This window comes from Gossypium raimondii, chromosome 12 (genome assembly GCF_025698545.1).
Source record: "Gossypium raimondii isolate GPD5lz chromosome 12, ASM2569854v1, whole genome shotgun sequence".
NCBI lineage: Eukaryota > Viridiplantae > Streptophyta > Magnoliopsida > Malvales > Malvaceae > Gossypium > Gossypium raimondii.
In genome coordinates this window covers 50,617,708-50,687,898 of record NC_068576.1, presented here as the reverse complement: position 1 = coordinate 50,687,898, position 70,191 = coordinate 50,617,708, and the positions used below count along the sequence as shown (strand labels likewise).

At 33.1% G+C, this 70,191-nt stretch overlaps 9 protein-coding genes and 3 long non-coding RNA genes across 12 annotated transcripts; 5 read left to right on the top strand and 7 right to left on the bottom strand.

The window, feature by feature from the left end:
* The first annotated feature begins 8,918 nt into the window (after nt 1-8,918).
* On the top strand, nt 8,919-10,108 carry LOC105764870 (ethylene-responsive transcription factor 2). The gene has a single exon (XM_012583652.2). It carries the CDS (start codon nt 9,090-9,092, stop codon nt 9,792-9,794), a length of 705 nt encoding a protein of 234 aa, XP_012439106.1. The 5' UTR covers nt 8,919-9,089; the 3' UTR covers nt 9,795-10,108.
* A 7,212-nt stretch (nt 10,109-17,320) lies between these two features.
* On the bottom strand, nt 17,321-19,628 carry LOC105764869 (uncharacterized). Its single transcript, XR_008191755.1, has 2 exons — nt 19,209-19,628; nt 17,321-17,903 (listed from the first exon to the last, which is right to left on the bottom strand). It is a non-coding gene; the product is annotated as an uncharacterized LOC105764869 (long non-coding RNA).
* Nucleotides 19,629-20,422: 794 nt separating this feature from the next.
* Nucleotides 20,423-24,984, bottom strand: LOC105764868 (zinc finger CCCH domain-containing protein 54). Its single transcript, XM_012583651.2, has 2 exons — nt 24,719-24,984; nt 20,423-21,422 (listed from the first exon to the last, which is right to left on the bottom strand). Exons 1-2 carry the CDS (start codon nt 24,951-24,953, stop codon nt 20,581-20,583), a joined length of 1,077 nt encoding a protein of 358 aa, XP_012439105.1. The 5' UTR covers nt 24,954-24,984; the 3' UTR covers nt 20,423-20,580.
* Nucleotides 24,985-34,165: 9,181 nt separating this feature from the next.
* LOC105762523 (uncharacterized) lies at nt 34,166-36,709 on the bottom strand. Its single transcript, XR_008191868.1, has 5 exons — nt 36,502-36,709; nt 36,081-36,140; nt 35,844-35,988; nt 35,238-35,471; nt 34,166-34,393 (listed from the first exon to the last, which is right to left on the bottom strand). It is a non-coding gene; the product is annotated as an uncharacterized LOC105762523 (long non-coding RNA).
* A 1,289-nt stretch (nt 36,710-37,998) lies between these two features.
* LOC128035573 (uncharacterized) lies at nt 37,999-40,508 on the top strand. Its single transcript, XR_008192041.1, has 3 exons — nt 37,999-38,090; nt 38,564-38,644; nt 40,252-40,508. It is a non-coding gene; the product is annotated as an uncharacterized LOC128035573 (long non-coding RNA).
* A 4,622-nt stretch (nt 40,509-45,130) lies between these two features.
* LOC105762521 (probable transcription factor At5g61620) lies at nt 45,131-46,608 on the top strand. The gene is made up of 4 exons (XM_012580284.2): nt 45,131-45,391; nt 45,581-45,810; nt 45,906-46,064; nt 46,138-46,608. Exons 1-4 carry the CDS (start codon nt 45,226-45,228, stop codon nt 46,423-46,425), a joined length of 843 nt encoding a protein of 280 aa, XP_012435738.2. The 5' UTR covers nt 45,131-45,225; the 3' UTR covers nt 46,426-46,608.
* Nucleotides 46,609-46,681: 73 nt separating this feature from the next.
* Nucleotides 46,682-48,101, bottom strand: LOC105762522 (GTP-binding protein YPTM2). The gene is made up of 8 exons (XM_012580285.2): nt 48,088-48,101; nt 47,942-48,014; nt 47,809-47,856; nt 47,688-47,734; nt 47,300-47,372; nt 47,055-47,210; nt 46,857-46,960; nt 46,682-46,781 (listed from the first exon to the last, which is right to left on the bottom strand). The coding sequence occupies exons 1-8, from the start codon at nt 48,099-48,101 to the stop codon at nt 46,682-46,684; spliced, it is 615 nt and encodes a 204-aa protein (XP_012435739.1).
* A 775-nt stretch (nt 48,102-48,876) lies between these two features.
* On the top strand, nt 48,877-50,690 carry LOC105764866 (peptide methionine sulfoxide reductase A1). Its single transcript, XM_012583650.2, has 2 exons — nt 48,877-49,503; nt 50,177-50,690. The coding sequence occupies exons 1-2, from the start codon at nt 48,985-48,987 to the stop codon at nt 50,426-50,428; spliced, it is 771 nt and encodes a 256-aa protein (XP_012439104.1). The 5' UTR covers nt 48,877-48,984; the 3' UTR covers nt 50,429-50,690.
* A 4,251-nt stretch (nt 50,691-54,941) lies between these two features.
* Nucleotides 54,942-56,745, top strand: LOC105764865 (cyclin-U4-1). Its single transcript, XM_012583649.2, has 2 exons — nt 54,942-55,481; nt 56,241-56,745. Exons 1-2 carry the CDS (start codon nt 55,120-55,122, stop codon nt 56,521-56,523), a joined length of 645 nt encoding a protein of 214 aa, XP_012439103.1. The 5' UTR covers nt 54,942-55,119; the 3' UTR covers nt 56,524-56,745.
* Nucleotides 56,746-56,877: 132 nt separating this feature from the next.
* LOC105764862 (glutamate dehydrogenase 2) lies at nt 56,878-60,167 on the bottom strand. The gene is made up of 9 exons (XM_012583646.2): nt 59,739-60,167; nt 59,512-59,625; nt 58,943-59,164; nt 58,766-58,840; nt 58,546-58,662; nt 58,198-58,448; nt 57,834-57,909; nt 57,677-57,763; nt 56,878-57,338 (listed from the first exon to the last, which is right to left on the bottom strand). Exons 1-9 carry the CDS (start codon nt 59,844-59,846, stop codon nt 57,153-57,155), a joined length of 1,236 nt encoding a protein of 411 aa, XP_012439100.1. The 5' UTR covers nt 59,847-60,167; the 3' UTR covers nt 56,878-57,152.
* A 378-nt stretch (nt 60,168-60,545) lies between these two features.
* LOC105764864 (polyadenylate-binding protein 1) lies at nt 60,546-63,151 on the bottom strand. Its single transcript, XM_012583648.2, has 6 exons — nt 62,869-63,151; nt 62,665-62,767; nt 62,319-62,389; nt 61,647-61,838; nt 61,445-61,563; nt 60,546-61,087 (listed from the first exon to the last, which is right to left on the bottom strand). Exons 1-6 carry the CDS (start codon nt 63,019-63,021, stop codon nt 61,042-61,044), a joined length of 684 nt encoding a protein of 227 aa, XP_012439102.1. The 5' UTR covers nt 63,022-63,151; the 3' UTR covers nt 60,546-61,041.
* A 421-nt stretch (nt 63,152-63,572) lies between these two features.
* Nucleotides 63,573-65,109, bottom strand: LOC105764863 (putative pectinesterase 63). The gene is made up of 4 exons (XM_012583647.2): nt 64,577-65,109; nt 64,282-64,491; nt 63,950-64,197; nt 63,573-63,874 (listed from the first exon to the last, which is right to left on the bottom strand). Exons 1-4 carry the CDS (start codon nt 65,051-65,053, stop codon nt 63,706-63,708), a joined length of 1,104 nt encoding a protein of 367 aa, XP_012439101.1. The 5' UTR covers nt 65,054-65,109; the 3' UTR covers nt 63,573-63,705.
* Nucleotides 65,110-70,191: the final 5,082 nt, after the last annotated feature.

Here is a 70,191-nt window from a genome sequence, read left to right as displayed (position 1 = left end):
AAGTTTGGGTGTTACAATTGTATAATGTATAAATATTTGATATTGATGGATTGAATGAAATAATTGTATAGATCAAGAATTGGATCAAATCAGAGATAATTGAGGAAAAGCTAAAATTGTTGATTAGTCCCTAGAGGTTCAACTTGTTTATTGTTTAGACCAGTTAAGTTCATATGGTATAAATGTGTTTAAGTTGTTTTGTATTTGATTTGTGTATGCATGTTTGATTGTGGGTTGATTTGTGGTAAATTGGTATAAAATATGAGAGTTGGACTAAATAGTAAAGAATTTTTTTTTGTGTGTTAAAGATGCTTGGGTGAACTCAGTAAATGTTAGGATATGATTGGCATGCCAATAGGGTCTTGTGCACACTCGTACTAGATTGATTAGCTTGGATGATAAATTTTTTTGTGTGTATTAAAGATGCTTGGGTGAACTCAGTAAATGTTAGGATACGATTGGCATGCCAATAGGGTCTTGTGCACACTCGTACTATATTATCAGGACCTTCATTTACTGTGGATACTCAAATGCATGTGACACATGTTTAGCTTGGATGAGTAGCTTGATGTCATTTTAAAGGTTTATCCCGGAATGGTAACCTGACAAGAATATACTTAGCTCGGACGAGCAATTGGTGTGATGTAGATACCTGTCTATCCGAGTCTGTTTACTAGGGTTCATCGGGAAATACTTCTTATATGAAATGAGGAATTGAATTGTGATAAAAAGAACTTGATGTTCAAATAGAAAGATGTTGAATTGAGCATGAACCATGTGTTTGAATGAGTATGAGATTGAAATCGTTACTTAATATGTCATGAACTAGCATTTGATCACTTATAACATCATATGGTTTGATTTTGGTATAAGACTCACCTTGTTGATGTTATGATATGTTATGTTTAGCCAAAATATATCAACATTGTGGTAGCTTAATGTATTTAATTTAAAGATAAGGTAAGTTGTTGTTTAATGCCTATGAACTTACTAAGTATTTTATAAGCTTACCCCGTTTATTTTCCTTTTTTCTTTGTAGATTGTCACCTTACGGAACGAGTTAAGCCGGATAGTTCGAAGCTCACACTATCCTATCACTGAATCAGTAGGTGTTTGATCATTTTAAACTTAGGGTTGTGACATGTATATAGGTTTCTTGGTACATACCTTAAGGTATAAAAGTATTGATGAATTGAACATGGAAATGAATTTGGCTTATGATATTTTTGAATGTTGTTCATGGAAATTGATTTGGTTAATGCATAAAATGGTAATGTTTGATGTTTTAAGGAGGTGATATATGTACCTATTTAAATTTGACATATAAAAGATTGTGGTATAAGGTAAAATGAATGGTTAAGTTAATGTATGAATTTGTATAGTATGTGTAGTGATTTTGCTTAAGGTATATGTTGATAAATGATTATTTTGGTTCATGGTTAATGTCATAAAAGTGTAAATGAATGAATTATGTGTGTATTTAAAGTGAAATGGTATATTTTGATAGATTTGGTATAGGTAAAGTTAAGCATTTGAATGAATTTGGTTGGTATGCTCAAATGGTATTGAAATGCTTTAGTTTAATTGATGAAAGTGAATTGAATATCTTGTTAAGAAGTTGAATTGAGTGTTTATGTAATACCCCTAACCCATATCCGTCACCAGAACAGGGTTACAGAGCATTACCGGAGTTTACAGATTAAATACAGTTAATTCATATAATTTACTATTCATATCCAAAATCAATCATATAGTCCCTTAAATGGCCCTCGAGGCCCAAAATATGAATTCAAAACAAGTCGGGACTCAACCGGGAACTCAGAGAATTTTTCGTAAAATTTAAAATTTTTTCCTAGGTACAGGGGACGCACGCCCGTATGGCCAAGCCGTGTAGGCATTCGAAATAGGGCACATGACTGTGTCCCAGCCCATGTCCAATTTAGGTTGCTTACTGACTTGGGTCACACGGCCAAGCCGCACTCCCGTGTGCTAGGCTGTGTAAACAATTTAAATTGCATTAATTAAGTGCAGGGATCACACGGCTAATATACACGCCCGTGTGCTAGGTCGTGTGTCACACACAGCTGAGACACACGCCCGTGTCTCTGTCCGTGTGAATAATTTTGAGCATTCTGTTTCTCAATTTTTAAGATGCAGAGGACACACGGTCAAACCACACGCTTGTGTGCATGACCGTGTGTCACACACGGCTGGGACACACGCCCCTATTTCTGCCCGTGTGGACAAAAATAGGCCATTTTCAAGGCCATATTTCTCACCCAACTTGGCATCAACCTAACCAACCAAATTTGCACCATTACAAGTCATAATAAGACCTTCAATTCAGACCAATTTCAAGCTCAATACATGTCATAACATCTCATATTTCCAAGTATACAATCTTACCTAATTAGCCATATAAATATATATAAGTATATTTTACCAATTCATGCAACCCTTAACATACTTATGTAACTTCTACCATTCAACCATTTCAAACATACACACATCCAACATGTTTAGGCCATATATTTACTTCTCAAAATATACCAAACACAAGCCATACCAATGGCTAGTTTCAACCAAATATTATTATGCCATCATTTGACTAATTTAACCTATACATGCCATATACCAAAAATTAAGTTTGCTATTTATATCGAAACGAGCTAAAAGATAGTGTGATGTTGCTCTGACCCACGTTCAAACTTTACAAGCTTCCAAGTACTATAAAACTGTGGAAATAATACAAAGTAAGCATTTAATGCTTAGTAAGTTCTTATAACAAGAAATTAACTTACCATTCATTTACATTTAGTGTAAGCATACAAAAAAATGCATCCAAGCAAATTTGGCTAATAGCCTAAACACACAACTTCGTCAAACATGTTAGTCAAGTATTTCGTGTGAATATCAATAATTAGGGATGAACTCATCAAATATCAAATTTCCATATATTTTCATGTGTATACATGTAACATTTCATTCAGAATTCATCTTAACTTATATCAGAACTTTATCCGTTGAACCTTTTGAAATATTGATGGATACACAGGTAGTACACACGAAGTGTACGAATCTATAATCCGTCAATTCATATTCGGGAGTGTTCATTAAATCACATAATTGGAAAGCTCTCTCTCGAGACATATAACATGAAGCTTATGTGAGTCATGTAACGAGAAGCTTATCCGAGCTGTATAACGAGAAGCTCATAAGAGTCATATTCAGGAAGCTCATGCGAGTCAATAACGGGTAGCTCCGAAGAGCCATTAATCGGGAAGCTCTGGATAGCAATTTATCGAGAAGTTCAAGCGAGCCATATCGGGAAGCTCACGAAGAGCAATATATCAGAACGCTCATAAGAGTTGCGGTGTGTCCACAACACATGCAGGATCACAACCGATCGGGATGCTTCGAAGAGCTATTAACGGGAAGCTCGCAAGAACCATATAACAGGAAGCTCAAAAGGGCTAATAACGAGATGCTCTTTCGAGCTGTGGTGTGTCCACAACATATGCAGGACCACAACCAAATATGGGAACCCTATATCCATCAAATTTCATTTATTCAAACGGGACTTAATATTTATCAGGCTTTGTTACATATATGTAATCCATTTCGTGTACATGGCAATGATATAATCACATACATACAATTCAATTAACACATATAAATTCTTAATTTAGTTACACGAACTTACCTCGACAATGTTCGTGAACTTGTATGCTACTAATCTGTTACTTTTTCTTTACCTTGATCTAGCTCCGTATTTGATTTATTTGGATCCAATTAAGCCAAATAAACTTGCTTGAGTTCTCTTCTCTTAGCTAGGGTTTTCATAGAAAAAACTTTGGGAAAGATGATGAAAAAGATGATATTTTCATTATTTAATTAATATCATCTTTTATTATTTTTACTTTCCAATTTAGTTTTTTTCTTTAATTAATTTTTGATGGATGAATCATCAAACTTATCTACTAACTCCTCTTAATGGTCTAGTTGCCATATAAGGACCTCAAATTTTGAATTCCATAGCTATTTGATCCTTTTAGCTACTAGATTTCAACTTTTGCATTTCATGCAATTTGGTCTTTTTATCAATTAAACATGTAATCTGTAAAATTTTTCTAACGAATTTTTTATACGATATTTTTATCATATGGTAGACCATAAAATAATATTAAAATAAATTTTCTTATGGAATCAGATTTGTGGTCCCAAAACCACTGTTCCGATTTCACTAAAAACAGGCTATTACAGTTTAAACTTGATTGCTATGGTCTTAGGTATGTTTTGGACTAATTGAATTTGGTATTTGGTGCAAATATTGTAGGTTTGGGTTGGAAAGTATGAAATAGGTATCAAATGATTCATTTTTACCAAAAATAGACTCATTGTCTTAACGAACATCTTTCCTCATCGCAACGTCGATAGACAGTAAATGACATCGTGGCATCCAGTAGTTGATTTTTGCTGCTGAAACCAATGCCAATTAAAGTTGATGTGAGAAGCAACGAATGTAAAAAGTTGATGAATTGTCTTTTTAAATCAAACTTTTCAAACCGTAAAATTCCCCTTACATGTTGGCACCATCATAACCTTGTCCATGAATTCATGATGTGCTTAATCCAAATTTAGCCAAAAAAGCATCAATTGTTGCTTTAAGTGATAATGCAGTAGTATCATCAACATGGACAATTCCCAAAAATCTTTCCAAAACATGTCCCTTCTTGTTGACATGTCATGACATAATTCCCATTTGTTCTTTATTTGATACATCACGTGACTCATCTACCAACAAAGCAAACAAGTCATATTAAAGATCTTCAATCATGGTATTTGTGGCCTCTATTGCAACAACTCTGCAATGTCTTTTTAAATATCAGGAGAAGTTAAACATTTGTTTTCTAGAGCATTTTCCAAAGTAACTCTTTTCACCATATCATTATGATCATCAATTAACTTAAGAAGTTCAAGAAAGACATAAGCGATTAATCTTGTTCGATAAATAGCACGAGGTTTATTATGAAAACTGTCGAAACCAAATTTTTGACAAAAAGGGGTCGACTTTCATTTTGAAAAAGAAAAAGAAAAAGAAAAAAGGGAGTCGTCACCGATATTTTATTGAGGTGTGATCGGATCACCTTGCAATTTAATCGTTTTAATAAAATGTTTTAATTTTAAAAAAAATAATGATTTTGGTCTACGAAATTCAAGAAAAACGGGTTCGGGAGTCGGTTACATGCGAGGAAGGATTAGCACCCTTGTCATGCCAAAATTGGTACCTAATTGATTAATTAATGTCTTAATGTCGAAAATTGAAAACTTTGAGGAGATTTAAAATACAATCCTTTGTTACAAAATCACCTTATTGAATTTTTATAAAGAAAATGTTTCATGTTAATCGAGAAAAAGGATTACGTCTCGTAAGTTAGGATGCAATACCTTAAATCCTCGAAACGAGAATAAACAACAAAAATTTATTTATTTTTGGAAATTTTAATTATCTTGGTTTCGGAAAAGAAATCAAATCCTATAAGTTGGGACACGATCCTTTTTTGATTCCCGAGATAATTTTAAAAATGTATTTTTTTGAAAATAGTTCGTATATTTGGATTTCACAGGAAAATCGAGACCCTGTAAATTAGGGAATGATCTCTTGAATTTCAAAATACGAAATATTACTTTAGAAAAAAAATGCATTTGAGTCGAAATTAATGTAATATTTAAATGTTACACGAAATAAATATTAAATCGACCAATGGTCGCAATACTGAATGTATTAATAAATAGTTCATAACATGTACAACAACAATGATTACATAACAAACATCATTTTAATGCTGATATTATCAATCAAAAAGAATAAAATAAGTAATAACAATGAATAGCCACAACAATAACCATAATAATAAATTAAAAATTTGAAAGTATTTAAAAAGGCAAATAAATTAATGATGGAATAAAACAATACTCATAATGGCAAAAAAACATAAATAAAAAAATAAAAAAGCAAGCAATGATAAAATAAAACTAATATAAGATAGATTAAAAATGAAAATAGATAAATAAAATATTAAATGAAATATTAAATAAAACAGTAAAAAATGATGAAAATGATGATGATAATCATAATATTGTAAAAACAAGATAATAAATACGTAAATAAAGCATACATATGACCATATTTAAGGATTATAAAAGAAATAAAAAAGAAATTAGTAAAAGAAATATTAAGATTTAAATGTACATAAAAATAGATATAAAAATAATATTAACTAAAAGAAATGAAGAACAATAGACAAATCAATAGGTAAATAATAAAGTAAAATTAATCAAAGGACTACATTGAAATCGAAATGAAATTTGAAGCAAAATTTGTAGTAAATTTAAAGATAAAATCGAAATAGGATTAAAATGTAACACGCACTAAGAAACGGGGACCAAATGGGCAATAAACCCAATTCCTGGACACGCGTCACTTCCCCAGAGGATTAGCGCGCGAGGGACTAAATTGCAAAATGGAAAAAATCAGAAGTCCAATTTAAAAATAAAAGAAAAATGCTAAAAGAACCAAATTGAAACAGACGGAAAATACAAAAGGGCTAAATGTGAAAATATCCCATTAACAAAAAACACGCGGATCCTTTCCCTGGTCGGGTCAATGCGCGGGTCGTGGCCTTATATGTCGTTGTTTTGGCCACTGGAATTAAAGCCCAAAATGGCGCCGTTTTGATCTTCTATATAAACCAAATTTTTTTAAAAAAAATTCATTTTCTTTCCCTTTCTAAAAAAAAACTCAGAAAAAATCCTCTCCCCTCTTCTTTTAGCCCTAGAATCCGGCCAACCTAGGTCGTCGGACCACTGCGACGGTCGTCGGTCGTCGGCGACGGCGCTGCCGTCCGCGGTGGTCGAAAAACTGAAAAGTCACCATTTTTTGGTTTTTTTCAGTTTCCGGACCCATGGAACGCCGATTTTCATCAGAATCGGCACCTCCCTCACAAACAAGGTATAGTCTCGGTTTTTATTTTTATTTTATTTTTCTTTTTTCCTAAAAAAACGAAAGAAAAAAATAATAGAATAAAAAATCTACCTTCGTAAATCTATTGTTTTGGATTGAATATTTTTGCTATTCTGTTTTCATTCATTCGTAAGTCCATTTAGAATACAGAAACGGGGTTTTTATAGCCAAAAAATCATATTTTACAAACTGTTTTTCCTCCTATTTTTTTGCTTTTAGATTCTTCTAGGCTATTTTGCAAGTACAATGACGTGGTGGCACATGTGGCGGAGGAGCGGCGCACTGGAGTCTGCTGTTGGGGCACGCGGCTGAAGCTTGCTGTTGCCTAGGCTAGGGTTTTTTGAATATGGGTTTGGGTTTCTATAATTGGGCCATTTGGGCTACATTGTTTTGGGCCAATGTAAATGGACTGAGACCTTATTTTATTTGGTTTATTTTTTGTTTATTTAATTGGGCTCGGGCAAATTGGGCCTAATAAAAAAACCATTTGGACCTACAACATGCATGATTAATCTGTCTTTTTTATTCGAATTGTTGAATCCATAAGTCTCAAGCGTGCTACTAACTTTCTTATTTTGATTAGAACTAAAAAGATAGCAACATAAACAAAATACAACATCTTCTTTAATATTGTATTCTAGTCAATTTCCATAGTCTTTATACCAAGAAGTTGGTGATCTCCGCTCTATTCCCGCAACTTTCTTTAGAGAAAGTTGTGATTGCTAAGTTGACAAGGTTCTTTTTGAAAATATGCCTTTTTTTATATTCTCTCTATCATTTGGAGGATAATATATAACCTTAATTCTCAATCCTGGGTCTACTGAAAGGTTTTTAAGGCTAAACTCAACTTGACTCTTTTGATCCTTTTTTGAAATGGTTTGTATCTCACTTTAGTTAATCAGTCTTTTTTCTTGTTGTTCTACCTCTACTCAACTAATAAACTTTCTTTTAAAATATTTTTCCATTATTGTTAAATATTTAAAACAAATAAATCTAAGCATTAAACACAAAAGTTTTCATGAAGCCAACATACAACTAGTACTTTTCTTTCACAAAAATAAAAATAAAAAAATCACATAAGTGTTTTTTGGTGTCATGAAAATGCAATATGTCAATTTTCAAATACAAAATTTACAATAATCACACCGGCAACAATAATTTCTAAATAATAATGCTACATCTCTAATTAATATTCAAGAAACTTAGGATTATGTAAATACAATCAATCCTAATTTCTTGAAGGATTTGTATTAATTAAGCTCTAAGAACAATTACCCAATCAAGATGTTAATAATCTCATACAAAATCAATATCTCAAAATAACTCAATAAATAAGTCTTGCATAAAGATCCACAAGAAAAGTCACAATCCTAAATTTCTAGAGATTAATCAATAAAATTGAAAAGAAAATATGGAGACCACTTAAAAAGTATTAAAAGATCAATCAGTGTTTTAAAAATCTAAAAATAAGATAAAATTGAGAAAAAAGTGATGATGAGTGTTGTGAAAAGAGGTTCATTTATTTTATATAAAATTATTCTTTTAAAAATTTTGGTTGGTCAAATATTTGATGGGTTAATTTTCAATTTTTGTGGGTTAATTGTATAAAATAAAATATTTTGTTACAAACAATTACATTGAAAATTAATTATTATTATGATTTAATATTTTATAAAGTGAAATAAAAATAAAATTAGGTTTGAAATGTGGATTCTTTAATTAATGGTGTTGTATTTAGGCATTCATTAATTAGAAGATGAGATAAGATTGTGACTTTTAAACATCACTCTCTCCCTATGATGGTGTCGTCTTTCATTAATTAGAAGATGAGATAAGATTCTGACTTTAAACATCACTTTCTCTCTCTTTTTCATTAATATTCATTAACTAGAAGATGAAACACAACCCATGTTCATTATTATTTTAATTCCTCACTTTCTCTCCTTTTTTCCCTCACCCTTCTATATATACCGCTGTTGCATAATGTTTTTCTAAGTTCTTTTATTTTTTGGGGGGTGGTTTTGTATAGCTTTGATGTTGATATTGATCAAAAGCTGGTATAGCAATGAAGGTGCTTAGTACGTGTGAGCATATCTTTTCTTGTAATCATGAAAATCCTGGAACAATTTCGAGTGCCTTTACTTGTCTTAAATCTTGCCTCACCGAACATTGGGGTGATTTGCCTTTGAAAGTTGATGACTCCCAAGACATGATCATCTACGACTCCCTTAACCAAGCTCTTAACTATGGTTGGTCTCCAGTTCCACCCCTTTATTCAACGGTGACAACTGCTGTTAAATCCGAGCCCCAGATTATGATGATGACGCCGTTTATGGAACCGAACCCATCGGAGCTGACGACCCAACCTATTGATGCTGCTGCTGCACGAAATTGTTTGTATTTGGAAAAACAAGAAAACAAATGGTTTAGAAATTATGAGAATGAAAAAGTGGAAAAAGGGAGACACTACAGGGGGGTTAGGAAAAGGCCGTGGGGGAAATTCGCGGCGGAGATTCGAGACCCAGCAAGGAATGGGGCACGAGTTTGGCTAGGCACCTACGAGACAGCTATGGAGGCTGCTTTGGCATATGATCGAGCAGCATATAAAATGCGTGGTTACCGGGCTTTGCTTAATTTCCCACAATGGATTGGCAACAAAGGGCCTGAACCTGTCAGAACCACCCCCACGCGTCGTCGGGAAGATGATGAGTCAGCTTGGTACAATAGTTCTTCTCCTAAGCGAAAAAGATCAAGCTTGGAATCTATCTAACCAAGCCGGAGTGTAGAGAGACAAGGGGGAGGGAACTTGAACCTTTTAGCCTTAGCTTACACTTTGGTTTTGTTTGTTGGGGGTTTGGACTCTGGGCCCCCAAATTAAGAGGGTTGTTACGTAACCACGGACCACTTGGGCTTAGTGCCTGTGGTGGAGGGTGTAATAATCTTTGAGAAAGGTTGCATTACCAACTCTCCTATTATAAGGTTTTCTAATCTTTTTGAAAGTGCGTAGTATCTTTTAAATAAATTTATGATGGAACTTGTATTATATCACTATTTAAAATATAAGAGTTTGTTTCGATTGAGATATATATATATATATATATATATTCTGTTCATAAGATGTTTAGTATAAAACATTATTATCTTTGAAAGTGTGTAAATGGACCGGAAAACGAAGGTTTTATTTTATTTTTAAAATAGATACCATACTATTTAAAAATACCACAATATTAAAATATTTTATTTTATATTAATATTTACATATTTTAATAATTAAATTTAAATGAACATATTTTAAAAATGATTTAATTTAAATTTGAACAAGCCAATGTTGCATGTGAGACCAAGATAGGTATGGACAACTCTATTGCATTATAAGGAGGAAAATGAAAATCATATTATAAGTGTGTAATGCGTGAATTTAAAATTCATTTGTATAATAAATTGTGATAAGAGAATTTATACATTATCTCTTATTTAATTAATATTTAATATGATTTTATTAATGGAATAATATTTTGTATGTTATCAGTTGAGTTTTAAGCTCTACAAGTAGAGTTAGAGTTGACAAGTGTCTTATAGAGTTATGGAATAAAAAAATATATACTATCAATTCATCAAATACTAACTCGTTGTACCATTTATGAAAATTATTTTTTTTGAGATTCGTAACTTTCCTACTCATTTTATATAAATGTTGGGACTCCTACTTGAGACATATTCCAAACTTCAATTTGATGAATTCCACTGACCCAAGACCTCGTTAACAATGGTAATGCATAATAAACACGTTACTTTAGAAAAATTAATCTAAAGATTTTGTGAACGAATGTCTTTCTTCTAATGAAACTGAAGGAATGTCCTTAGGTAAGGTACTCTTTTAACATTGGTAAATATACTATATACAGATCCTTGAGGTATTGAAGTGGGCTTTATTCCTCCAAAGCCTAATGCAATATGGTTGTTCTAAGGACCGCCTTGGGAGTGATGTCTGGGCTAGTCTTAAAGTTGAAATTTTCGTTAAGGAAACTTATGCGGAGAAAGGATACCTACTAACGATGAAATAGAGAAGAGAGGTGTCGTCTCCGTGGAATCTGCTAACCGCGCATTTGCCACTCGAATGACTTTTTGTATGTTATGCCTCCCTCCTAATGTTCGATTGTTTTCGAGTGGCACAAGGGTGGGGGTAGTTCAGTGTTCAATTCGGATCCGGTTCATGCGTGTGTTTGCTTGTTTTGTTCCTGCTTGTTTCATGTTTGCCTGTGCTTGGCTCAATGATATTTTTGTGTTGGTGCCTTTCCACATTGTCGAAACCATTTCTTTTACGAAAACAAAAAAAAATTAGTTGTCGACTTAAAAACAAAAATGGGAGTCGCCACCGATCTTTTATTGAGGTGTAACCGGATCACCTTGAAAACAAATTTAGGTCTACGAATTTTTAGAAAATAGGTTTGGGAGTCGATTACACACGAGGAAGGGTTAGCACCCTCATAACGCCCAAAATTGGAACTGAACTGATTGTTTAATGTTTTAATGTCGAAATTTTGAAAAGATTTTAAAATACGACTTTGAATAAATTGAATTAAAAGATAAGACACTCTTATTTCAAAGAAATAAAATGTCCCAGCCAGTGAGTTAGGGCGCAACATTCTTAATCTTCAAAAATTAAGTTTATCTTTTAACTTTTTAAAACCTATGTATTTTGAGAAGGATACCTGGTTATTTGGGTCAAATGAAAAATCAAAACCCAATAAGTTAGGGTTTAATTTCCCAAAATTCCTAAATACCGAGTATTGCCTTTATTTTTATTTATTATTATTTTTTTAGAAAAAATCTTCATCTCGAGAAAACAACATGTCATATCCAATGCGTTAGGGCACAACGTATCGAATTCTCGAGAATAAGCTTTTTATTTATGTTTTGATTAAAGCATATCCTCGATTATTTAGATTCACTAAACAAAAAGAAGATAATATACATAGATTTTATCAAAATGTTACGTGAAAGGAAAATCAAACAAGTAGTATACATAATAATACATATTGACTTAAACAAGTGAAACATGTGAAATGAAAGACCTACGTGAAAGGAAAATCAAACAAGTAGTATACATAATAATACATATTGACTTAAACAAGTAAAACATGTGAAATGAAAGACCTAATAATAATAATAATAATAATAATAATAATAATAATAATAATAATAATAATAATAATAATAATAGTAATAGTAATAGTAATAGTAATAGTAATAGTAATAGTAATAGTAATAGTAATAGTAATAGTAATAGTAATAATAATAATAATAGTAATAGTAATAGTAATAGTAATAGTAATAGTAATAGTAGTAATAGTAATAGTAATAGTAATAGTAATAGTAATAGTAATAGTAATAATAATAATAATAATAATAATAATAATAATAATAATAATAGTAGTAGTAATGAAAATATTAAACTAATTAAAAAGAAACAAATAACACCAAAAAGAGGATTAAATTGCAACTAAAATGAAATTAATTGGGAAATAACATAAATAAACAAAATAAGGGCCAATGTGCAATGCGCGAATAACATGGAAGTTTAATTCGGAAATATTCCCAGCCCTCCAAAACGCTGTGTTGCGGCATGGACTAAAATAAAACGAAAAGCAAATTAAAGGGCAAAATTTAAAAAAGGAAAAGAATCGATTTGAACCCGGCACAAAAGAGAGAGGACCATTTGCGCAAATATACCATTGAGCAAAAACGCGCGGATCCTTCCCTCGGGTCGGGTCACCGTGCGGGTATTGGCCATTAAACGGTGCCGTTTTGACACCCGAATGCCTTACTTCAAACGGCATCGTTTCCCTTTTATTACTTAAAACAAATTTTTTCTTAAAAACATTTCTGCTTCATTTCTTAAAAAAAAAAGCAGAAAGAAATGGGAGAAACTTTGCTAGGGTTTCAGCCTTAATCCCCTGAACGTCGCCGCTCTGCAGTCTGGCTATTCGGGAACCCTCTGATCCATTGCCCCAACTCCGATTACAACGGAATGAACGAAGATCTGATTAACCAGCTAAAAAACTCACCCTTAAACACTTCTTTCTCTTTTGTTTTTATACATCCATCAACATATAAGCGAAAAAAAATGAAAAGCGAAACGAAGAAAAAAAATTTAAATCTACCTTTCAGAATACTCTGTTTTTGTTTTTTCTTTGAATATATTTTTTGTATTCAATCTCTGTGTCTAAACTTTACAATGGTTCTTTGTTTTCTTTTATATCTCAACCTAGAAATAAAATAGAAAATCCCCTATTATTTGCTATCTTTTCTTGTTATTATTCGCTGTTGTTTTGTCTGCTTCTATTTGTTGTAGGTATGGAGGAGTCCAACTGGCGGTACGGAGACCAACGTGGCGCGGTGGTGGTGGTGAAACAGAGGCTGAAGATCCCAGAAATCCTAGGGTTTTTGTTTGTTTCGGTTTTGGGCTAGGGTAGATTGGCTAGTTGGGATGATGTAATTTGGGGTTTTAGTGATTGGGCTTAAAATCTGAATTTGGCCCATTGTAATTGGACTTTATTAGACTATTTAATTTTGATTGTTTTCATTTGGTTTATTTCACTAACGGGCCGGGAAAATTGGGCCTATTACAGCTGCCCCTCTTTGCTCGTTGTAGTGTAACGGGAACGGAGCAAAGACTTTAAAATGGCCAATTTTGCCCGGTCGTGCTGGACTTTGGTGCTTTTCTTCTTCAAGTAGCTTCATTCCATCCTATTGCATTTTCAGAGGTATAGGAATTGATGCTTCAATCCACTCCGCTGCAACGTCAGAGAGATAGGATTTGTGCCTTGTAGCTTCTCAAAATAACAAAATTTGTTATCTTTAGTCTGCTCCACTACAATTTTAGGGAGATAAGACTTGTAGCTTCAACTTGTTCTGCTGCAACTTTAAAGATAAGTCTGATGCGATCTGCTCTATTACAACTTCAGAGAGATGAGATCCATCATTTTGATCCGCTCCCCTGCAACTTCAGGGAGATAGGATTGATTTCTTCTGTTTGGTCCACTGCAACTTCAGGGAGATAAGACTGGATGCGATCTGCTCTACTGCAACTTTAGAGAGATAAGATCGGTAGTTTTAATCCACTCCACTGCAACTTCAAGGAGATAGGATTGGTTTCTTCGAACTACTTCGCTGCCAATAAAGGAAGACAAGATCTGCTATTTTCAACCTCCTCCACTGCTGCTCAGGGAGACAAGGCTGGGGTCTTCGATCTACTTCGCTGCCAATACAGGAAGACAAGATCTGCTATTTTCAACCTACTCCACTGCTGCTCAGGGAGATAAGGCTGGTGGCTTAAATCTACTTCCCTACTACCTTGGGAAGATAAGATTCACCGTCTTTGATCTGTTCCACTACTGTTTAGGGAGACATGATCTACAATATTCAACCTATTCCACTGCTGTCCAGGGAGATAGGAATTGTAATCTTCAACCTATTCTACTGCTGTTCAGGGAGATAGGAATTGCAACCTTCAACCTATTCCGCTGCTGTCCAGGGAAATGAGGCTGGTGTCTTCGATCTGCTTCGCTGTTAGTACATGAAGGCAAGATCTGCTTCGCTGTCAGTACATGAAGGCAAGATCTGCTATCTTCAGTCTGCTCCGCTGCAAACCCAGGGAGGCAAGGCTGGTGTCTTCGATCTGCTTCGCTGTCAGTACAGGAAGGCAATATCTACTATCTTCAGTCTGCTCCGCTACAACTCAGGGAGATAAGATTGCTATCTTCAATCCATTCCACTGCAACTTCAGGGAGATAGGATTTATAGTTTCACCGGTTTGTTCTTTGGGGAACATGACCTGTATAATTCATTTTATGAACTTAATTATGCCTAGTGATTAGGATGTCATGATCAGAATGAGTCAAATGCTCCTAACTAGGTATGTATGAATGATGTTTGCATGAATGCGAATGTCATTTTTTTTAGAATGATCCTTCTTTATCGTTCAGGTTGTCATTGTTTGAAATTTATTAAGGTTTTATCACTGACGTGCTATAATGCCCTCTTGCTCGGTTGGCGTCTCCAAAGAAACACTTAATCAGATTGCTCCCCACTGTAAACTTTAGAGTTCAATCCACTGAGATACAAAATTTGTACCATCTTTCTCCCGCTGTAACCCAAGGGTAGAAAAATCTGGCCTTTTCTCAATTCTTTCCTATCGCAATTTAAGGATACTGAATGTGAAGCTCTTTGGTCTTTTATACCAATCTCAGGGTGTTATACACAAATGAAGGATTCTCTTCTCCAAGAAAACCCTTTTTTATTGCTTAGTGGTTATTGTTTGCTTGTTCATCTAAGCCTTGTCACCAACCTGTCATCTTATCATTTTGTTCAATCAATGTTTTTGACAATAAAATCCAAAGAGAAAGTCCTAATTTAGACTCTTCCTTCTCAGATTTCCATCCTTTAAACTTGGTGCATTTTAAACAATAGTCTTGTTTCAGGTTACTGTATTATTTAGAAACTTCTAGAGTAATATGCAAAACTTTCCTTGTGAAAGTATTATTAGTCCATTAATCATTATTCCAATGCAACATGCTTGCAAAAAGATCATAACAATAGATAAAAATAGAGTTGGTTCTGAGCATAGCTTGAAATAAATAAATTATCAAAGATAGTAAAGAAATAAGTATTCCAAGAACAACAACTTCAGTATAAATAGTATGAAGGCTAGGTGCCCTAGATATCGCAGCTAGAACTTTTCTGTACAAACTTTCTGAAAACCATTTTTAGTTTGACATGTGCTTAAGAGATTTACAGTACTCTATCGATGCCCCCAGATGGCGCGTACCCTTTCCTGCTAATTCAGGTATAACAAGATTACCACATGCCCCTATCTGATCAAAGTTCGAGCTGTTCTGATCACCTCATGCCCCATTCTGATCAATATTTGAACCGTCCTTTTCGGGTTTTCAACTCAAATCCCCTTTGGTCTCAAGGCGCCCTTTGCGGGTTTTCACTTTGGTCTCTCCATTTTTTGTTTTTCTTATTTTTTTTGGACTCAAAGCGCCCTTTGCGGGTTTTCACTTTAGTCTATTCTCCTTTTTCAGGTGAAGTATTTGTTGATCGAATCTAAGTCTATAGGATTTGGCAGGTTTTCCATCCATCTCGTTCAAAATCAAAGCTCCTCTGGAGAAGGCCTTCTTTACGACATAAGGATCTTCACAATTTGGCATCTATTTTTCTCTAAAATCCTTTTGTAGAGGAAGGATCTTTTTCAATACCAGGACTCCCTCGTGGAATTCTCTGGGATGAACCTTTTTGTTGTAAGCTCGCATCATCCGTTTTTGGTACATCTGACCGTGACGAATAACTTTTAATCTTTTTCCTTCAATTAGGTTTAACTGATCGTATCGAGATTGGATCTTCATCCTACTTCAGCTCAGCCAATACCCGGAGAGAGATAATTTCAACTTCAATGGAAAAACCGTGATAAGCTAAAGAGAAATGCATTGCCCCGGTAGATGTTTTTTTTGTTTCTTTTTGTTTGTTCTTTCTTTTCCTTTTTTTTGATTGAATCTCCATTTATAGGATTAAGCAAGTCTTGGTCGTCTTTTTCGATCAGAATCAATGTTATTCCAAATAAAGTCTTCCACATAAGATCTTCCACTTTCATTTTGTATGCGAAAGATCTTCTTGGTATCAGATTTCTCTCATAGAGCCTTTTGGGGTGAAACTTAACTATGACGAAAAACTTTGGATCTTCCTCTTCAATTAGGATGAAATCCAACAAAAATGCGGAGAAATAGCAACTTGACTTCAACAGGCAAAACTATGATAAGCCAAAGAAGAAGGCATTGCCCCGGCAAAAAATTCTAACTGCATTGTTCATGATATAAAAAATAATTTATTATAACTTATTGTTGTAAAATTATAGGTTGCTTTTTGCAAATCTCTGTACGAGTAATGCCATCAACGAATTAGCAAAGAAAAAAGATCATGGAAAAATCAATTTTCAGATATTCAAGCCATAAACCATCCAACTCTGGGAACTAGTTTGCTATAACATGCATAAACGGATTAGGTGCTCAAACATATTCTTAATTTCAAGCCATTAGAGTGATTTTCGAGATACTAATTGTGTGATATTAAAAATATATTGAAATGCGATAATCCAGTTATTGTCTCATCCAGAGTGCCCTCATTTACTGAAAACAAACTACTTCACAGATTCCAGAGCTGGAGAACCTTGAAAAGTTCATATCATGATATCATATATAAACTAAGCAATCAAATTAAGCAAATTAGATTCCATAGTGAAGCAAAAAAATAATTTTCCATTGCCTATCATTAATCCTTCAAATGGAAAACAACATAATCGAATCACCAACTCAGCACTGTTGAATCATAATCACATATAAAACTAAAGAAAAATATTTGCAAATACCAATCAAAACAAACCGTTGTGATGCATAATTCAACAAGTTTCGAAGAAACATACTTGTACGAATATTCAAGTATTTCATACGCAGAGACAACATTACTCCTTCTAAACCCTTCAATCCACACAGACATTCTATTTCTTCCAGATTTCACAGGTGAATCGGGACCGATAGTTGAATTGGATAATATAGTACAAGAATCAGCTCCATTAGCCCTTACAGGAATAGTTGAAGTTGAATTGGATAATATAGTACAAGAATCAGCTCCATTAGCCCTTATAGGAATAGTTGAAGCTCTCCTGGAACTGCTGTTTCCTATCCGGGATCTCCTTCTATGACATCTAATACACCAATTACCACTCCTATAGAAATCCCAATTATCAAACCAGATGACTCCCCCCTCATCTCCACTTTCTCTTTTATTATTTGCTATTCAGGCCTGGAATCCATTGAAACAACTGCAAATACAATTCTGGGATCAAACTAAGCCGCTTCTAAACCATCAACAATTTGACCCAAAAAAAAAAAAACTGTAACACAATACTGAGTCAAAGAATGTTAATTTTACCGACTCTAGAAGGTCAAGTTTAGAACTTCAATGTCAGTTTTTGATATAGCAAATGAAATAAAAGTCAAAATTGAGATAAATGAACAAATTTTCAGCCTTCTATCTGAATAGTCTTATCCTAAAAGATTCACATATTGAAAAGAAAAAAGAAATTTTGACTAAAGCTTGTGAAGCACATATACTTGATCTGGTTAGCATCATTCAGAAACTTATTAATTATACGTTTATGAATAAAAAACTGAAACTTTCAGTTGATTATGGATTATGGGACAAGAATTACTAATTGATCTGTTTGGCTAGAAAGAAAAAAAAAGAAAAGAAAAAGTTTACAAACTCCAAAAGAGATTCAAGAAAACGAAAAGCTTGAGTAAACCAACAAGTATCTCCACTTTCCCTTCAGTTAACAGTTTCTTTTTCCCAAGCTTTCACACCAACCAAACAGAGTACAAAGCAAGAAAAAAGAACGACCCAGAAAAGTTTTAACCCATGAAAAACATGAAACCTTGACCAGATACGAAAAAGACCCAGAATTTGTTTCCGATGGAAAAGGTAAAATGAAATACATTGATGAAGAAATAAACCAAAAACATCAACTTTAAATGTGTACCTATATCAATATACAAAGAAAAAGTAACCATACATCTCTTCAGTTACATGGTTTCTTTGGAGCAAGGAAAAAAAAGAGAAAAACAACAATGAAAATGTGGCTAAGATTCTTTGAGTGGAATTTTGAAGAAAGAATATGAGGTTTGAGGTTTGAGGTCTGGGAAGAGAGGCTTCCGAAAGTTGGAAAAAACATATATGGAATGGAATTATATACGGAGTGTATATTTTTATTTTATATAAACATTAATACAGTCTATATTACTTCTGTTTTCATCAACTAAAAAAAGCAGCAGAGGCACAACTAATAGTTAAAGCAGTAAGGCAGTAAAGCAAAGCAGTAATCCAGAATTTTCCCTGAAAATTCTAATCGAAAGCAGTAAGCCAAAATTTTCCCTGATTCTAATCGAAAGCAGTAAAGCAAAAGAAGTAAAGCAGTAAGGCACAAGCAGTAAAGCAAAGCAGTAAGCCAGAATTTTCCCTGATTAATTTCAAAGTAATCAGTCAATTAATTTCTGTAAAATTCCTGTAAAAATCAAACAATCAGAACCTGAGGAAATAATTAAAGAGAAGAAGAAGAAAAGAAACTCACCGGCGGAAGAGGAACAAAGAACCTGAACAAAAAACTTTGAAAGTGAAAATGTGAAAAAAATGGGTATAGAGCTCCAAAGAACCAGAGAAAAGAAACTTTTTTGGGGGAGAAGAGAGGTTAAAATGGGAAATTATCAGCCAAACGGACTTTTGGCTGAAGAAAAGTTGAAATTTTTAACTTCTCCATCAGCCAAAAAGCACTTCTTAAATGGTGGAAAAAATTCTGAAAGGATGGCAATTCTTCGTTGCTTTTAAGGGAAAAGAACTTTTTGTTGCAAAAGTCCCGGGGGTGATGTTCAAATAAAACCCTCCTTAACAGTTTTGATGTAAATACTTGAGAAATGATTTGTTATAAAATTTTCATTAAAAGGAGGGATAAAATAGGATGGGCCTGGAATTATAATGTATTATGTGAAAGAACAATTTTTGGCACTGTAAGTGTGGCATCCTCAGCAATATATACAAATTTAATTGAGAGAAAAATATATATATATGCGATCAGATTATAACCCTGAAAGATAGGCCTTAAATCGAATACGTTGGTTCCACTTCCAATTCTAATGAAGCGTTCATTATATATACAGGGATTGTAATCGAGTTAGTCTAAATTATTCATATTTTATTTTTAAAATTAAATAATCTCTTTAACTTAATATAATTACTACATAAAAAACTAGTATTTAAAATAATAATAATTATATCATCAAATTCAAATTTTGGAGGTATTTACTTCGGTCCAAATAAAATTAGACTTAGACAATAAAATAGATGAGGACACTTGTGATTCTCCCCCAAATCTTTATTTATTCAAATGTACTTTAACCTTTATTTTTTTTGAAAAGCCAATAAATGAGATTTAAACTCCTAACAATTGCATTGTAAAATTTGAACATTACCATATCCACCAAAAATTTATCTTAAAATATTATGTATATTTTTTACCTTCATCAATTGTATATTGCACAAATTAACTGGACATCAACCCAAGATTGATGATAACACCATGACCAATAATTATAATGCATTTAATATTCTTAATCTAATCTACTTACCTCTTTAAATTTTGTTTTATTCATAATTTAACCTAATTTTTCATTTTAATATCGTATCTTTTAAATAGAATTTTAGTATTATTTATATGTGATAGGTTAAAGGGATTGATATGCATGTTTTATATACATGGATATGAAGTTCGAGTAAAAGTGATTGAACAAATTAAAGAGAAGTGAAAATCATTTGAACATAGGAAACTCAAGCACAAACATTACATAAACATTAAACAATCTTTACATAAAACGGCACATTACATTAATTAAACCCACCCTTGATTTACTCTCGATTTTTACTATTTTCAGTCTTACACTGCATGCTATTTATTTCACTAACTCTGTAATCCAGTCAAGATGTGGCAAATCCATATCCGCCATCTCAACCCCGTCCCCGTCCCCGTCCCCATCCTCATCCTCATCCTCATACTTAATACTCTTGTTCTTATTTTTCTTATTATTCAGCTCCCTTTCCTCATCTTCCCTCATCTTCAATGCCCTCAAACTCTTGAGCAAAGTCGAAACCCCTTCCAGTTGATGTGGTGGTGGTGGTGATGGCTCCACATACTGTGCCTGCATTGACGTGGAACCTTCTACACTACCTGATGGAGACCCCATCATCATCATCAGCTGATGATCTCCTCCCCTTTTCATCACCATCCTCCCCTTGTGTGCAAAAGGGCCGCTGAATTTGGAGTCGGACCTCAGCTGGTCTGGTGTGTGGGCAAAGAAACAAACCTTACGTTGGCAGAACATGCCAGCATTGCATGCACGCGTGCGGTACTTGACGGGGTGCAGCCAGTACTCGAATACGCCGTGAGCGAACTCGCAGGCGTCGCCCTTTTGGCATTTCCCGTTGCGGAAGGCAGGGCAGGCAATGGCGGTGTAGGGGATCTTGCGAGGGTCCCGGCGTTGAGCCTTCTCACCACGGTGGGCGTAGGGGCACTCCGTCCAATCGTGGCTACGCATCCTGGTGCAGCGTTTGATCTTGTAAGCGTACATGCGGAATTCATCAGAACCATAGATGGCTTCATCAAGGGCATTGTTGTATCGAGACAGAGCTTGTGCCTGAGCCTGAGCCTGTGCCTGAGCTTGAGCTTGAGCTTGAGCTTCAGCCTCGGCCTCAGCATGGGCCTGGGCAAGATTAAAGCTGGAGATAAACTGTTGCTCTGAGAAATCATAGAAACTGGGATTGGTGACACCTTTCGACATTTCTCTAGATTAATGGGAAATAACGAGATAATCCAAAACCAAATGCAGGTGCAAAACATTGATTGATCTTATTCAAAGGCGTTAACTAGTGCAATTAAGCAAGCAAATCAAGCGCCCCAAAGAAGAGATGAAAATTAAAAGAAACTATATCAATATAACGTATTAGCTAGGTTGAGTCTATTAATAATACAAAGTGATAATAGCAGGAGAATGGATTTGAGTAGAATTATAGTGAGCTGCGGGAATTAATAGAGGAGAAAGAAGAAGAACAGAAAAGGGGGAAAAGCCCATGACTGCATGCTGCTACCTTACTACAGAAACCAAAGAGACAAACAAAACAAATAATAACAATAATGATAAATAAAAAAGGTTGTAGGAGAAGATGAAACACTTGGGAAAGTTAAAAGGGATTATATAGAGAGAGGTAGGGTTAAAAAGTAAAAGGCCAGGCATGGTGAAAGTTACATTAGAACTCCATAGGCCATACCCATTAACCTGATCTTTCACCTAATAGTAACCGACGTTTTTCTCTTTCTGTCTCTAATGAAGCATTTGCTCCTTCCTTGCTTTCGCCCTCCTCTAGCCACATGTTTTGCTTCCATCACTCTACACTTTCTGCTTCCCCTTTTTAATTTACCAACTTTTCTCCAGTATCTATCTTATTCATTGTTTAATAAATCTCAATCTTTTTACACAACATTTAGGTTTGTGTCAATTTGGTTTTAGATCCCTCTATACTAGTGGTTCTTTTAAAAAGTTAATTAAATTTATTTGTGCAACAAAATTATAAGATTTTTTTTATAGGACTGCAATTAAAACTTTTAACCCACAAATGAAATTTTAAAAAATGATATAACTACTTAAATTGTATTTTAAAATAAATAAATGTTTCATGTTTATGGAATTCATCACATATGCCCAATAATATATAATCCTGTCAACACTATCATACCTTGGCATATCCCTAAATATCAAAGATGAAGACATATAGTTCAACTACTGTAATGAATGGCTTGAGCCCTATCTATATAAGATTAGTAAATTGGTGATGTGTTGTTTTCAAATGGTATCCATCCGTACATATTGTTTCAGTCTTATTTCAGTATCAAGTAGTATATGTTTTGTCTTGTTTCGGTCAAAATTTTGATACGTTTCGGTCATTTTGATATGTTCCGATCAATATCAATTTGTATCGGTACGTACTTGCCCATAAATTTTGACATTTTAAATCAATTTAAATTTTTTATCTTTAACCATTTTAATTTTTTCAAAATTAGGTTTAAAGTGAAAAGTTATCATCGGCCTAAATAATAATTTTAAAAAATATATATTGATATAAATATACTTATATAGATATATTTGCATCCATATATAATATATATTTTATTTTTAACTAAAATAACATATAATTCATGAAAATAAAAAAATAGATTTATAAATATATATGTGAAAAATATTTAAATGTAGAGAAAGGATTGTATGACACGCTTTTTGCTCCTGAAAAAAATTCAAATCTAACAAAAATAAAGAGAAAAAATCTGATTTGTCATTCTCCCATTGGAAAGGTGAAATCATAGTTTCATACAGTCCCTTCTCTTTAAATGTATATATAATTTATAAACAAATTAAAAATAGATTATAAATGTAAATTTTTTAGAAATAATTATAAATTTTTAATGGTACACTAAAACAGATAAATACAAATACATAGTAGCACTAAAATAAAAACAGGAAGATATTAAGTACATTAGAGAATAATGTGGATTGCAGCTAAGCGTGAATAATGGAGATTAGAGAGTATTGCAAATTAATTAATTAATTAAATTTGTGAAATGACATGGACAGTCACACGTGTTGATTATAAGTAGGAGTACTTATATAAGGACAAAACTGAAAAGTTAGATTCTATGGTACAGGTGTTGAGAGAGAAAGACATGACTGAGCAACCATGCCAAGTTGATAAATTTCATCCATTCTTTTATGTGAAAACATATTATTTTATTTATAAATAAATAAAATCAAAACTTGATATAAATTCTGCACCCTAAATCTTAAATGAAAAATATAATAATTAAAATTAGTATTTATGTATAAGTCAAATAATTTTTATCAGGAAATTAGTTACCTATTGGCATAGATTATAATAAATGGATTAAAAATATAAGAGATTATATTTTAATAAATAAAATTTAAATTATTAATTCACCTCAATCTCTGGCATATAAGTTGTTTTATTGATTCAAATTTGGTTGAAAATTATATTTTAATTAATTTGAGTTAAGTTAATTACCAAAAAGCATTGAGATGAGAGTGAGTAGTTGTAACTTCAAAACTACGTATGTTTGCATTCAATCTCATATTTGTCACTTCAAAATCTAGTTTTGTTAAAATAAACTCACATTACACAATTCACACATTTTTGCGAATTCAAAATAATTATATAAACTCAGAAAAATTCAGATATTATAAAATTATATATTCATTTTTTTAAAATGTAAGAAAAATCCAAAAATAAATTATTTTAAAATAACTCTTATAGTCCTTTGGGACTAAAATTACAAAAATATATAATAATGTATTTTAAAATAATTTTTTTAAAAAGGAAAAATAAAACAGCAACATTTCATGAAAAATAGAAAAGCGTTTGAGATTAATAAAAGTATTATAGATATTTATATATTTATATTATTTTGTGTGTGTTTTTTGAATTTTCGCTTTTTCTTAATTTTATGTATTTGAAAGAGTATATTTTATAATTTCTGGAAATTTGTTATCTTTTAAATAATTTTATGGTATTTATTAATTTTTATTTTATGCATTTAAAGCATTTTAGATTTAGTAAAATTGGTTATTAAGATTTTGGCATTACATTTATATATGCTACTAAGAACAGATGATTGGGAAGAAAATGTGATGGCATCCCATTTTTTAAAGAATAACTGAATAGATGAAAGTAATTCCCAATTTTATAGAGACAGAAGGCCAAGATCCTCAATTTTTTTACTACATTCACATCCTTTGATTTTGAAATATATATTTATGTCAATTAACATCGCTAATGAGTAGTAAATTTAACTAATTTTACCTCACTACTGAATTTAACTTTTAGAATTGTTCATCACCATTGCAATTCATGCCTAAAATCACACCATCTTTCTTCACTACTTTTACCCCAAAAAATTCAACTAGAGGGCCTCAAGATGTAAAAACATGTCCAGAATTGAATCTGAATTAAGTAAATGAATCATAGTACCTTTGTTGCTGATTATCGATTTGCTTCCATAATCATACTTGTCAACAACCGTTTCTCTGTGAAACCTTAAGCATCTTCGACGTTGATTTTTACGATAAGCTTCATACTCATCAAAACATATCAGACGTTCGAGCAATTTGAATAGCTTAATTTTCAGCATCAGTTTTGTGTAGCAATAGTAAATCATTCGACGAGCATATGAAGTATGAATTGATCTCACTAAATCAGAATCCATTGAATTCAAAAGATGATATCAGATAGCAGATTAAAAGCTATTTGAAAGGAAATATATTTCGATACGTTCGATTGTCGGTGGAAACGTTTTAAAATATAAACTTTTTGATACGTGGTGATCAATGTAAAAAAGCTGAAGTCGTTTAGTGCAATTTTTATTTTCAAATTTTAAATAAAATTAATAATTTCATTTAAATAATTTTACAGTGATGCTTTACTTTCAATATCTTCAATAAAAAGAAAAAAATCCAAATGTATATTTTGGCATTTTAGTTAGGTTATCGCCCTTCTTAATTAAACCACTTCAACAATAAATCTACTAATAAAAGAAAATCTAATTATATTATAGTTAGATCATAGCAGTTAATGTTGTATCAACATGATGGAAATAAATCTCAATTAATAGATCATAACTGTAGGCAAAATCTTAATGATTTTGTGTATATAATAAACCTAGCTAATGATAGAGTTGGTGTTACGAGTCACTGAGCACCAACTCGATTAAGAAAATGTGTATATCATTTTAGGGTTCTTTAATCTTTTTATTTTTGAAAAAGCTAATAAAAAATTATGTGATTGAACTTAAACTCATATCACTAGGTGAATAAAACACTAACATTACCACTTAAGCAAAGATTTATTTTAATATAACATTTACGTTTTAATTGTATTATGCATTTTTATTATGTCCATCAATTATATATATTGATTGAGTTGGTGTCACAAGTCAACTCAACACATTTAATATATTCTTAATATGATTCGTTTACATGTTTTAATTTCATTTTATCCATAATTTAATCTATGTTATTACTAATTAATTTCAAACCATACGTTTCATTATTTATTGTATGTTATTTTTAAATTAAATTGACCTCTAGTTTTTACCACATACTTTAGAAGATTTTATCCATAGTGATTGAGTTTTATTTTTCATAATGGTATGTTTTACATGGGCAAATTTCGTTATTAGTTAATGAGCATTTATATTTTAAATTTATCTATTTTAGTTTTTATATTTTTAAAATTTGAAATTTCAGTAATTATTAAGTTTATCAAGTTAAATTCCTTGATCTCTAAAGTTTTATACGGCAAATATATAACACCGTGCCAACTTGTTATCTTCACATAATACTTATAGAAAAGTGATTTAAGGGCTAAATTGGAGAAGACTAAATCTATAACTTATGGGATCAATAGCAAATTTTGACCTAACAAATTTAATTATTAAACTTGAAAAAGTACAAGGACTAAAAGTACTCAAATTGGAATTAGAGACAAAGTCCACAACTTCTGTATAGTAGAGGGACTAATAGCAAAATTTGCTGTAACGTCAGTTTTATCCTAATATAAAATAAAATTATTTAGAATTAAATAAAAGAGAAATGAAATGAAACTGAAGTAAGATGGCGTCAGGTGAAATTGTGATTGTCGGTGAAGAGACAAGGAATTGGAGAGAAAGACAAGACGGAGTTACCTTAATTCCCGCGAGCGTTTCTTTTCTTTTTTCTTTTTTTCTTATGGTTTTCGGTAACAAAATGCCAAAAGTATCCAAACAACCCTGACCTCATTTTTACCCTTTTTCTTCTCTCATAATAAATCTTGGTTGCTTCCACGTTTTTTTAATCAAAAAGCAGAAAATCAGACTAACAATATTTTATGAGAATCAGTTTATCTAACTATTTAATATTTGATACGTTATTAATATGTTTTGTCAAAATAGTTTTAATTGTATTTTAATTTTTTTGGTCATTAACTTTTATGTTTTTAACAGTTTTGATAAAAGTATTGTTAAAAAATTAACAGATAATGTGTAATATTTTAATGAGATGTAATTTATTATTTAGATAACCCAATAAAATAATGACATGTGAAAAGAATAAAATAAATAATTCATGAACTCTTAATTTAAAGAAAATAAATGTAATTATCTAAAAATGGTTTTAAAATGAATGCACACCACAGTATTTTCGGTTTGATTTAAATTAGGAGTTATTATCTTATTGGGTTATCTAAGTAATAAATTACATCTCATTAAAAATATTCCATATGAAATTTCACATCATCCCATTAACTTTTTAACGGTAATTTCATCAAGTCATTAAAAAATTGAAAAAGGATAAAAGTATTACAAAAAAAGGCTCAAAAATACAATTAGGGTCATTTTAATAAAACATGTTAAAGAGATAAGTAATTGAATGAAGTGAAGAGCTTGTCTATACATTTGATAGAGCATGGAATATATATACAGATTACAAATGTGATCCTGACTTATCTAGTAAACCTTAACAACCTATTTAAATAAGTACCAAACTATTTGAATAAATAACAAAATATTAACAGATTTATCTAAAGTAGAATACTCAGTCAAAGAGGCCTAAGAAATAGTATTGTTAGCTTTGTTACGCCCCTTCAAGTTCGTGGTTGGCTCGACAAGTGACAACTTGGTGAACAATCGATCAAAGGTTTTGCAAGAAAGCGGTTTAGTAAGTAAGTCAGCCACCTGATCAGCAGAGTGAAGATACTAAACTATAATCCGTTTGTTCTCAACTTGGTCACGGATAAAATGAAAATCGATGGCAATATGCTTCATCCGACTATGGAAAACTGGATTTTTGCACAAATAAGGAGCACAGACATTATTTGGTGGTGTCGAGAGAGTATATCGTAGCTCACGTAGCAGATTAGTGAGCCAATTAGTCTCGGCAACAGTAGTAGCCACAGTACGGTATTCAGTCTCTGTGGAAGAACGAGATATAGCTCGTTGTTTCTTGGACGACCAGGAGATAGGTGTACTGCCCAAGTAAGTAATGTACCCCGTTGTAGATGTACGATCAACTGGATCACCAGCCCAATCTGCATCGGAGTAGACAAAAAGACGTGGATTATTCTCTTTGACTATTCGCAATCTATAGTTTGATGTCCGATTGAGGTACCGAAGCAATTGTTTAAGGGCCCTCCAATGTGATGCTCCAGGACAGTGCATAAATTGAGCCAATTTGTTTACAGAAAAGGCTATATCTGGTCGTGTGAAGGCAAGATATTGAAGTTTACCCACAAGCTTGCGATATCCCGTGCCATCAACTATCGAATCAGAAGAGAAAGCAACAAGCATTGTGTCAGAGCTCATTGGAGTCAAGACGCCCTTAGATTCCTGCATATTGGCCTCATGCAGTAAATCTGTAACATATTTTTGCTGAGATAAAGACAAACCTCCCTGAGATGGGGCTATCTCAATCCCAAGAAAGTAATGTAATGTACCAAGATCCTTGATTGAAAAACGTTGTGCCAATCCAAAAATGAATTTGTCAACAATTGTAGTGCCATGGCCCGTTACAATGATGTCATCAACATAGATTAACAGATATACTGTGCAACCAGATTGTTGACAAATAAAGAGAGACGTATCTGACCTTGAACGCTGAAATCCAACACTAACCAGATAACGAGTGAGTTCCGTGTACCACGCCCGTGGTGCATTTTTCAATTCATAAATTGCTTTCTTTAATTTGCAGACATAAAATGGATTCGAGGAATGCACGAAATTAGGAGGTTGTCTCATGTATACTTCTTCATCAAGAGTACCCTGTAAGAAAGCATTGTTAACATCAAGCTGACGAATCAGCCATGAATTTTGAGTGGCAATGGTGAGCACAAGCTGCACGGTAGCTGGTTTGACTACAGGCTGAATGTTGCTTTATAGTCTAGGCCTTCTCGTTGGGTGAAGCCCTTTGCAACCAAACGCACTTTGTACCTGTCAAGCGTACCATTAGGCTTATATTTAATCCGAAATAACCATTTACAACCAACCACATTCCGAGAGGGATCATATGGAACCAACTTCCATGTCTGATTTTTAATTAATGTGTCATGTTCGGCTAGCATTGCTTTGTGCCAATGGGGTTGTTTCAAGGCTTGTCTGTAATTTGTAGGCAAGATGTGTTCAGTTTTGGTGGTGGTACAAACTGCGAACAGTTTTGGCTTTGTTATATTATTTTTGGATCTAGTCATCATGGAATGCATGTTGGTGGTGGGTTGCGTGTTGGCTGTGGGTTCAGGTTGGCTTGCATTTTTTGCAGGATCAACCGAGGGTGTGGGTGTGCAATTTGGTTGGGTGGTGCTAGGCATTGGGATGAGACTGTTTGCTGGTTGATTGCGAGGCATTGGGAGAGGTATAGGACATGTGCTGGTTTCAGTTGGAGTGCGAGGCGATGGGAGAAAAGTGAGGCAGGTGGTGGTTTCGGTTGAATTGGGTTCAACGTCGGGCATAGAGGCAGCAGGAGATACAAGAGTACCTGAGCACGGACGCGACCCTTGATGTTGGTCGATGGAGATGGGAGACAGTAGCCGGAAACAATCACCTGCATGCATACTAAAATCTGTATTTTGATTGAGATTATTAGCCTCTTGTTGTTGATCAATTGATTCCCAAGATGCAAGTTTGAAATTCAATTTGAAACTGTCACACATAGTTTGAAATGGAAAATCATTTTCATAAAACACAACATCTCGGGAGAGATAAATTTGGAGGACACCAGATCAAAACATTGGTGACTATAGTACTTGGGTGAAAAACCAAGATATACACACGGATTGGATTTTGTGACTAGTTTATGTTTCGCATAGGGTCAGAGCCATGGGTAACACAAGCAGCCAAAGGTTTTGAGGTTGTCTAGTTTTGGTTTAACCTTGAATAGTATTTCATGAGGAGTTCTGTTTTCTAGTGTTGGTGTCAGCATTTTATTGATAAGAAAAACAGCATGTTGACAAGCAAAGGTCCAAAATGTATTAGGTAGACAGGCTTGGTGTATTAGGGTCTTTGCGGTTTCAATGACATGTCGGTGGCATCTTTCAACAAAGGCTACTCGTTCTGGTGTGTACGGAGGGGAAATTAGATGTTGAATACCATGAGTGTGTACATACGGTATTAGCCCAATATACTCTTTACCACCATCGGTATATAAGGAATAAATTTTGGTGTTAAATTGTCGTTCTAAAAGAGGATGAAGTGTTTTAAAAATGTTTTGAACTTCATCTTTTGTTTTTAAAGTGTATAACCACATGTAGGGGAGTATTAATCAACAAAAAGAACATAATATCGCTTTTGATCAATTGAGATGACTGGGGAAGGACCCCATAAATCACTAAAAAGTGTTCGAAGCGGTTTGGTGCTGGGCAATGTATTTTCAGAAAATGGCAACCTGTGCATTTTATTCGAAGCACATGAATTACAAACGGATGAAATTTTTGAAGTAGAAAACGTAATTGAAAACTTATTTAAAATTTGAAGTAAAGTTTGACGATTGGGATGTCCCAACCGTCGATGCTACAGGTCTAAATTTTGCACCGCCACATTGCATTTAGGAGTGGGCAGACACAGATTGTTTCGTGGCCACTCGTACAAACCATCTCTATTCGGTCCTTGCATTAAAAGCACTCCCGTACTCAGATCCTTCACAACAAAAGAGAAAGGAAAGAATTCAATTGATGTATTGTTATCAAGGCAAAATTGTGAGACAGAGATAATATTATAGGCAATATTAGGAGAGCATATGGTATTGGATAGTTGAAATTGTTGATTTGAAGTATCTAAGTAAGTGTTACCAGTATGGGAGATTGGAATGGTATTACCATTGCCCATGGTAATCTCAGTCTGTCCGTGGTAGTCATGTGCATGGACCAAGTTTTCGGAATCCGATGTCATGTGGTGACTTGCTCCAGAGTCAACCACCCATGTTTGTTCAGATTGAGTAGTGTAGCCAGCATAATTAGCACGAGCCTGATGATGATTATGAGATTGTGACCGACACACCTTGGCCGTGTGACCAACACGTTCACACAACTGGCAACAAGGTTTGTCATATGAGGAGGTGGTCGAGTTGCGCTGTTGACGCCATGGAGCATTATTTTTGGATGTAGAGCGCCAATTTTGATTTCTTGGGGTGGATGACCTTTGATTGGAATTGTTTTGGGCTATAACGGCAACAACGGTTGATGGTTTCTTTCTCTCTTCATTTTGAAGGAAGAGTTCATGATCAAGAAGCTTCTCATACAATTCCTTATATGAGATCGGAGTTGATCGAGAGTGAACGGCAACAGAGATGGCAGTATATTCTGGCCCAAGCCCTTGTAGGATGCAAACCGTGAGTTGAACATCAGTCAAAGGTTCACTTGCAGTGGCAAGTTCATCGGCAATGGTTCTAATATCATGGAGATAATCAGCAACAGGACGGGTGCCCTTAGTGAGTTGGGCAAGATTATCTTGTAGAGTAATAAGTCGGGTTTGTGATTTGTTTGCGAAAGCAGTTTGAAGGGCAAGCCAGGCTTTGTGGGCTGTTGGGTCATTGGCCACGGTTGAGGCAAGTGTTGGTTTAACCGAGGCTAAAAAAGCATTTTGAACAAGCTGGTCTTGTTGAAACCATTTTTGATACGCTGGATTGATGACATTGTGGTTGTCGGTTGTGATCGTTTGTGGTGGGGCGGATAAAGAGCCATCAAGGTGGCCAAAGATGTTGTGGCCGTGCATCAACATGGAGACTTGAGCTTTCCATGTGGAGTAATTTTGGCTACCGATTAATTTGATCGGCAGCTGGGACGCAGGATTGAATTGGATAACTGTATTGGTTGAGGGAGTAGTGTTGTCGGAGTTAACAACCGTGACTGCCATTGTTTCAGAGTAGGAGAGAATGGGAAAGAAGAAAGGAGGAAAAAAAATTCAACTCGTGTGAGTTTGAGAGGCTCTGATTACCATAAAGAGATAAGTAATTGAATGGAGTGAAGAGCTTGTCTATACATTTGATAGAGTATGAAATATATATACAGATTACAAATGTGATCCTGACTTATCTAGTAAAGCTTAACAACCTATTTAAATAAGTAACAACCTATTTGAATAAATAACAAAATATTAATGATTTATCTAAAGTAGAATACTCAATCAAAGAGGCCTAAGAAATAGTATTGTTAGCTTTGTTACATATAAACATTAGTGACCAAATTTTTCATTAAGGCTTAAAATTTTGAAATTTCCTTAAAAATAATTATTTAGCAATCTTAATTATTGGATTGAAAATTTTATTTGGCTCATTATAATGTATTAGTACTTGAAATATTAAATTCACAAATATGCATTTCTTCATTTTTTCTGTAAATTACCTCATCCTTTCTAATTAACATTGATTCCATTAACATAGCCATCATTATAATTAAAAATAAAAGATAATTAAGAAAAGTTAAACTCAATTAAAATTTTCATAAAATAAGATTTTTTTCATGTTTGTTTTATAATTCATAGATTAATTATTTCGAGTTTCGTAGTTACTTCTCTCAATAATATCATTTTCAAAGTTTGAACCTGAATCTCCTTTAAAAGTATAATAAATATTATCGATTGAGTCTTATCTTGATTGACATGGACATTGTTACCAATGTAGAAGGACGTGAGTTCGAGTGCACAGAAACGTATTATCCTCCTATTTATTTTCAAAAAAGAAAAAAAAAAATTCAAAAAATCTTCTCTTCATTCTCTTCTATTTTTCCTTGATTACTTTAATTATTTTTATATTTTCGTTTTCAAATATAATATATATATATATATGTTTTGATCTAAACAATGATTAAAACTTCCTTATTTTTCAAAATAATAAATATTAATATAAGACAACTTTTATTTTTATATTTTATATAAAATATTATTATAATGAAATTTAAACTTAACATATCACTAAATTCTAAAGTTCTAACTTAATTATTTCAACTAAAGTGTCATTTATTTTATATAAATTTTATAAATATACTTCTTACACAATTTTTCATCCACATTGTGAATGCACAGTAATCTAATATAAATAATACGCATTTGAACAACAATGATAAAAATCAAACACTACAATAATAGACTGATAATCGAAATATCTTTAAACCTAAAAAAAGTAATAAAATCTATACGTGATAAAATTTAACAACTATATGGAAAGAAGAGAAGTAAACAAAGAATTAGTGAAAGTTTTGCATTTTGTAAAGAATTAAAAAAATATAAATGTCAATCATGATCATTTGATTATACAAGTTAAATTCTAGCATATTAAATAATTAAAAAATGTGAGTTTAATCCTTCTATTTTAAGGATTAAAATATTATCACACAATCAATAATTATTATATAAACGGTGTTTGAATATAAATCAATACAAGATTCGTGTTACACATTTAAGTATAAATCCATCTAACTTGAACAAATATATATAAACTTAAAAAAGTTTACATTAAACTATAAATATGTAGAAAAATTAAGGGTAAACTATACCAATAGTCATTCAACTTTGATAAAACACTACACCAAAACAGACTTTTAGCGGCGCTTTGGTAAGCGCCAGAAAAAATGCCGCTAAAGAACGCGCCGCTAACTTTAGTGGCGCTTTTCCCACAAACGCCGCTAAAGACCAAGACCTTTAGCGGCGCTTTTATCACAAACGCCGCTAAAGATCAAAACCTTTAGCGGCACTTTTCCCAAAAACACCACAAAAGACCAGAACCTTTAGCGGCGCTTTTCCCACAAACGCCGTTAAAAATATGACTTAAAAATATATTTTAATTAAATAATATTTATTTCTATCATAAATATTATATTATGTTTTACTTTTAAAATTTAAACTATATACTTTTAAGGATAAAAAATATTAAATTAAAATTTCTATTAAAATTTTAACTTTAAAGCTAAATATAAAAATTAATGAATTTAAATTAATAAAATTAAAACAAGTTACATTTTATATTAGAATTACATAAGAAAATTGTTTACATTCTATATTAGAATTACATAAGTTCTGTTTACAAGTTACATTCTATATTAGAAAATTGTTTACAAGTTACATTCTCTCATGACCAACTCTCAAAATCAACTCTTTAAGGGATCTTTTTTCCCTTAACTCGGTGTAACCGAGTTGCAACAGGTGGTTTTTCCATACTTTTCTTGCCATCCCACATGTAAACATCACCTATAGCGATGTGATTTGCACCCGATGCTTACTAGCGTAAATGCTTACGATTGTTTTCTCACAAAGGGAATATAGCTGTACAAATTCATCCAAATGAAATAAATAAAAGCTTCACTCCGGGGAAGTTAAAATCAACAAAGACAATGGAATAGAACCTGTTGGCATCTAAGATGAGGATCCGAGAAACCCAATAAAATAATGCTCCATCTTGATAATAGCCATGCTATGTACCATCCCAACAACTATTGCAACCACAGAACCCAAGTACAGTCAAGGCCTTAAGGGCATAGATGAAGGCTACTACAGCAGGCTCAGAATGATAAATTAATTCAAGAGAGAATCACCATGTTCTCAGCAATATGCAGATTTGCTTTCTCAAGCAACAATGAGATGATGATTGGGTCAGCTTCAGTCTGATGATTTGATATAAGTATAACGTTGTGACCCTGCACCGAATTGTCTGACAATTAGATCCATAAAAAAGCCAGTTTAAACGTAAAAGATTCATTGCAAGCTTCCTAAGTCCCAGCTGCACGTAAAGTTTCCCGAATGTTGAAAACTTAATATGACCATGTTTAGCTTATGCCAATACAAAATTGAAAGGAAAACACCATTAAACTTTCCTTCTGAATACTAATATATAACTTCGGCCTTGCTTGCATAACAAAAATATAAATTGACATGATCTAAAGCTGATGAAAATTAAGAAATTAAAATAAAATGGACACACATTTCATTGTGCATTGGCTCAGACTTTCTAGAAAGTGATAAAGAGTAAACATTTTATTTAAAGCACTCTTCATTTTATTTAAAGCACCCGTGTCCAGCACATATGCAAACAAAGGTACTGGGATATGATCCTCCAAGGACATATCCAAGTCTGAATAACATAGCAAATTATAAAAATATATATAGATTTTAAACAGCTGAATTGAGGACCCAATATAAAGCCATCAGTTAATAATGGATTTCTAAAGAACTTCAAGGAATAAACATGAAACTAAGATCGAAGCATTGTTTATCTTTTCTATGGCTCTAAACATGAAGGGAATAGTAGCAACCATATTAGTTATTGTAAGGCATGGAAATTGAAGCAAGCATAGAAATTGAAGCAAATGAAAAATAGCATCCACATTTACAGGCAAATCAAGAATAACTTATTACTTATAAGGCATCAAAACTGGATAGTTCACATTTTCTTCATATTTGCACATGCATTCTTTTCTTGGTTATTATTATTTCCATGAGCAACCTACTACTTAAGCATTAGGATAACACAGAATTACATACCATGGCCAAGAAGATGAGCCAGATAATCTTCTGGTTTCTTCAGATACGCTTGCAAAAGACAAGGCAGTGCCCACCTTAATTCAAGGATATAGACATCCTTAACTGCCTCTAACCTGTAAAGTTTACCAGCTTTCCAGACAGGAACTTCCACCTTAAACTCTGGCTTTCCTTGAGAACCTTGTCTGACGTCAGAAAATAATTCAACAACCTAGTGCTGAAGTACATCCAAAGACTCTGCACCATCAAAAAGTATTATCATGATTATGCCATTAAAGATGTAAACAAATAATTTAGATAACAATTACACCATAATTTTCTTCCAACTGACATATGTACAATAAGCACTGAAATTCCTTCAAAAAATTAGAATAAAATGCTGAAGTATGTTTAAGCTTATAAACTTAAAAAAATTAGTTAAAAAATTCAGCTGTCTAAACAAGGTAAAATGGATACGAAAAATAAAACAAAATTTTGGACAGAAATGGAGGAAAAAAGAGGCAGTGAAAATAAATGCCATCCAAGTTAAAAGCACTGTTACCCTCAGAGACTAGAAAGAGAGAGTAAACAATGGCCACAAATCTAGAGAATCACAGCAAAGTAACTTACCACCACCAATTACCACTAGCTTCATCAGTCTGCCATGGTAATAATCATTATATAGTTCTAGTATTTGTTTGCGTAGATCAATCCCTTTCTCAACAGCATCAACCAGGCTCTTCTTGTTTCCTTCCATTTAAGACAATGAAAGTTCCTATTTTTCATGCCAGTAGACATAAATGAGTTAAAAGTGAACAAATATCAATTGGATGCAGAAACTAGTAGTTAATGGAATAAGCAGATTACCATGTCAACATTAAATCGTTCAATCCCAGCCAGAATATGTGGTGCTAGAAACAGATCTGCCTGCAAACAAAGTCAACAGGCCATATTTATGTATTATTCAGAACATTTCAAAATAAATAGTTTCAGATATTTCTTATTCTACAGTACATTAGGAGTGAACTTCTAAAAGGGTTTCATAACAAGCAACAGAAGATGATATTAGCTAAGTAAAACAGAACTTAGATCTATTGCTAACTCATTTCATCTGAAATCAAAAGGCATATATAGTTCAGGGGCAGAATGGCATCTAGATGATGCTTGATTTACATTTTCTTAATCACATATTGCTGCAGGAAGCACCCCCTCAAAAAAAATAAAAATAAAATAAAATCAAACCACATTAATTCAAAGGCATGTATAAACAGGAGAGAATGAAACTAACCATGGAAACTTCATTTCCAGTCGCATATTTTCCAGCATGATCTTTTAACATAATCCCACAAACAAATTATTAAATAAGAAACTACAGCAAAATAGTCTACAGAATCTAAATAAGAAACTGCACATTTATCATCCCACAAACAAATTATTTATCATCACCATAGAACTAATAGCAACTTAAATTCAACTTCATTTCTTAACTAATTAGTAACAACAGAATAATAATAATAATAATAATAATAATAATAATAATAATAATAATAATAATAATAAAACTAGTGTACCTCACTAGAAAAGAAAAGGTGATCCAAAAATGGGTGTATTGATAGTCCTTGTCTGTGCTACCCAACAGGGTGGCCAACCGACAACTCCTCCATTTGTAGGACACCACCACTCTTTCAATAGAAACCCTTTTGGAGAACGTAAGAGTTATCCAAAACTGCTGTAAGGGAGAGTTTAAGTATGCAACTCAAGAGAAAGTGAAGGGTTGATGCCTACTTATAAAAGTTTAACAGCTTGAGATCAACTATGATTTTGTTACATTTGTTACGATTTTCCTTTCTTCACCAAATATTTTACTGATTTCATAATCTCTTAAAATTTGACTTACATGTATAATTTTTTTATACAGACTCACATGGATAACTAATCTTTAAATTATATAACCTTTTCCAATTTTTCACTTACAGAAAGAGAGCAATAGTTTGGCCAGAAAGAAATTCTAAAAATATAGCTCTGTCTATTGCAATTGTAGAAAAAATTGACGCATAAGAATATTAAAACCACCATTATAACAGTAGAAAAGAGAACTAAACCAAGAAGCAAGAAGCCCAAACTCCAAAATAAGGATTAATTCTCAAATGCACAAAATCAGGTGTCTATGTTGCAAACGCAGCAATTGCCTCAAGTTAAGATCTGCCCAAATGATTTTTTAGGACTCCCGAACAACCCACTAGAAAAGAAGACAGAATCGTAAGAACAAAAAAAATGCAATAAATTAAGATCTTTACATTCATTTCACGATCTTCCCCATCTTTGTCCAAGTACATATCACTATTATCCTTTGTTTCATAACCATCCCCGTGTTCATCAAGCTTCTCATCTGTGACAGCTCGATTTCGACCCTAATCGGACATAGTGGTTTCGGGACCACAAATCTAAGTCAAAAAATATTTTAATATTACTTTGGGAGTTTACTATGTGTGACTTTGATTGTGTGAAATTTTCGTGTTTAAATTTTGTTGTTTGAGTAACTGATTAAATACAAAGGACTTAATCGCGTAAAAATAAAAAATTTAGGGGTTAAAGTTAAAAGTATCTATTTGTTGTTGTCTTTTTATTTGGAAGGTTTAAACATGCAATTAGACCACTAAATAGTTAGTGGATGGCTAAGGACAAAACTAACCTTATTATATATATAAGTTATATTTATTTAAATAAGGCTAAATTAGTAATTAACAAATATTATAATATAAGATAGTTAAAAGCATAAAACATTAGATTATTATCATATTTCTTAGCCGAAACCAAGAAGGAAGAAAGCCATTAAAGCTTAGTCAAGTTTCAGTCATATTCAAGCTTAAATTCAAGGTTCGTTTTTGTTCGGTTTTCGATAATTTTTACGTTTTTGAGATCGTTGTTTCGAATACTTTAAAACCCATGCCTTAATTTTATGAATTGTTGATGATTTTGAGATGCACCATTGATGAATGCTTGAGCTTTGTGATAGTTGATGATGAAATATGAAAGATATGAGAAAGATTAATATGTTTTGTCTTTGAATTTTTGATGAATTTGAGTAATTAGGGTTAAATTGTAAAAATAAATTTTTGAGGGGTTAAAATGTGAAATAAATGAAATGTATGGGCTTGTAAAGATACTAGGAATATTAGGCCCTAAAGGAGTGTAGTCAAATTTTGTATATTTTGTGTTTTGAGCAAATAGGACTAAATTGTAAAAAGTGTAAAATGTTAGGGGCAAAATAGTAATTTGCCCATTTATGTATTTTTGGATTTAATTGAATGTTTTTATGAATAAAAAAAATTAAATTTGAATATGTTTAGATCGAGAAACGAAGAAAACAGATTTGGATCGGGGAAAAACGAAAGTAGTTGAATAGTCGATCGTGTCCGTTGATATCCGAGGTAAGTTTATTAGCTATTTAATTTTATTAAATCAGTTTATATTACATGTATGAATATCAAATGTATTTATGTTGAGTTAAAATTAAAAGTATATAAGTCGAATGAGAAGTATGAAAATTATGTATATATATGTGTTAGGTTCGGATGAGTATGAATATACAAATATATATACATCAATGTCTTTGTAAATAATTTAGGTATGGAACTATAGGCATGTGATGTATTCGAACATAGGTATGTATATATGTCAATAAAGTTTTAATTTAGTTAATGTTAATTGTTTTATATGTTTACATGATATTCGAATAGAGATATATATAAAGATATATATATATATATATATATGTATCAAATATTTGTATAAGTTGGATTGCATAAGCATATATATATATATATATATATATGAATAAATAATTATATTAAGTATAGGTATGAAATTATATTTATATATATGTGTGTTAATTTGAATATGTATGTGTATAATGTATAAAAGTACAAGTTCTTGTTTGAATATAAGCATAGAGTAATATATATTTGTTAGATTCGAATATGTATATATGTACATGTATAAGATCTTGTATTGAAAAGGTATATGAAATTATATAGGTATATATGAAATTCAAATGTTAAAAGTACATAGTATATTATAAGTTAAATCTTATGATATTAGTAGTGGAATCTAAAGTATGAGGTTATATATATATATATATATATATATATATATATATATATATAAATGTGTTTGGTTGAATTATTGAATTATTTAAGTTAGATTTGATGATTGGGATTTATATATATCCATGTGTTTTAAAGATATAAGTTATGAATATTGAGCTGAATTTTATGTGGATTTTATATACAAATATGAGATACAACTTCTGTGAATTGAAATTCTTTTGTTAAAGCTCAGTACCAATCGGATTTATTGCCAGTGAAATTATTCAGACTATACGTCTAGCAGGCTAAGTGCCGGTGATCTAAATCAGGTTATAAACCTAGCAGGCTAAGTGCCGATGATCTGAATCAGGTTATAAACCTAGCAGGCTAAGTGCCGGTGATCTGAATCAGGTTATAAACCTAGCAGGTTAAGTGCCAGAATCAGGCTATAAGCCTAGCAGGCTAAGTGCCGGTGAATCTGTTAAATTAAGTGATTATATGCATTTGATATATACATATGATTTTGGTTATATGTAATGGATAAGTGTATGAACATTTATTTATATGTATTTGATGAACATATAAAAGTTTGGATCTATGTGTTTAGTGAATAGGCACATATATTGGTTGTTATGAAAATTGTTAAATATACATGTATGCATTCGGCACATGTGGATTAGAAGTATAAATGTGCATTTGGTTCATGTAGTTGATAAGTAAAAATATAAGCTTTTGACTTATGTATTTGAAAGATCATAGATATGCATTCGATGAAATGCAAATGATAAGTATATTAGAAATTAGTATATGCAATTAATGATTATGTACGTAACTTGATTATAAGCATATAATGTTTATACATATGTTCGTTTATATGTATTTTAGATATGCTATAAACTTACTAAGCTATAAAAGCTTACTTTGATTGTTTTTGTCCATTTGTTTTATAGTTAAAAACCAATCTGCAGACTCGGGGATTGTTAGCGAAGATCATCACTCTATCTACTATCTCGGTATTAAAACGTTTAAATTTTAACTTATGGCATATATAGGCTAAATAAAATTTTGGGAGTCGTACTTTAATGTACTGTATATATATAATTAACAGCCATATGAAACTAGTTTATTTTTCTTACATTTAACTGAACTGAAATGTTATGTTTTGTTAAAAAAGGTTAAAGTAAAATTTATAATTATACTTACTTCATATTTGACTAATTTAATATAAATGTAAAATTCTTGAATTCTACTGAATGTCTGTGTTAAGTTGCGTTTTATCTGGTAACGCTTCGTAACCCTAATTTATCGACGTATACGGGTTAGGAGTGTTACATCATCTCCTCATAAAGAACTAGAAAGTTTGGATGAAAATGATGCTTATAGAAAAAAGATCAAAGTTTAATTCCAGCAACCATCGACACCCATAAGCATGATATGTAAAATCATAGGCTAACATTTAAACTGCTAAAATGACATAAATATTAGGGTACAAGGGAATGCCATCAAAGAATTGGAATTACAGGTTGGAATAAGACTAATAGTATGTGTGGAATATGATTAAGATATTGACCAAAAAAAGGAGCAAAAAATCTTTACTCTAGAAAATAGCAATGTCAATTTCTACATATATTCAAAGAATGGGTAAAACCAAAAAGGAACAAAATTCCACATTTTTTACGGATCAAATAAGCAAAACAAAAATCTGCAGTTCATGCTTTGAAGAAAAAAACTATCTTAACCAAGTTTGAAGGAAATAAGTATCATAGTGCATGGCTATTCAATTTATTTTAGAGCTCCAAATCACCTTTGCCCTAAGAAATTTCTCATGATTCCAATAAAAAATACCCCAAAGAGAAAGCGAAAAATATCCATATAACGGATCATCTAAAAAATCAAACCGAGGCAAACTACTACAAAAACAATAATTATTATGAAGGAACAAAAGGGCAAACCAGAAGTGGGGAGGAAGGAAAGTTGTGAAAGCGGGTTAAAAGCGAGGAGATTTCTCACATCAAGTTGAAAAGGGTTCTAGTTCTCCGTCTCCATCTTTAGCTGGCGTTGGTATGTAGTGCTTGCTGCTAAGCAAGGCTATTAGTTCGGCTTCTTAAAACCTAATACAGAAACACTCACAAAAATTCCAAGAATGAAAATCCCAAGAATGAAAATCGAAGTTCATGGTTCCATCAGATCTGACTACCACAAAGCTCGGCGCTTTCCTCACTGAACCAAAACAGTATTCAAAAACAATTTTTTTTTAAAATTCTGAAATGAAATGAAAAATGAAAAAAGAACAATGAATCGAAGAAGGATCTACAAGGAGAAAAAGGAAAATTTTTGGAATCGAAAGATGGAAGCCCTTGGATTTGCACTTGCAGCGGCGGATGTAAAAATGAAATTGAAATTTATTCAAAACAAAATTGAAATAAATTAAACAAGGAAGAGTGAAATTTGTACGAGAGAAGGAGCAAGACAACTAGGCGGAGAATTTTTAAAAGTGAAATTGGGGGTTTTTATGTGGCGTTTTTAAAAGTGAAATAAATTCAAGGGGGAAATTTTGGGATGAATCCTCGGGAAGCGAAATTTTTTTATGGCGTTTTTATAAAAAATGCAGGTAATGTTTATTTTTGTGCCACTAATAAATTTAACTTCTTCTATTAAAACGGCGTCATTTTGAAAAAATTTAGATTTTATTATTATTAGCGGCGTTTTTTCAAAAACGCCGCTAAAGGCCGAGTATTAGTGGCGCTTTTATAAAAACGCCGCTAAAGGCCCAAGCATTAGTGGCGCTTTTTCAAAAATACCGCTAAATGCCTCAAAAACTCAGAAAACAATGTCGTTGGGCTTAGGCTTTTTGCGGCGCTTTTCGAAAAACGCCGCTAATGCTTATTTTTAGCGGCGTTTTCCAAAAAGCGCCGCTAATGCTAAACCTTTAGCGGCGTTTTATAAAAGTGCCGCTAATGCTTGATTCTTAGTGGCATTTTTTGTCGAAACGCCGCTAAAAACGCCGCTAAAAGCCTGTTTTGGTGTAGTGAAATAATAAATCAGTCACTAACGTTATCGAGAAGTGGCAAATTAATCATCCACTAATGTTTTCAAAAAGGGTTTTAGAAGAGTTTTTGAAGCTGTTGAAAGCATCATCCATGGCATAACGGTCATCTTTCATCTTCTGCTTCTATTTCCATTGAAGCACCAAAGGGTTGTCTCAAGTTCTTGCTCTCTCACTGTTTTTATTTTTCATCCCTTATTGCTATTGCCTATTAAAATTGAGATAAGGAAAGGGAGGAGTTTAGCTCCTTGCAGCGACGGAGGAGGAGAAGGTGTTGTTTGAGGTGGTGGGTCGTTGTCGTTTTGAGAAGTGGCACGGGTAAGGAAAAGTAAAAGGTTTCTCCGTTTGGAAAGAGGGGAAAACAAGAGAGAATTGAGAGGGGATCAGAGGGCGGGGAATGAAGAAGATGGCATGAAAATGGACGGCAGGGATGCTTTGGAGATGGGTTTAGAGCGGAAATGGAGGAAAATGTCGGGATTAAGTGAGAAAGGAGTGGTGGTGGTGGCGACGCCAATAAAGGAGTAGTGGAGGGCTAAACTCTTCATTGTTTGGATGCCAGGAAAATCAACAAAGAAAATGAAAGAGAAAACTCAAATCAATAGTGGGTATCTCTTTTTCTTCTTTCTGCTTCTTGTTCTTCCATCAGCTAGGGTTTTTAAATTGGGTTTTTACCGTGGCTAGTTAACGTGCCACATCAGTGTCTTCGTTACATCTGTTACAGAAAATGATTTTTGGTGACTGATTGATTATTTTTTTTAAATTTAGTGATTGAGTTGTAACTTTTCAAAGTTTAGTGATTGTTGGTATACTTTAGTGAATTGAAACTTTTGAGCCATGGTGGGAGGGTAGGCGGAGAAGATGAAAATTTCGAGCTGACTTAACCTATGGATAAGGTTAGTATTGGATGATTCGATGATTGGTTATCATCATTTCTACATCATTGTTGCTTATCAACAGTATATTTAGTAATTCAATTTTCAGTTGACTTAAAGAAAATTATTTTGGTAAATCAAAATGGTCCGTGCATCAAGGAGACCATGGTTCCAGTGATTAATCACAGTAAAACGATTTTACATTATCAATTTATGATTTTTTAAAAACAAAAAGAAAACTGCAATAGACTGAGACGACAGACATCATTATGAATATGATTTGTAATTTTTATACTTGCTGTATTCTGATTGCCTTTTTGACTCTTAATTAATATATGTACTCTAAACTTGTTTTCAAATTTCTTCTTTATGTTCACGAGTGTGGAATTTTAATGTATTTATTAAATTGTATCTACACAATACATTATTTAATTATTCATTTATGATATTCTAAAATTCCACCACTCACAATAACTCAACTCTAATGTTTGAATTGAAGAAGTTGGCTTCAATCACAGCCAGTTAGTTGATCCCCTTAAGTGATAGGGTTTTGTTGAGGGAGAAGAGGAGAAAAATGGTTAAAAAATCAACCATATTTCAAGATAGCCTCATTCATGATCCTCTCACAATCAAAACTATGTCATAAAATAGTATTATGATAGCAACCATGAGTTTTTATAGCCAAAATTATGTTGTTGTGAGCTGATATCGTGTATAATTTTCATTAATTTTAATTTTGTTAGATTGTTTGTTATTAAGAAAGGTTGAAATAGTTAAAATTGTAGTGTTATTATAGTTTATACATTTGTTGAATTATTTGTCATTAAGAAGGGTTACACCTGTTTGGCAGCTTTTATTGGATACAAAACAGGAGGATATTGAGGAAAATTCAGGTTAACAAGATCAAGTATAGATTTCTGAAAAGGTGGATTTCAACGATAAAAAAACTGATGAGATGATGATGCTTGGGCATCGAAAATTGAAAATGTTACTATGGAGTTGTCAATAAAGATGGAAGATATGCTGGATATTAAGTATGACATTCCTATATAATATTCCATGCCTTTTGTATTCTTCCTATTCTGTTGGTCCCACCATGATTTGAAAGTAATAATGTAGATGTGAAAAGTTTAATGTGATACTATTGAAAAAAAAAAAGGAATCAAATGACACATCGGGTGTAGTGGAAAAATTGAGTTAACCTCATAATTTGTAACTTTTAATGGTTTTATACAAGATAAAAATATTAATTTGTTTGAAATGTGTTAAATTATAATATAGATGATTAGAAAGAAAAGAAAAGGACCATCGCACTTCATAATTTGGTTATACGGTGATACAATTGTTGTTAAAAGAAACTTAATATATTAAAATACTTTAAAATTTCACAAATTCAAGTTTCCAATCCCAGCATAAAATATCGAAATTTTATCTTATGTTGGATAAATGTAGTCTGAAAATATAATTATCTCAACACATTGGTATCAAACATTGTTATTCAACTTGCAACACTCTCTTAAATTTGGATAAAATATTAAAAAAATGGAATATGAAAGTTGAATTATCTGTGAAACCTTTTCAATTAGAGGATTATCTGCTCTTAAATAATAATAAACAGCTAAATTGGATAAATGTTTAAATATATTTAGGTTATATTTATTAGTTGATAAGAGAAAACAATCTTGGATAATTTAATATAGATCGTAATACTTGCAGACCAAGGTTTCCCAGCTTTAATTAATCAAAATCTTTATATATAATGTTCTCAAATGAAATTACATAACATCTGCGTATCAAATCTTTCCATGCTCCACACTTTGACAAGAAAATCGCCTATAAATCCTTGCTTTCCTTTTTCACTTTTTGAATCAACCAGAAATTCAGTGATGATGGCCAAGGGAACAGGGAGAAAGTGTTCTCATTGCGGACATAATGGCCATAATTCCAGAACTTGTAGTAATGGGAAGGGGGGTTATGTAAAGCTTTTTGGGGTGAATATAGCTGCCATGGCTCAAACTCAAGAATGTTTGATGCAGAGAAGTTTTAGTATGGGAAATCTGCCCTTCCATGCTGAAAACCATAACAATGGTGGTGGTGTGGATGATGGGTATTTTTCTGAAGGACACACTCATTCTGAGAACCACAATGCAGCAGCCCATGACATCAAAAGAGGTACTCAATGAGTTCTGTATTTGGAATGGGAATCATCACTTGCTTTTTCTATCTTCTTTCATATATTTGGAACATAAATAAACATGTATTTGATTATGACAAAAATTTCAATTTATTCCTTTTTTTTCTGGTATATAACTTGTAAACTGTACTGTAAAACACTGGGAATGTTTTGTTTTTCTGGAACAGCGAAGCCATGGACGGAAGAGGAGCATAGAATGTTCTTGGAAGGGTTGAGAAAACTGGGAAAAGGTGATTGGAGAGGAATTTCAAAGAATTATGTAACAAGTAGGACCCCAGTTCAAGTTGCAAGCCATGCACAAAAGTATTTTCTCAGGCTGCAAGCTGCAGGGAATAATAGGAAGAAACGCAGACCAAGCTTATTTGACATGTCTTTTCAAGAATCCAAATCCGAATCGGTATTACCTCTTAATCCCATTCTTACAACATGTTTGTATGTACAGTTTAATTTGTTCATGTTGATGACTAGAGTTACATGGTTTAAATTTCACAGAATGAATGTCCTTGGGGTTCCCCCTCAAAAGAACCCAGTACTAGAGATTCATCTCAGATTGTGAACCGACTCCCACATCTTTGCTCCGATGATCGTCCACTTATGTCGATGATTGCATTGCCTAGTTCCCCAACTTATAATCAAACGATTCAACACATGGTAAGTACCTATCTGCAATTTCCCTCTCAGATTACCCTACATAGATAACTTCATGAATTAATGTTTTTAACAGGCAGAAGTAACTCCGAATATGATGCAGTCTCTGCCATTCCTGAATGCAATGAATTATGCCGGATATTGCCATGATTACTTCAGTAAAGCCGTTGCAAATGTAGATGTCTGTGCACCGTCTGATCACCCTTCTCCCTGGTCGGTTCAGGACAACATGTTTACAGCAGACCCTGGTGCTTCTTCATCAACAGATGATCTTTTAGAGCTCAAGGTTGCTCCCCCTCAATCATCAAAGAGCACAACTCTACCATTCATTAGAGTGATTCGAAATACACACAATTTTCATTAATTAGAACTAAGTTTCAGTGTCCAGTGTCCAGTGTCCAGTTTTGAACAGTTTTTCAGACGCACAGAGGAATATATATGATTTGAAAAAAGTGCTTTTATGGCTATCCATCAAAAGTGAGGAAATATGGCCAAAAAATGATAAAATTAACATTGCTGAATAGCAAACTAGAGAGTAAAAAAGAAAAAGAAAAAAGGCGAATGAAGTACTATAATTCTACATGGTAGCATATTTTTCATCTGTTGAGAGCAGAATTCAACTAAGAGGAGCAGCATCCGCCACTCTTCTGGTTAACTGGTTTTCCTTTTATCTGCACCATCGACGGCCTTCCCGTACTGGACGCTGGCTGGCTTGCCATCCTGCACATGATGGCATGAGATGAAAGTAGTTAAAATGTTAATGAAAGCAGCTCGGTTGATTGTTAAAGATAGTACCTGTTCTTAATATCAGCTGCCATTGCCAAAAAAGCCTGCTGGACATTAGTAGCATTTTTCGCGCTAGTCTCCATAAACGGAATGCCAAGTTCATCTGCAAACGCCTATGAAACAGAAAATCATTAATGCGATGGTTGTTTTAGTTTTTCTATAGTTTGATGAAAATAAGCAGCAGATGGAACCCCTATTTGTTTTCACCTGGGCTGCTTCGGGTGAAACGACCTTTTTAGCAGTAAGGTCAGACTTGTTTCCAACGAGAAGCTTGTTCACATTCTCACTACCATAACGACTGATTTCATTCAACCATTGATTAACATTGTTGAAACTCTCTTGGTCAGTTACATCATAAACTATCTGCCATATATGAAAGATTACTGTTACAAACGTACCCAAAACCTCTTCATAAATGATCTGGAACCTAGAGATGTGGAGAGAGAAGTTACTATAATGCCATGCGCCCCACGATAATAGCTGCTAGTGATTGTCCGGAACCGTTCTTGCCCTGCAGTATCCCATTGCATGTTTCATGGGGGAAAACGAAGCACACATATTTGTGCTTCAGTAGCTATAATTTAAAGAACAAAGCCGTAATTGCACATTTGTTGCAACCAATATTTTATAGAGACTTTTGCCCCAAAAATGGTAAGATTATAGTTTTATCCTTCAAAAATTGTAAATTTATATATTAATACAATAGTAAAAGTGCATTTAACTCCCCAAATTTTACAATTTAATTCGGGTTACAGACAAAACTTTAAAAGTAACATATAAACAACTATATGCTATCTACGAGCAAGTTTAATCAAACAAATAAGGGAAAAGATTGTTACAATTTGAAGTTTTATAATCTTCCCATCGTGCTCCACAGTGCGTATTTTCTGTATATATATTTGAGTTCCGTAAAAATTAAAATTAAGAACACTTGGAGTAGAGATAGATGAGAGATGCTCACAAAGTCGACGCCAATTGTGCTTATGTAACTGTCCAGATACGAATCATCCTGCATTTGAGTTATGAAATTAAGACGTCGCATTGAAAAAGACTCATTTATTTTGTGACCTTGAATTGTAACACTGGATTCTTACAGCAAATCTTAGGAGAAGACATGATTTACCAACTCCAGAGTCTCCGATAAGCAAAAGTTTAAACAAGTAGTCACTGTACACATAAATTATTAAAATTTTCAAAAATTCATAAAAATGAAAACAAATAAGTGATGAGGGGAGCTTACTATTCAGGATTCATGCCTGTTGTTTGGGTCGGGCCAGTCCGAGGGATGGGGACACAGAAGGAAGTGAAGAGCAGCGTAATATAGTTTTAACCACATTACCGAAAAGTTTGCATCTTTATTAGCATGCCAATCAATCGTATCCTCACTGAATATTTTCCCAAGTCAAACTTTGATCCCTAATCATTGTTTATTTTTTTTCACCGTTTATAAAAAATTATTTTAATTTTAATTTTTAAAAATAAATAAACGTACTAATGTCTATAAATTTGGTAATATGATTCTTTTTAAAGCTTGTGCTAAGCTCCCTCTATGCCTCGGGGAGAAAAGCAAATCTTGTGAGCTGGGAAATTTCCCATTAGATGTGAAATTATTTATAAGTTATAAAATAATCATTTACACCCATTTTTTGAAAGAATAATTGTTATGATGTTCACTATTATCAACTCGCTATCTGATTATTCGTTTGAATCTTGACTCGACGACTCACATGGTTCGCATCCAAGGGATTGCATGATGTGGGTCGTACCACCATGTACGAGTTAAATTCGCATCATTATATAAGTAAATTCACAACTAAAAATACGTGTTAACTCTAAAGTAGAATATATATTAACATATATGAGCATCTACCTACAACATTATATAAATACCCATCAATAATGAATTTTGTTACTGAAAAGACCAACAACTAAAACAGTATCTTGACAAAACAGGGGTAACAAAAACCACATAATAATCCACAATATGATAATAAAAATCTCAATAAAATATTTTGTTTTCCAGAAAATAAAAAATAGGAAAAAATCCGAACAAAAATTGTGAAAATATCATCACCATTGTTTCGCCAAGGTCCAATACCCAAAGGTTCCTGACCCAATTTCTTAACACCTACAAACAATGCTTCGAAGCCTTGCGCTTGTTGCCACCACCTCTACTTCCACCATCTCCAAACCTTTATTATTTTCTCCCTCCCCCAAACTCACCCTTTTTTTCTCTCCTTTTTCTCTCCCTTTCCCTCAAACCAAACGATCCCTTTCACTGCACCGGTCCCCCATGAACATCCTCAAAAGCTTCGGTTTCGGAGCCAACAACAAGCCAACCCCATCAATGCAAAACTCCGCTGTCGCTCAAGGTCCGGACGATGACGTCCCTGCTCCTGCTCAGCAGTTTGCTCAGTTTGGTGCGGGGTGTTTTTGGGGCGTTGAATTGGCGTTCCAGAGAGTTCCGGGTGTCACCAAGACGGAGGTCGGGTATACCCAAGGGTTCAGGGATAATCCGAGTTACGAAGACGTCTGTTCTGGGACTACGAACCATAATGAAGTTGTGAGGGTTCAGTATGACCCTAAAGAGTGCAGCTTTGACACTTTGCTTGATGTCTTTTGGGCTCGCCATGATCCTACCACCCTCAATCGCCAGGTGGGTTTCTTTTTAATGATGTGAGAAATTTTGGGTTTTTAGAGATTGAACTTCTATATACTTTCAGCTTGTGAGTTTTGTCAATTTCCCCATATTGAGCTTGACTGTTGCAATTTTGAATTATCTTATTATATTGATACTTTTATGTTTGGGGGGGGGGGCGTTCTGTCATCTATTGTTAATTGGTATATTTTGAGGGTGTTATTGGTTAATTTGATTGAATTCATTCATAGATGATAGTAGATGTGTTTTCCTTTCGTTACATAAAGCTTAAAGCTGATGTTCTTGTCGCATCTTTTCCAAAAATTGCATATAAAACTTGTGAACATTTGGAAATGTCAACAGTTAGGACCTTTGTTTAGATGAAGTTTGAATGTTAGGTAACTGGATATCTCACCCTGCAAAAAGTTCTTTCTTTTTCCATAAAATCAAGCCATTTATGTAATTGAAAGTTGGGAATTTTAGATTCTGCTTTCTAAGTGAGTTATGTTCATTATCTCTGACTTACAAATGACTATGAAATAGCAGATGTTATAGTTTATCGTCATAAAATCATGTTATTTTTCTCAGAGTAATGGATCTTATGCAGGGTAATCTTTTATTCATGTTGGTATAACTGTCTGCAGTGCGCACCATAGGCCTTCTGTGCTAACAAGTTCGATTCCATTGACAGGGGAATGATGTTGGGACACAATACAGATCCGGTATATACTATTACACACCAGAGCAGGAGAATGCAGCGCGGGAGTCCATGGAAAAACAACAGAAACTGTTGAACCGAAAGATTGTTACAGAGCTTCTACCCGCCAAGAAGTTTTATAGAGCAGAGAAATATCACCAGCAGTACCTTGCGAAAGGAGGTCGATTTGGTTTCAAACAATCTGCAGAGAAAGGTTGCAACGATCCAATCCGATGCTACGGCTAAGTTGCCACTGTTGCATATGCATTTCCAGGTTTGTGATTGTTTATAGCTATATGCTCTTGCCTGTCAGTGGCATATAATAATACTTTTGAAAAACCCTTCTGTTGATGGAATGAATGCTTGCTTATTTATGTAGTTACTGAAAATATGGATTTGTAATTCTTTACCAGAATCTATGTTTGTTGTATATGTTAAGTGATAGGAATTCATGTTTAAACTTTCAAATGTGTGGATTATGCATTAATTTTGAAACACACCTTTGTGATGAAGACTCCATAATATATTATTGCAGCTCGTTGTATTGATAGTGTGGCTCTATGTTACCGGGTGTTAAATTTTTTTGTTTTTTTTTGGGGGGGGGGGGGTGTTAAACATCTCGCTTTCATCAAACGGGAGGGGAGAAATTGCAGCCTTTACTGCACCTTTAGCCACTAGATTAGGTATGGTGCTACGGTTTCGATCTCCGTTGTGTTGCGAACCCAAAGAGGCCATGGAGGAAGTGGTGCTACCTAAAAGAACCGGGGGATGCTGATGGAAAACAAATGGTCCAAGCCTAACACTGTTGCAAAAGCAATCGGAGAAAAGCCTCTATTAAAATGATGAATGATTGACGAGAGAATCGAAAGAGAAGCTAGAAAAATACTGCGCAATTTTTCAGTTTCTGCAAATTTCACCCATGTACATATAAAGAAGGAATTGCTTTCTAAGAAAATATCACTATAAATAGGTTTAGTAGCATAGCAAACAACCAAAATCTTTCAAGTGATAAAGATGGAGGTTTTTTATAAAATAATTCATAAGGAAATTTTCAACTTACTGCAACAGTAGGCAGTCTATTGATAATATAGCAAGTTGTAAGAATGCACCCACCCAAAAACTTAATAGGCATATTAGAATGAAATTTTATGGCTCTTGCAACATCCAACAAATGTTTTCTTTCTGCTACCCCATTTTGCTATGGGGTATAAACACAACTGCTTTGATGAATTATACCAAGAGATTCAAAGTAAGAATTACCTTCATTATGGAAAAATTCATGAACATTATCACTTCTAATGATCTTGATAGTAACAAAAAAAAACTGATTTTGAACCATTATAATGAATTGTTTTAAACATACCGTTGCATCAGTTTTAAGTCTTAGCAAATAAACCCGTGTTATTCTTGAGCAGTCATCAAAAATGGTTAAAAAGTACCTATGACCACTATAAGTAGAATATTCTATATGCTCCCCAAACATAAATATGAATCAGATGAAAAAGGAATTTCTGATCAAGCATTGCTAATAGGAAAAGGCAATTTGGGGTGGGTTTGAATGGGCGGAGCTTTTATTTGCGGTTAGTATAAAAACAGCGGTGGCGATGCAATTAGATACTATAGTGATACTGTAGCGTGAGATAAAAAGTAAGCTAAATGCATTGCACCACACCGCCCTTTCAAACCCACACTTAGTTTGTTAAGTTGTGTTTATACCCTATAGTTGTATTGATACTATACTGTATCAAAAAGTAAGCTAAACAACGGTGCCACTTGATTGGACTGACCCGCTATGAGTATGTTTCTTGGATTATTATGTAATAGTCACAACATTACTTGTAGTGATTACTATGTATACGATCCTCGGGCTTGAGATCATCATTATCCCAACATCATGAGTTGTTTATTTTGATACAGTTAAACGTCCACCGTAACTGGTTGTTCTATAAAGGCTGATGTTGGATATACCACAATCTATGTAGTGGGATATGGTTGATCAATATAGGATTTATCCCTCTTACATAATGGGAGCAATATCTTAGGCCACTTGATTGAGTGAGACTAGAAATGCATGGTTATGCTCAAATAAGTTAATATGAGATACCATATTTATTTGTTTATCATAGTCTGCTCAGGATATCAAGAAACATTAGATGGACTATGCAAGTGTGACTATTTCATGACTTGTGTCCATTATAGATATAAAGGACAAAAGGATTTAATACATAAAGGGTTAATCATAGAGAGGTTATGTCGAATCGTGACTTATTATAATTTAGGTAGCAATGATGCATTGCTAGATGCCACTTATTGTTTGTAATATTAGATTCGTTCTAGCATTACTACTAACGTTACAAGAACCTACAGGGTCACACTCTATGGTTGAAATAAACGAAATCCAAACATAATTGATGTTATCTTTAGCTGTCACATGAATTAAATTGATTATAGAATTAATTTAACTGAGCAGTTAAATATCGAACAAACTATAACACATAATGAGAACATGGTTAAATTAATATATATAAATTTGATTCGTATAAAATTTAACTAAACATAATTTACCAAAATCATTTTTATAATTATTGTAATTATAATTTATGATCGAATATTATTATAATTATTATAATTGTAATTTTTCAGTCAAACATGATTATAATTATGATAATTATAATTATTATATTCGATTAATTATTATAATAAATTTTGATTCATATTAAAATATCAACTATTCCCGAATTAGGAAATATAAGATTTTTAAGAAAATCTAATATATCTGAAATAAAAAGAGCGAGGTCTAATATCCGTTATATAGTGAAAAGTTTAAGAGAGTTCTTGCCACTCGTTGTCATACTGGGTGAATTATGTAGAGGCCGAGACTTTTCATGGCGGCTTGGAATCGGCATACAATTTTGTAATCAGTTTCACAACAGTAATATTTGGTTTTGCATATGATTAAAGGTAATTGTTCATACCCTCATACCCCGATTTATTCCTCGCACATGGATCTGTAGATGTGATTACCGAATTTAATTTTTCCCGTTGCGCCATGTACCGGTGTTCCTACACACCTAAAGTTGATCCGTAAATAACTTTATGATATGTACCATCAACAAACCCAGTTTATTTTTAATCAATAGTGTCAACGCATTGACCTATAATTCTTCCAAGACTTTGATTGATGATCAAGAATCAAAGAAACACTCAACGACTACTTAAGTATACTTCCTTTGCAATTAAAGTATTGTTAATAACGAAAACTAATAAAAAAACCGATCAACAATAAGAAAACATATCGGAGTCTTGGGTGACTCTGATGGTAATGATGAATGATTGATGAGAAAATTGAGAGAGAAACAAGAAAAATACAATGTAGTTTTTGAATATCTATAAACTGTTTGTCAGCTAACTTAACTAACATTATACATTACTAACTAACTAATACTATTGGAACAACATTTCTAGTTGTCTCGTTACTGATGAAGGGAGGAAGGTCTGAACTTATTTTACCAAAAGAGAAGGAAAATGCAAAGAAAGAAGCCAAATGACGAGTGATACCAAGACTAATCACTGTGATGGCGGTGGCAAAGAGGCTTGCACCAAAAACCTAGAGTTATTAATTTTAGAGAGAAGGATGGTTGAGGAGAAAGATTTGAAACACCATAACACAACCAACGTGTAAAGCATGAAACCCTGAATGAAGAAGAAAGCTCCAATTGCTGTCGTGTCCTAAGCATACTGGTTGGTTCACAATGAAAATGAATAATTTCTTATAAATCACGATAGGTAAGGTGCTTGCTGGACCACACTTGCCTTTGGTAACCGGAAGTTATGAATGATGAATTGCCTCCACTTCTCCTAGTTTGACTTGTTACAGTAGACTTTGCGTGTTTAATTAATTTAATACAATAATGTTTGATTTGCTGATTAACAGTGTACAAGTAAAAATGAAAGTACATTGATTTTAATTCACAATGAATAAGCACACGAGAAGCAAGAAACTTCTTCAAATAATTACACCATCTTTTTGTAATCAAGTTTTTAGGGTAAATTCAAAACTGATTTGTGAAAACATATAGAAGTTGGTCAATGCATACCCTACCAAATCCCACTTTCCTTTTTCTTTAGATGGCAACATCAGAGCTGAAGGCAGTTCACAATCATTTGGTAAATGTGAGATTTGCTTTTTCTTATAACTCACTCTGCTAAAATATGAATACATATTACTTCAAATGTTTGAATACACATAAAAATAATTTAACCAATCAAAATTAAATTTATTTTTTCTCAATGATTTCCATATCACATGTTTTCTTGTTTTACAAGTCAAGTTCTATTTATATTTTCACAACTCACTAGGATTGTGAAGTTAAATTCATTCATAAGAAAAGGAAACCTCTAATTATGGATTTGCCCAACCTCTACTTACAGAAATATTTACCATTTCCATCCTGTTTAAATGCAAAAATCCCCATTTGAATGATAGCTAGAGAAAACAAAGTTGGTTGAGTTTTATCTCTAATCTAACTCAACCTTTTTTTTTTAAAGACATCCAAATTTAACAAAATTGGAGTATGAAACAATTGAAATGATGACCTCAATCTCAAAACATAAAGTTAGGAGGGTATTATAAGGAAAGCAAAAGATAGAGATGTAAATTAGTTCCAAATAATTATGGACCCTAAGTTTGCCTAATAACATGTGCTCCTATTTAAGCCTTGGAGGGCCAAAAACAGCTAAACTAAGCCCCTTTGAAATTATGTGAATTCGTCCCTTGACCAAGCCAAAAAAAAAAAAACAACAACAACAACAACAACCTAAACAAACGCTATATCTTATAAGACACAGCTAAGCTAAGCTAACAGCACAAAGAACAAATACTCAAACACCCAACCCAACCCAACCCAACCCAACCCAACAAACAACAAGAAAAAACAATGGCAGAAGCAGAGACCAACACCATCATCAACGACAAGGACGACCAAGAAACTGTTCCCAAGATCATAACTTTCTTGTCTTCTTTGCTGCAAAGAGTGGCAGAGTCGAATGATCATTGCCGGTTATTTCAGTCGCAGAAGATCTCAGTTTTTCATGGTCTTACTAGGCCTACTATTTCCATCAAAAGCTATCTCGAGAGGATCTTTAAGTATGCAAATTGCAGCCCATCATGTTTCGTGGTTGCCTATGTTTATCTCGATCGCTTCGTGCAGATGCAACCGTCTTTGCCTATCAATTCTTACAATGTGCATAGGTTGCTTATAACCAGTGTTTTGGTTTCTGCCAAATTCATGGATGACATGTAAGTTTTTCTTTTAATTTATGGTTCCCGAAAATTACTTTCTTAGATCTTCATGGTATTTTTTTATGTTTATTTCATGATTGGGTTTCTCTTAGATTCTTTATTAAAGACTAAACATGTTCTGTTTCTATATGTCATGATCTTTCAGTTTGCAACTTCAAAATTCATCTCAATTTCAATGTTTGATTTGTGTTGATATGTTCTTTCCTGCAAAGTTTACAAAGTATCTATCTCCTCATAACACAAATCAAGCAAGCCTGGAAATACTGTTTTCCAAACAAGTACAGCCAAAAATGGAAATTTATTTTTTCTTACAGCCATGTGAAAAAAAAATCATTTCTGACCAGACAACCCTACCGTATATGTGCTGGTGTTGTCTCTGTCAATCAAGGCACGCCAGTAAATTCTCATAAAATTGCAACAAATTTGTAAGAATGACAAGAGCTGTCATTATTATTAGTCATTAGAGCTAATGACAGCTCAATCATGACCATGCAATTTGTTGTAAACAAGCCAAAATATACTGAGTTCCGTGTTCAATTATTGGCTTAACATGCACCCTCCTGATTTTACAAGCAATCACAGCAGTTGTTTAACTGTCATTTTTTCTTTTCACTTTCTAACTTTACTCATAAGCAATTAAAGTTTTACCAATGGATTAACTGTTCTGGATAAATGCTTTAACCAGAAAAAGGAAAAAAAAAAAAGCTTCTATTTTCATATCTCACCATCAAGCTTAATCTTTTATTTGTTTTTCAGGTATTACAACAATGCCTACTATGCCAAAGTGGGAGGAATTAGCACGGTAGAGATGAACCTTCTTGAAGTGGATTTTTTATTTGGTTTGGGGTTCCAATTAAATGTGGCACCTACAACTTTCCACACTTACTGCACTTTTCTCCAAAGAGAAATGTGTATGCAAATTCAATCCCCTTTACAACAGTTGCTGCCTCAGCCTTCTTTCAACATTGGGAGGCCCTTGAAGAGCCATTGCTGTTTCAATGAAGATGAATCCTCTCATCACCACCAACTTGCAGTTTAAGCCATTGTTCTTATGGTGGATTAGATGGCCATATTTTAGTAGTGTATAAAAAAAAAGAAAAAAAAAAGCTCCAGAGATGTTGCCTCAACCACATTGATTCAAGACATGAAAGTCAAATATCTCATTTGGGTTTCTTTGCCTTTCTGTCAATGTGCTGTAAGAACATGTCAAAAACATCAGTTTTCTTGGTTAATCATGGTTATCCACTTCCTTCTTTTTCCAGTTAATTTAGTGCAATGGCAGATGAGAGTATGGTGTTTACACTTTACAGTCTGGCTAACATGATCTTGCCATGGTTGTTTTAAAGTGGGTCACTGAGTTAGACTCCCTGGTGCCGACCATTCAAAGACCAACTGAATAACTTCTATATTGTTGGCTTTAAGGAAAATATTTAAATGTTGATTACACAGTTTTTGTGTTTATTATGGTATTCAAAATGCATTGTTCCAACACAAAGCTGGTACAATTTGAAAGTTAACAATACCCCCCATAAATAGAAATGAAGTTTGATAAAATTTCGTGAAGGATAAAATGGGAGAACAATTACTAGCTAAGAGCTTCAAAAGCTCAAATGCTTTAAGCTTTTCCGATGGAGATTAGAAATCATAAGAGGGAAAGAGAGCCATTTGTTATGCTTCCCAGCCTCGGAGGAGAGTTGCACGAGCAACACGGTTAACACCGAGTGTAAAGGCACCCATCCGGAGATTGCAATGGTGTGTCTGGCACATGGTTTTGATGTTGTGGAAAGCTTGAGTCATGTACCTCTTCAGCTCCTTGTTCACTTTGTCTTCATCCCACATGAAACCTTGAATGTTCTGCCAAATTGAATGTAAAATAATTAAAAACATGCTATACTATCTACTTTTATCAACTCCACTGAATTGTTCTCCCCAGCCGGAATAGGATGATCAAGTCTTTCCCTTACAACTGTCCTTGGGAGTTTCCTATCTTATTCAGATGAAGAAAAAAAGTGCAGACATAACAAACAATGCTGCGATATCTTTGACTTTCGTTGCACCATGAGAGAGTTTGATCGAAGCATCATACTAGGTTGTTGTGATTCTTTAATAGCATCAGGCTTTATTTTATTTGAAAGGTTCCATGGTTTAAACTTTTTCTTTTTCCTCTCGATGTTTTCAAAATAAAATCTAACCTGAACCCACTCAAAGTAGCTGACAGTCACCCCTCCTGCATTTGCATATATGTCTGGCAGTATTATTACTCCTTTCTTTGATAGAATCTGCAACAATGGAGGCTCAGATCAGAATTTTGCTTTGACATTAGAAGCAGAAAAGATGGAGCAAATATACCTCATCTGCTTCCGGGTCAGTGGGATGGTTTGCAGCCTCTATTATGAACTTTGCCTTCACATGTGCAGCGTTTTCCCTTTAAAGGTGAACATGATGTGTCAATTGATGGGAATATAAGATGAACCCAACCAAGATACGGTAAAAGAGAGTTTGTTCCCGAAAAGATTGCAAAAGAGCTAAGAATTTGTTCTACTTCGACTATATTAACCTATATAGAACAAGTGTATCATAGTGTTTCAGCCTCTAACCCCATTGAGTCATTACCAATCCAATAAATTTCTACACAGGATAAAGTAAACTTTGCGCTACAACAGTTTAGATGAAATAAATGTGCGGAACAAGATGTTTGGCAAAGAATCCTAACCTGTTCAGCACTCCACCTAAAGCACATGGGACAAGAACATCGCATTCGTGTACCAGCAGTTCACTTGGATCCAGGGAATCTCCGCCACTGAAGCCTGTCAAACTTCCAGTAGTTTCTTTATGCTTTAGCAGCTGAGGTATATCAATTCCATTTTGATTCTTAACAGCACCAGTGACGTCACTCACCGCAATAACCTTACCACCCCTCTCATGTATGAGCCTTGCTACCCAAGACCCAACATTACCGAAACCCTACAACAAAATTAATAATATAAGCATTACCAGAAGTTCGGGAACATCTCAAAGGAAATGGCATTTTAACCATCTACGAATTCATGTTGACTTTTACCTGGATAATGAAGGTCAAACCCTTAACTGCCTTCCAATATTCAGCAAGTAAAGCTTCAGTTGCATATACAACACCTCGACCTGTTGCAGCTTCCCTGCCTAGCGATCCGCCTAGATCCTAAAATTCCCAATATAACAATATTTACATTTTGTTATACTATGATTAATGATATCTTTCTGGACAGATTACAAGCTTTGAAACTCAAGTCTTCATAACTTACTATCGGCTTTCCTGTAACAACAGCCGGGGAGTGTCCATGAAACTTAGAATACTCATCCAAAATCCATGCCATTGTCTACACATAATTATTCTCAATATACAAATAATTTAAGAAAGTAAATGAAATTGAAACAAAGTTAATGGGAAAAGAAACATATCTCATTGAGGACTGTATAACCTGTGCATTAGTTCCCATGTCTGGGGCAGGAACATCTGTATGTATACCAATGAGATCATGGATCTTTTGAGTGAAGACGCGAGTTAGACGTTCCAATTCACTCTTACTTAAGTCCCTAGGAGAGCATCCTATTCCACCTTTTGCACCACCATATGGAATGTCTGCTACAGCAGTCTTCCAGGTCATTAGTTGAGCAAGTGCATTTACTTCATCAGGGTCAACCTTCAAACAAAATAAACAAACATAGGATGTCAAAGCTCATAGTTTGTACTTCCATGATGTAAGAACATCACATATATGCACATTGAAACATGCTTTCCTATAATTCCTAAGAGGCCAAGAGCTAGCTTTTAGATTATTATAATTATGGCATTCAAATCAAAGTATATATTGGAGTTTTAAAGGTTACTTTTTGGCGATCTATCAAAAAAGTTGTAACAGGAAAATAATATTATATTACTCTAATTCCACAGATATTAGGAAGGCTCTAATGAAACAACAGAATCAAAAAACAAAAACCAATAAAAGACAAAAATACCAACAGAAGAGATGAAAAAGAAAATGTTAACCTCAGGATGATATCTGATTCCTCCTTTCATGGGACCACGAGCATTATCATGCTGTATTCTGAATCCAACGTAGGACACCAAGGTTCCATCGTCCTTGGGAATTGTGCACTCCACCTGATAATCGAGAAACCCCATTCAAAACATACAACATTCCAAGACCAAAGGACTAAAGAAATACTTTCCATCAAACAACCAGGAAAGATGAGATTTTTTTTTCCCTGCAATACCTTGATCTCTCTAAATGGGATCAGAAGAGACTTTTCAAGCTTAGAGTCCAAGCCAAGTAGGCGAGAGGCCAGGCGGAAATTGCGGCTAGTTCCAGCAAGAGCATTCATGGCTACCAATTAAAACCTCAAAACGAGAAATACCCAGAAGTGGGACTGATCGAAAGATGAAGAGAAACAACAGTATGAAGCATAAAACAAGGAACTGTAAGAGAAACAAGTTGATCAATGAAAGAAGAGACTTTTTTTTTTCTTGGGTGCTAAAAAAGAACGTTTCTTTAAAGGAAGAGAAGGGGCATATCATATACTTCGGGAAGTTCCTTTAAGAGAGAGTAAAATGAAGAAAGAAAAAAGAGAATGGGAACAAGCGACTGTTAGGAGGCGTGAATTGAGCGGAGGAAAATCAAAGAATTTTAAGAACGAGTATTGGTTCCTATATTTAACTAACTTTAATTTGGGATATTTTGCATTAAAAGCTTTACTATACGAAACCCACTTTTTCTTTGTTTTTCATATATATTGGATACAAGTGGGCCCATATAATGGATTGTTCTTAAAACTTCAGAGCCATCCATGGTGGGTTACAGTAAAGGAGTCGACCGATTCACATTTTGATCAGTAGTAGAATAGAATCAAATATTTAGTTACTATTTTGGCAATTTAAAGCTTAGGTTACTTTAGCTAAAGTTTTGATCAAACAGCTAGTGCATGCCACCCGGTCTTGCTCTGCTCGTTTTATTGCTTATTGTATTAATTTTCAAATTCGTACTGGATTACCAAGTAAGAAAGAAAATCAGCTTGAGCTGAACATTAACCAAAAGACTAGTTTACCATTAATGGGAAGTGGAAGCCAAAGTACAAACACATATCACATTGTGACCAGACACGTTGCCATTGATGTTTTTTTTTTCCAACTGAAGCTGTCTGCCTAAACAGTTTGGTCATCACTTTAAAGTTTAAACCCCAAAAATAAAAGTTGATCCCATATAAATCCTAATCTTTAGAAAACTAAAGCAACAGGAAACTGAGAAAATTAAATCGTATTTTCTACAACAAGGAATCCTTAGATATATTTCAGAAAACTTGGCACTTATCACTGTTGAAGCAAAGCACATAGTCAAGCTCGGATTAATGGATCCATCACACTCTGCAAGCTCACAATTTGAGAAAAATTGTGCCCACCCTTTGGCAAGCAAACTGTACCTCATCCTTCTCCTTCCATATTATAGAACAACAATGTGACCATTATAAAATTAGCAATGGTCTTCCCAAAATTGCTGCTTCTGAGTCTGATGTGTGATCCATCTTAATACGGCCGGTATCTCATGGGCCGCCTGAACCTTGGAACCCTCCTGAAACCGAGGTCAACTGAGTTAATATTTTCGATAACAAGGTTACTTGGAAGAAACTATCATATTAAATTCCCCTAAATTGTTTTATCAGGACTGACTTGGGAGCCATGGATGACTGCCAAAAAGTGTAAACATTACAGGCATAGCAAATGCTAGATAACAGAGATCATCTCGGTATGATTTGTGACCATTTGTGAGATCTTTTCCACTTCCATGCGTCAAATTCCGAATAACCAAATAGATGTTATGGTAAAACCAAAACCCACTCAACTAACTTCCAGGGAACCTGAAACATATCAAGTTATCCTTTTCTTCCTATCCAACAACCATACAAAGCAAACAAAATTTCATGCTTACCCATAGCCATAGGGAGGATAAAAAGCAGGCATGAAAGGCCTTCGGGAGCGGAAGTAAGGATTGGAAGGCCTTCCTCGATATTGTTTCATTCCAGGAATATTTGTTCGCTTAGCCGAGACCTATGGATAAACCAAACACACTTTTATTGCCATGTAGCTTATATTCATGAACTAAAAATTCACACATATATCAAGATATAAACCTTCAACTGGCGACCATGCAATTCTGATTCATTTAACAGTAGAGCATTTTGGACAGCATCAACTTCAACAAATTCAACGTAAGCAAATCCTTTAGGTTGACCAAACTTATCGGTCAAAATTGTAACTCTGTTCACTGTTCCACAGGATTGAAAATGCTGTTGTACTTCCTCAGGTGTACATGCATAGTCTACCTGTTTTTAAAAAGATATATAAAGAAAAAAGAATGTTAGCCCACATCCAGATCATTTGTTCACAAGCATAGAGGAATCATCTAGTTATACTTTCATTGAGATAATTTGTTGTACATCAAAACACTTCAGAAGTTACTTGAAGAAAAAAAACGGCATTAAACATAAACTACATTAATATTTCAATCAATTTGTTTTAATCACATTTAAGTTTACATCAATACAAAACTAAGACATGATTTTCCATGCAATTACATGCACATAAAAACACATTTCAAACAACATGATATGCACAAACATAAAACCAAAATTGAAAAGCTTTCCTATGCCCTTACTGGCCAAACAAAAGCACAATCATACTTTCAGCTAACTTACAAGTAAATTTTTAACATTAAGATAATAATTGGACCACAAGTAAGGTAAATGAGACAATTTAACTAAATAAACATATATAAGGCATAGGAAAGGGTTGATAAACCTCACATTACCAACATAAATCGAGCGGGAATCCACTTCCTCCTTTTCAGCTTGACTTGCAGAAGCACTTGAGGAATCTTCATAGACATCCAGGAAAAATAAGTAAAATCAAATCAGTTTGCTAGACATAAACAATTCATACACAAAACGGTTCATAATTCAAAAAGAAATCAAATCAATTATAAAGAAGTTCAATTTCAATTTCATGATTAAGAAGAGATTCTCCTTCTCAAACAAGACAAGTAAATTCCAATCAAAGTCAAACTTGTTAAAAAATACAGCCAAAAGCTCAGATCAAATACAAACTAAAAAAAAAAATTAAAATAAAAAGTTAAGAGAAAAAGAGAAGAACCTTGGACAGCGCCCATCTCCTTCTCGACTTTAGCCTGCATTTCACGTAAAGCTCCCGCCTCTTCCTCGATTTCCCTAAGCCTCTTTTTCATGTCTTCCAAGTCCTAATTTTTTTTTCAAAATAAAAACATTTTTTTCATCAGAAAAATAGCTCAGCTAAAGATAAGAAAAAGGAAAAAAAAGCTAAAATGAAAAAGAGGGCAACTTTGGAGGAACTAGGATCTTGTTGAAGGCCTTGGTCGTTGCCTTGGTAATCCTCAGCTCCAGCAGTCATATCGAACTCCGCATCCATCTCTCCTTCCTCGTCAGGTATCTCCCCTCCGTACACCTCGTGCTCTTGCTCTTCGTATTGATCCATTCTAGTAAAATTTGGGGGAATTTTGGAATTAGGGTTTTATTCTTCGTTATGGATTTGGGGGAAAGGTTAGGGAACGGATAGACAAAGATTAAAACCTGGCACTTGTGCGGGGAATGATAGTTAGGCCCGTCACGTGTGTCTTCGAGATATATTTCTTTAATGCGGAGATGGACCATCTAACGGTGTTAAAAGAAATTAAAAAAAAGAGAGAGGTTAATTTAACGTATCATACAATTTTTTCACAGTTAAATAAGTATAATTAAATTATAAATATAAATATATGTTTGAATGATTGTCAGTATCAAATAATTATAAATATAATAAAAGAATTATTAAGTAAAATTAAATTAGTATAGTCAAATAAATTGAATTAACCAAACTAAACCCAATTGAATTTAGCTGACTCAAATTTTCATTAGTTTATTAATTTTTTATTGAAAAATAAATGAGAGCAAAGCAGTGGATTATTATCATCTGTAGTATGTTAAAATGATTGAGAAAAGTAAGTAATATTTAATCAACATAAATAACATAAGAAATGGTGCGAAAATAAAATTTTAAAAAAAGTGATCTAATTTCTTATTTACTTGAGGTATGTGACATGTTACAAGCCAATGGCATAGGAAGATAATAATAAAAAAATAGATGCCTAGTTATTTTCCACCCGAGGGTGGGCCTGAATGGCTAATTAAATTCATATTTAGGAGGAGGAAGCAGCCATTTGGTAGCTTCAATGAAGTTAAGAGCCAGGAATGGTAGGACTTCCGCACCTGATAGCTGCTTCACGAATGGCTCTCGCTTACTGGGATTTGCACCTCGCCCCTTGCACTTGTATTCTCCATAATAAACAGTTCTACATCATTCTCACCTTAATAAGATTTTGTTTCTTATAAGGATTAATATATATAGAAAAAGTAATTTATCTTACTTGGCTCGTTCAGGAAAATTGTTATGAGTCCATCCAGCAGGATTTACGACGTTGCTCATATCAGTATATGCATAAACCACTCTTGGATTGCTCCTCCAAGCCCTCCCCAAAAATGAATTGCTTGCTGTTCCGGTAACGCTGCCATGCACGAACGAATAACCCGTGTCTTCCGATGAACTTTCTCTCGCTTGTGCTGTTATCACTGTAAATCCTCCACCTTCTCGCTTCTCCACGAATATGTCCGTGTTCTATATCCAACTTTTCCAATCAATATATACATTTAATATAACATGTGGTGTTGTTAAATTTATTTTGGTCAAGAAGAATAGTACCAGATACAAAGATTTCCCACCTCCGAAAATGAAATCAACTGTGCCCGAAACATAACAGTCCTTGAAGAAATGGTTACCCTTGTCATCACACAACGTGTCCTGGAAACCGTAGATATTGCAGTTATAGATAGCTGACCTATCGCCGGACACTCTCAAGGCAACCGCTTGTCCTCCTACCGTTTTCCCTCTTTCTGGCTTCGGAGCTGAGTTCTATAAAAGCGATCCCAATTCATTAAGATTCAAACTTACCCATGCAATGCATTCAGTTCAACCAATTATGTCTACATTAACATACCACTATATTGAGATTAGCTGCCACAAAGTAATTAGACTCAGCAATTAGAGTGGCGCTGTTAACGGTTCCATACTCCTTGGCGGTGCCGCCGAATGTCAAATTGGGCATGTTTTTTGGATTTCCCAACAATGTAATGAATGGCTTCCCTCGTTCAATTTTGATTTTCTCTTTGTAAACCCCAGGTCCGATGGATATAATCACACGCTTGGTATTCCCTAATGCAACACTCTCGATGGCTTTCTTTACGCTATTGAATTCTCCACCACCACCTTGCCTCACCTTTATGACTTTAGGATTACTCTCAGCCTGAATCAACTCTGGGTCTAAGCTGTTACCCCTTTCTTTCACAGGCTTGATAATGCCTTCAAACCAAGCATTTACTTGCCGTTTATCTGCCGGTATTTGTTGGGATACAATTACCGGAGCAATCAAGAGAATACTTATGCAGATTACTGCATAAACTTCACTGTTTTCCATTCTTTTTCTTCCCCCTCTTTTTTTTTGGGTAATATGTTTTATTTTTTATTTTTATTTTATGGTGTGTTTGCTTTTTGAGTGACTCCAATTTATAAGATAAATTGGTGACGAAAATGTCTGGGAACGTAAGCTTTGGAGGATTCCTCGCACTGCCACTCATTTATGGTTTCGTGCCACTCATATGTTTAAGTAGTTCCTGCTTGAAGCTTGCTACGAAATTCAAACCAACTCTTTCGGTTAGTGGCGCCATTAATGAGTTATATATATTGAATATTGTTGCTTATACACAACACCCATTATTGTTTCGGTCTTAAAAGTCTTGACTCTTGAGATAATATCTTCTCATTCATTTGAATTTTATTTAAGAATGGAAACTCACGTGTGCCTCATTAAGAAATTATTTATTAGGTCTATATAAATAAAGAAAAAGTTTATCGCTAGATGGAATTTGGAATTCAAGTTTCAAATGATTTTTTCTTTCAATTCATGGGATGTGGGAAAATTTTTTGATCCACCCATGAGTTTAGGTGTCTTAGTCTCGGTATCTTAATTATGTGTTATTTATATTATATATAAAATGATTGATTAAGTTAATATTAAAATATTCTTATATTAAAATATCAAAATATTCTTATATTAAAGGATAATTAATATTATTATAAGGGTATTTTATTTTTAATATTTATATATAATATTTCAAATAAAACAACTAAAAACATTATTTAATAATTAAATACAAGATCAACTAATTCATATAGAAATTTCTTATCACTCCAACATTAATCATTTGTTGAAATAACTTTATTAATACAAAATATTTTCATTCACCCACATTGTGAGTGATAAAATCTAGTATTGATAATTTTAGAAACAAATATCGTAAACTCAAAATGATATCTTTTGATCATCAATTAATTCTTGTATTGCGAGAATTTGATGAAATTATTGATGTTAGAAAACTGAACCACGTATAACTCTTAGTATAAAAATGAAAATGCACCACGTATAATCTATACTATTATGTAAGTGATTGAATGGGTTGATGTCACTTATCTGTTTGGTTCCAACTAACTTGTGAAAATATCAAAGATTCATTATTTTATGGTGAAAATATTGTTTTAAGGGTGTTTTTCTTTTAATATATTTATATAAAATTTATAAAATACACATATAATGTAATTTGAACTCAAAACATCATTACTATATCAACTCCATTATTTCAACCAAAGCCACATTTAATTTTTTATCATTCTTTTTATAAATTTGTTACATAAAATTTTCACCCACATCGTATTTGTGCCATAATTTAATAGTCATTTATAATTTTATTAGAGGTTGTTCACTTTTAGCACTATTAAAACTATGTGCTTGTTTTGTTCATAATGAACATTTATAAGAGAGACCCCAACTCTTATGTTTATATAGGTAGTGTTTCTGTCAAAAACAAAAGAAAAGAAAAAAAAGATAGTGTTCCTTTTATATTCCCAGTCACTTCAAAGATAAAAGTTTACAACAAACTTTTGATGAGCGATAGTATTACTTTTGATAAGGTTAAAATCAGCGATGATAGTGAGATTAAAATCAACCATAAGATGTTTGTTTAGATTCAAACGCAATTATAACATTAAAATGAGAATTGAAATGACTATTAAGGGCATTACATTAAAAATGATGTATAATAAAAGTTTAAATTATTTTATTTTTATGAAATTGCTAAAACACGTGAAATTGTAATTTTATTTAATAAAATAATATGTATCAAAATATTTTTATAGATATTTTATTATTTATTTTATTAAATGATAAATAATTTTAAATTTTTATAGTTAATTAATTTTGTTATAACGAGCAAGTATATATCAACAGATCGAAAGACTATACTTAAGTATATATTTTTATAGTTAATAAAATTTTAAGTATGTCGTTTTAGAAAACAATTAGGGTTTTGGATTGATTTTTTATATTTAGAGAAATAAGCCAATTCTATTTCTCTCTCCTCAACTTATTTTTTGTGTGTTTAAAATTTAGGGAGAAAAATTTATTTGTGTTTGTGTCTAAGGTAGACATTGTGATAGTTTTAAGGTATATTTGAGTTTACGATGATGCGATAGCGCTTGAAGACCTACACATTTCATCTACCGTGTCGGGATGGAACCATTACCTTAGAACCCCATTGCATTGCAACTCAGGCTCCGAGTTCATGGTGTTTATAGGTCACAGGTTGAGTTATAACTAGGGGTCCTAGTTGATGGTGTTATGCAGTCAAGGGTTAGAGTATAACTCAGGAGCCCTGTTAACAGTGGTTATGCGATCACGAGTTCAAGTTTCATGATACCAGAAGAGGATGCTTTATAAATCCGATACATAAGTTTGAGATCATAATCATAGGGAAAACTAAAAGGCTTTCTGATATAATTAGCTTATTCTTTTTCTCCATCTCCATCAAAGTAATATCCTTAACCTCCCTGTTTGAAACCTATGACGGATTTGGGGGCAAGAGGAATTTTAGAGGGAGTGTAATATCCCTAAATTGGGTCTAGTAGTTTCGGGTATATTTTTTGGGTTTCGAGTGTGAAACTAGGAATTTATTGGATTTCTAGTAATTTTTTAATTTAATTTAGGAGGTTAATTTCATCTAAAATCGATTATTGTGTCTAGAAAAATAAAAATATTTTTAGAAAATTAATTTTAAAGATTTTAAATATTTATTAGTGAAAATAATTAGTTTGGGTTGAAAAGAATTTTAAAATAAATTTTATTGGGGGTTTATTTGAGTTAAATTTAAATATTAATTAAATTGGGTTTAATAGTAAAACAAGAGAAAATTTAAAGTATTTATTTGGAAAATAAACCTTAAAATTTTAAATTTTGGAGGGAAATGATTAAATGGTAAAACAAGGGAAATGTGGGAGTGGCCATTAGGCAAATTCCCCAATTTTTAAATTCTAATGGGTTGTTTCAGTTTTAAACACAATGCATCAAACTTACGTTTCACACCATTTGCATCAGATTAGAGAGATATAAATTTCGTTTTCTTTGCATGGTTTTAAAGATCTATCATCAGAGAATAGATCCAACAATTTTCCTTCTCAAAATACTCTCTCAATTCACCCAAAATTATTCTCAAAAGTAGTCAAAAATATTTTGAAATTTCTCAAGCTTCATAATTCAAGATTTTCAATCAACGATTTAAAGCTAATCAAAGGTAATCTTCAATCCTAAACTTGTTTTTATGAAGATTAGAAACATTTTTACATGATTTGAGAGTCAATTAAAGGGTTTTTTTTATCAATGTCATCTTCTTCAAAAGTTTAAGGTGTTTTAATGGTGGATCTTGAATTTTGAGAGGAAATCCACAAATAAATGAATGTTCCAATTCAAAATGGATCTATTAAAAGGTTTTTGGTCTTATTTATCAAGTTTAAACATGAATTGTGAGGTAATTTGAAGAAATCTGAATTTCACCATCTTCATGAACCGATTTTTCGAATTTTTGTGCAATTGATTTAAATGTGAAATTAATGCTTAGTTTATGTGTATTTGGTTTAGTATTGATGTTTGGAAGTGATTAGGAAGGCTGAAGAAATTGATTTTGTGAGGAATTGAGTTTTCGACTTGATGTTACAAATTTAGTAACGTATCTTTGTGAGTGAATTTCTATAACACTCCTTAACCCCAAACCGTCGTCGGAATAGGATTACGAGTCATTACCGGATATCTCGAACAATTTACAAATAATTATTAAATAAATAACAAATATATTATAAAATGATTATAAATTCATATAAATTTATGCTAATTGGCTTCATTCAATTTTTTTTATATTTCGACAGTATTTCTGCTTATTTTTACATAAAACCCCTTGCAAATTTCAAAACACAACCAACCAAATTCCAGTATTTCAACCAAGGCATTTATATACTTAAATATTGTAATGGCCTGAATTTTCAGTGGTGTCGGAATGGTGATTCGAGATCACTAAATCTGAAAAATGAGTAAAAATATTATTAATTTAGTAAGAATAAGTAAATGTGAAGTTAGGAAAATTTTTGAAATAGTGAATAGTGTACTAGGAATAAATATTTAAATAATTAAAATCAAAAACGAGGTATCGAGACCTCGAATATTTTAAACCGAGCCATAAGTATTTTTAGAAATATTTTTAGAGTGTCATTGAGTTGGTATTAAAGTTTCGCTAGAAAATTTTAACGTTCGGATAGTTAATTAACTAAAAAGGACTAAATTGAAAATAGTGTAAAATTTGTTAAATTGTGATTAAATAGCTTAAGTGATTAAAAAGGAGGGATTTAAAAGGAAATTAGGCCCGAATTATATGGGCTGGACGGTTGGGCAAGAAAAATCTGGAAAAGTGATGTAATAAGGGTAAAATTGGAAATTTTGTAAAAGTTAACAAATAAAAAAAATCTCAATTAAAAGAGTTTCTAGGTAATTCTTCATAATTATCAGCCAAAAAACGCCATTGAAGAGTCCCTCCAGGCTGTTTCTTCATATATTTGAATCATGTAAGTTTAATTCTTGATTATTTCTTCTAATTTTTGTGGTTTTGATACTTTTACAATTAGGTCCAACTAATTCTTTCATTAATTATTGATTTTATGGCTGATTTTGAAAGTTACCATTGATGAGTACTGAATTTTTATGATGAATAAACATGGAATTAAAGCTTTAATTTTGTTATATGATGATTCTATTAAGTAATTTTGATAGAAATTGATTTTAGGGACCTAATTGTGAAAGAGTTGGGAATTAGGGTTTGGTGTTGTGGTTTTGAATATTAAAGGCTATTTAGTAGTCTAAAATAGTTGGAAAAGGTGTTAATTGATAAAAAAATAGATCATTTGAGGGGTTAATTGAGTAGGGACCAAATTGTAAAAATTGTAAAGTTTGGGGTAAAAGTGTAATTTCGAAAATTTAAGGGCATAAATTGTGAAATGAATTAGAATTGAATTATATGCTGATGAATGAATAAATTTGTATTTTAGATCGAGAACCAGAAGCAAGCCGAGGAAAAGAAAAAGTAGTTGATTTGTCCCTGAACTTTTACAAATTCTGCAAATCGACCCAGGTAAGTTCATATGGCTGAAATTGAATGATTAAATGTTAATTTCATGAATTAT

Excerpts from the sequence above, each read along its gene's own strand:
- LOC105764863 (XM_012583647.2), bottom strand. The coding sequence starts at position 65,053 with ATGGAAAACAGTGAAGTTTATGCAGTAATCTGCATAAGTATTCTCTTG. Across the intron at positions 64,198-64,281 it reads GTGGGAAATCTTTGTATCTG|AACACGGACATATTCGTGGA; the intron begins GTACTATTCTTC and ends AGTTGGATATAG. Across the intron at positions 63,875-63,949 it reads AATTTTCCTGAACGAGCCAA|AACTGTTTATTATGGAGAAT; the intron begins GTAAGATAAATT and ends AGAATGATGTAG.
- LOC105764862 (XM_012583646.2), bottom strand. The coding sequence starts at position 59,846 with ATGAATGCTCTTGCTGGAACTAGCCGCAATTTCCGCCTGGCCTCTCGC. Across the intron at positions 59,165-59,511 it reads GAATCAGATATCATCCTGAG|GTTGACCCTGATGAAGTAAA; the intron begins GTTAACATTTTC and ends TTTTGTTTGAAG. Across the intron at positions 58,663-58,765 it reads TTGTTACAGGAAAGCCGATA|GATCTAGGCGGATCGCTAGG; the intron begins GTAAGTTATGAA and ends TGGGAATTTTAG.
- LOC105764868 (XM_012583651.2), bottom strand. The coding sequence starts at position 24,953 with ATGGATTCTGATTTAGTGAGATCAATTCATACTTCATATGCTCGTCGA. Across the intron at positions 21,423-24,718 it reads ATCGATAATCAGCAACAAAG|AGCAACAGTTTATCTCCAGC; the intron begins GTACTATGATTC and ends ATGATTTCTCAG.
- LOC105762522 (XM_012580285.2), bottom strand. Across the intron at positions 47,857-47,941 it reads GTCTTCTCCTAAGATTTGCT|GATGATTCGTATCTGGACAG; the intron begins GTAAGAATCCAG and ends ACTCAAATGCAG. Across the intron at positions 47,373-47,687 it reads AAGATTATAAAACTTCAAAT|ATGGGATACTGCAGGGCAAG; the intron begins TGTAACAATCTT and ends ATGAAACATGCA.
- LOC105764864 (XM_012583648.2), bottom strand. The coding sequence starts at position 63,021 with ATGGATCAATACGAAGAGCAAGAGCACGAGGTGTACGGAGGGGAGATA. Across the intron at positions 62,768-62,868 it reads AAGATCCTAGTTCCTCCAAA|GACTTGGAAGACATGAAAAA; the intron begins GTTGCCCTCTTT and ends AAAAAAAATTAG. Across the intron at positions 61,839-62,318 it reads GCTCGATTTATGTTGGTAAT|GTAGACTATGCATGTACACC; the intron begins GTGAGGTTTATC and ends TTTTAAAAACAG.
- LOC105762521 (XM_012580284.2), top strand. The coding sequence starts at position 45,226 with ATGGCTCAAACTCAAGAATGTTTGATGCAGAGAAGTTTTAGTATGGGA. Across the intron at positions 45,392-45,580 it reads AGCCCATGACATCAAAAGAG|CGAAGCCATGGACGGAAGAG; the intron begins GTACTCAATGAG and ends TTTCTGGAACAG. Across the intron at positions 46,065-46,137 it reads ATCAAACGATTCAACACATG|GCAGAAGTAACTCCGAATAT; the intron begins GTAAGTACCTAT and ends TGTTTTTAACAG.
- LOC105764870 (XM_012583652.2), top strand. The coding sequence starts at position 9,090 with ATGAAGGTGCTTAGTACGTGTGAGCATATCTTTTCTTGTAATCATGAA.
- LOC105764865 (XM_012583649.2), top strand. The coding sequence starts at position 55,120 with ATGGCAGAAGCAGAGACCAACACCATCATCAACGACAAGGACGACCAA. Across the intron at positions 55,482-56,240 it reads GCCAAATTCATGGATGACAT|GTATTACAACAATGCCTACT; the intron begins GTAAGTTTTTCT and ends TTTGTTTTTCAG.
- LOC105764866 (XM_012583650.2), top strand. The coding sequence starts at position 48,985 with ATGCTTCGAAGCCTTGCGCTTGTTGCCACCACCTCTACTTCCACCATC. Across the intron at positions 49,504-50,176 it reads CTACCACCCTCAATCGCCAG|GGGAATGATGTTGGGACACA; the intron begins GTGGGTTTCTTT and ends TTCCATTGACAG.